This window comes from Panicum virgatum, chromosome 6K (assembly GCF_016808335.1).
Source record: "Panicum virgatum strain AP13 chromosome 6K, P.virgatum_v5, whole genome shotgun sequence".
In the NCBI taxonomy this organism is placed as follows: Eukaryota; Viridiplantae; Streptophyta; class Magnoliopsida; order Poales; family Poaceae; genus Panicum; species Panicum virgatum.
Genome location: NC_053141.1, coordinates 12,978,191 through 13,049,690, shown reverse-complemented (window position 1 = coordinate 13,049,690; position 71,500 = coordinate 12,978,191). Strand labels below are relative to the sequence as shown.

Below are 71,500 nucleotides of genomic sequence, written 5' to 3'. Positions count from 1 at the left end.
GTTCCGGGCACCTCAGCCGGAGGATTTGCCTGTTGCACAGTTGGATCTTGGCCCCCAGCCGATCATCTTTGAGAAGCCAAAGGAAAAAAGCTACAAACATTTGAAGGGACTGTATCTCAAGGGCTTCATCAACGGTAAACCCGTCAACAGGATGTTGGTTGACACCGGTGCTGCAGTCAACCTGATGCCATATTCTGTGCTGCGCCGGTTGGGGCGTTCTTCTGCCGACCTAATCAAGACCAATGTGATGCTCAATGACTTCAACGGACAACCATCAGAGGCAATGGGGGTTCTTAATGTGGAGCTGACAATGGGTCGCAAGACGATCCCGAATTCGTTCTTCATCGTCAACAGCAAGAGTACATACACGGTACTGCTTGGGAGGGATTGGATTCACGCCAACTGTTGTATCCCTTCCACAATGCATCAGTATCTTGTCCAATGGGATGGCGATGAAGTGGAAGTGGTCCCTGCGGATGATTCCAGCGAAGTCTCGCTTGCAGATATGAATGCCTGGGACGCAGAAGGACAAGAGCCGATCTCAGGGATCGCCCTGGAAGATTGTGATCGGATCGAAGCGACAAAAAACGGACTGAGGCTGGTTTTATCCACTGGCCTCACAGAGTAAACGCATCCTGGAGGCTACGGGGTGTAATAGAGATAGGGAGGCCGGTCCCAGCGACTGGCCCCAAAAAATAGAAAAAATCCTATTTGGGGTCGGAATTGTTACATCATGTACATATGATGGCCCGCTCCAGCAGTTGGCCACTCATTGGCTATTTGATTTTGAATGATAATGGAAGAATAGAAACGGCCAGCCCATGCGGTTGGCCAAATAATTTTTCTTGTCATCTCCCTGTGTTTGCCACTGATCTTGAGGATAACGAGGACTCGCCTGCGTTCGCAGCTGGTTTTTCAGACGATGGCAAGCTAGGATACGGGTTCACGTCAGCTGATGATTTGGAAGAGGTTGACATCGGTCCTGGGGATAAGCCACGGCCGACATTTATCAGCAAGAAGTTGGATCCGGTCTTGCGTAAGGAGATGATTGCACTGCTGAAAGAGTACCAGGATTGTTTTGCATGGGACTACACTGAGATGCCCGATCTGGATAGAAGCATCATCGAGCATCGGCTCCCGCTCAAGAAAGGGTTTCGGCCGTTTTAGCAACGAGCACGTCAGATGAAGGCCGAAGTCCTAGAAGAAGTCAAGAAAGAGGTGGAGAAGATGTTGGATGCTGGGTTCATCAGGCCGTGCCGGTATGCAGAATGGATCTCTAGCATGGTACCGGTACAAAAGAAGGATGGCCGATGGCGTGTCTGCGTTGATTTTAGAGATCTCAACAGAGCAACGCCAAAAGATGATTATCCGATGCCTGTTGCAGAGACATTGATCAACGCAGCTGTCGGCCACAAAATGATGAGTTTTATGGACGGTAATGCCGGCTACAACCAAATCTTCATGGCCCCAGAAGACATGAATAAGACCGCGTTCAGAGTTCCAGGCGCGGTCGGCTTGTTCGAGTACTTGGTTATGACTTTTGGATTGAAAAATGCCGGTGCAACGTACCAGCGTGCCATGAATTACATTTTCATGATCTCATCGGTAAACTGGTAGAAATTTATATTGATGATATTGTGGTCAAGTCCAAATCAGCTAGGGGGCACCTAGAAGATCTGCGTCAAGTTTTGGAGCGGACTCGAAGGCTTGGGCTCAAAATGAACCCAAAGAAGTGTGTTTTCGGCGTATCGGCTGGTCAATTTTTGGTATTCCTGGTGCATGAACGGGGAATCAAGATCGGCCTGAAGAGTAAAGAAGCTGTGAAGACGATGAAGCCACCTACCACAGAGAAAGAGTTGCAGAAGCTCATCGATAAAATTAACTTTGTCAGACGATTTATTTCTAATCTGTCTGGGCGCATCGAACCGTTCATGGGTTTAGTGAAGATCAAATCCGATGATGAGTTTTGCTGGCGGATAGAACAGCAGCAAGCTTTCGATGAAATTAAAGAATATTTATCAAAGCCTCCAGTGTTGGTTCCTCCTCAGCAAGATAGATCGTTCTATGTGTACCTATCCGTGGGTGACACTTCCATTGCTTCGGTGTTAATCCAGAAGCACGACGGCCAAGAGAGGGTGGTTTTCTACCTCAGTAGGCGCATGTTAGACACCGAGACCAGGTACCCTGAAATCGAGAAGCTTTGCCTTTGCTTATTCTTTACGTGTACAAAACTTTGTCATATTTTGCTCTCGGCGGAAACAATTGTCATATGCAAATCAGATGTCATAAAGCATATGCTGTCGGCTCCTGTCCTGAAAGGCCGGCTTGGAAAATGGATGTTTGCATTGTCGGAGTTCGATATTCGATACCAGCCTGCGAAAGCAATCAAAGGATAGGCACTAGCGGATCTTGTTGCAGATAGGATCAGCACTGATATTACTGCACTATTTATCCGTGCTTGGGCTATGTTTTTTGACGGATCGGCTTGTGATGATGGATGTGGTGTGGGAATTCTGTTGGTCTCACCTCGAGGGGTGACTTACTCTTTTTCCATCAGGATGACTACCCCATGCACTAATAATTTGGTGGAATATGAAGCCGTTCGCAAAGGGATGGAACTACTTCTCGAAGCTGGTGCAGAAGCGGTGGAAATATTTGGAGATTCGAAGCTGGTGATTTCTCAGCTCACGGAAGAATAAAGATGCGAGAGCGAGGCTCTTTTTCCGGTATGGATGCAGTGCCGTGAGTTGATGTCACGATTCAAGTACATCAATTTGCACTGGATACGAAGAACTCTGAACAATGAAGCTAATGATTTAGCACAGATGGCTTCTGGGTACAAGGAAACAGCCGATGGAGTCGATGTAGAGGTTCAGTTTCTAGAACCCGGAGACTGGAGAGCCGATATCTTCAATTACTTGAAGGATTCGGCTCGGGGGGCACCCAGAAGGATAAGACTTAAAGCCATGAAGTATGTTCTGATTGGGGACGACATGTTCTACAGGACCTTGGAAGGACTACTGCTTAAATGTCTGGGACCTTCAGAGTCAAATCGGCTCTTGCATGAGGTTCACGAGGGAACCTGCGGTACCCATCTATCGGCTCATAAGATGAAGTGGCTGATTAGGCGATCGGGTTATTACTGGCCCACTATGCTTGAAGATTGCTTCAAATTTTACAAAGGGTGTCAGGCATGTCAGAGGTTTGGCAAAATTCAGATAGTGCCAGCATCAGTAATGAATCCTATCGTCAAACCGTGGCCATTTAGAGGATGGGCCATGGACATGATAGGTCAGATCAACCCGTCATCTAGCAAGGGTCATCAGTGGGTTTTAGCTGCTACAGATTATTTCACAAAGTGGTAGAAGCAGTGCCCATGAGATCAGTAGCATCAAGAGATGTGATCAGCTTTGTCAAAGAGCACATCATTCACAGATTTGGGATCCCTCAGACCATTACGACCGATGGAGGATCGGTCTTTATATCAGAGGAATTCAGGAAGTTTGCCAATGACATGGGGATTAAGCTGATCAGATCATCTCCATATTATGCCCAAGCTAATGGACAAGCTGAAGCATCCAACCAGAGCCTCATCAAGCTCATAAAGAGAAAGATCGATGAATATCCTAGGCGCTGGCATGAGGTGTTGTCAGAAGCTTTGTGGGCGTATCGTATTTCATGTCACGGGTCCACCAAGACATCGCCGTACCATTTAGTCTACGGCCAAGACGCTGTGTTACCATGGGAAATCATGGCCGGATCAAGGCGTGTTGAGTTTTAGAATGATCTATCTGCTGAACAGTATGCAGCCTTGATGAACGATAATGTGGAGGATCTGACAGAGCTAAGGCTTTGGTCGCTGGAGAAGATCAAGGAAAATAAGGCTAAAGTTGCTCGTGCGTACAACAAGAAGGTCAAGCCAAAGAATTTTCAGGTTGGAGACTTGGTTTGGGAGGCAGTATTGCCATTGGGAACCAAAGATAAAAAGTATGGCAAGTGGTCTCCAACTTGGCACGGGCCGTACAAAGTTGATCAGGTTTTGCCTGGGAATGCATACATGCTTGAGGAGCTGGATGGTGTCAAGTCTCCTGTTGCTGTCAATGGTCAACACCTCAAGAAGTATTTCCCGAGCATGTGGGAAAGCGAGTAGCAAGAGCCGATGAGACCCATCTGGCTGCAGTGTAATAGGCCAACACCTCAAGAAGTATTTCCCATGCATGTGGGAAAGCGAGTAGCAAGAGCCGATGAGACCCATCTGGCTGCAGTGTAATAGGCCAACATGTTGAGTTGGCCAGTAAGAAAAAAAGGAGAAAGGCCAACACGTTGAGTTGGCCGGTAAAAAAAAAAGAAAGAGAGAAAGGCCAACACGTTGAGTTGGCCGGTAAATAAAAAGAGAGAGAGAAAGGCCAACACGTTGAGTTGGCTGGTAAAAAAAAGGAGAAAGGCCAACACGTTGAGTTGGCTAGTAAAAATACATATGAGAAACAAGATAGCCGATGTGCGACCATCGACTTAAGATGTTTTAAACATTTACGAGTTTCAGGTTAACGGGCAACACTAATTGTTTCTTGAGCCTATCTATTGGTTCAGGAATTCTTCTATGGCATGGATGGATTCTGTGCGGACGGCGTCTACTCGTGCTATGATTGCTTCGTCATCCTTGTCATCGCCTGTTACTATCTGCCGACTCAAGGTGCTTATCTCTGCAAACTCCGCTTGTATCTGCTCGGCCATTTCCTGGGTTTCTTGTTTGGAGTTTGCGATGGAAGTTTCCTCGGCCTGGATGAGTTTCTTGGTGGTACGAACCTTTTCTTCGAGTTCTGCCAGTTCTTTCTTCAGGAGGTCGAGTCGGTTCATGTTGGCAGACACGTCAGCTTTGATATCTAGAGTTGCCTTCTTCTGGTTGAGGGCCTTGACTTTTGAGTAATGTTAGCTTTCAGAGAAGCTTGAGAGCGACATGCTTCTATTCTTTGTTGTGCTTTATTCACTTCTACCCGGAAGAATGGGAGATTGCTGGCTGGCCAAAGCTTGATTTGCAATGGCTCCGGGAGTTGGGATTCTATTTGCTCGAAGATGTTCTTTATCTCGCTGGAATCACCAACTAGAGCAGTAATTGGAGCAGATAGTAGATCTTTGATGAGATGAAGCTGATGTGCCAAATTAGCCGATTGCTGCAAAGATGGTGTTTTTGCTCCAGGGGTAGTCAGACCCATTGATGCCGGGTCAAAGGAAAGCAAACCTGAAATGTCAAAGCCCTATGGACATATCTCGAGTTAGAGCAAGATGCATTTATGAAGCTATCGGCTGGTTCAGAATTGGTTCTTGTAATGTTACCTGTTCTGAACAGGAAGTGATGATCGGCTCTGATGTGGCTGATCCGGTTGGATTGGAGGTGACAACTGGGGCTTCAACTGTGTTAGCCTGTTCGTCATGTACATCCGTCAGAGCATTTGAAGTGTCGGTTTCAAGGATGCCTTTAGTTGCGTCCTAAAAATAGAATTACAGTCAACCAGAGTATGTGCGTATGCAATAAAGAAGAAGTTTTAGAAAGATGAATTACCTAGTTGGTGTTGGACTCTGATGGACTCGGGGAAGCTGGTGCTGGTTTCTTGATAACGCGCCTTGTGATCATCTTCCTTTTCTTGGTTAAGACTCGGGGGGCAACAATTGCAGAAGCTTGTCTTCGTTTGGAAGCCGACTGAAGTAAGTCTAGCTGAGTGGTCATTATCACTTTCTTCATTGATGGCAATCCTTTGCAGAAGAGTACATTAGGGGCAGTTGGAAGAAAGTGGAATGGCTCCCCGTTGCTGGTCATAGGTTCTGGACCATCTTGTTGCTGCAAACAGGGTGAGCAAGAATTAGACGAGTGGAAGGATAGAGTACTCAGAAGGGATAAAGTGCATAGAATCGGTACCTCTTCCTCGAGGATTACATATTCAGGATCAATTTGCTGCAGTCGAGGACCTAGAGCTTTCCTGAATACATGTGTTTTCCACATTCCCCACCAAGTGCTAAAATCGATCGATGAAGGATCAATGGATAGATCGGCTGGTATTGGAATGTGGAGGTCATCGAACATGATGTAGCATCTTGAGCTGGTGAGACCATCAGCCAGATCGGCTCTACTCTCCACCAAGTGGTGAATATGGAAGTGGGGAGGGACCTGTCCTAGGCCAAATTGCCGAGCTGCTATGCCTGGTTGGTAAGATTCATAACCTGGCTTAATAGTTCTATTAGAGGTGCTAATGCCAACAGGAAGGAAACCAGGTTGGATCACTAAAGAGTATAGATGCCGAGTGCTGTCGTCATCGGCAAAATTATCTAGTCTAAAGGCAGTTGGGTTCTCAAAGGACTCAGATTCGGTGAATGGGAAGTGAAGGGAATTCTCTAAGCCTTTATAGAAGACTCTGAACCAGTTTGCTGCATCTGCTGAATTCAGTTTACTGCCAGGTAGACTAAATAAAGCTTGGTCGTAGCTAGTACATCTAATTGGTTTGCCACTCTCATCAGGAAAAGAGTTCTTGGTTAGACCTTGGAAGTTCAGAATCTGGTGCTAAAAGTACAGTTGTGCCCACAACTGAATAAACCACCAAGGGCCTCCGGTTCTTAGTTTCTTTTGGTTAAGCAAGTTAGATGTCATCAAGTGGAGATATCTGTAGGTTTCTCCAAGAAAAAGTTTGCCTAGGCCGATGTGATTGTCATGGGCCAGGTGATAGGCCAAGGGAAGATAGTTTTTAGTTGGAGCTAAAGAAGGGCCACAGAAGATGAAGTGCTCTAGCCAAAGATTTAAGAAGGCTGTGTGTTCATTCTCAGTCACTGGACCTTTTGTTTTCATGTGCTGATTCATGTAAGTGCCCCAGTTTGTGCAGTTCGCCTTGGAAGAAAGTTTGAAGGGGACTTCTGCCATTTTGTGGGCAGCTGGATTATGAGATCCAAGGTCTAGGCCAGTGATCATGGTGACATCTAGCAGAGTGGGAGTCATGGGTCCATGACCAAAGAAGAAATAGTTCAGAGCATCGGATCAGAAATAGCCGATGGTTTTTAGAAGATTTTCATCTTTGTCAAGGGGTGATAATGATAAGCTAAGTGCATCGGCTATGTTCAAATCCTGCCACAAGGTCATATAAGTTTTTGCTACTCTGCTGTACCATGTAATCCAGCTCTCAGGAGGGTTGGGCCAGGCTATTAAGCAGTCGGCCCAGAGGTTCAAATCGATGTTTTGACTCACGAAAGGGATCCTATTTGCTTCACAAGAGATCAAATCTATGGGATTTTCATAGGTTCGTGGGCCAAGACATAAAGATTTTGGATTGGAGCGATGCGGCAGAAGGATGTCTGACACCTAAAGTTTAGAAATTCAGAAGTTCATATATGGTGTCGTGTTTTAGAGTTTAGTGTTTCAGAGGCTTAATAAGCTGAGGGAAACTAAAAGATTAGGCCGAATATTACCTTCAGGCCGCAGATTGCCGCATCACCGGTTGCATCATCAACAGTAGGATTTGTTGTCTGAGCTGCAGAGTCTGCCATGGCTCAGATCCGTTTACTTGGGGTTTGGTTGCTGTGGGCTCTGATTCGAATTCCGGATGCTTGGAGAGTTCTTGCTCGAATTTGTAGAGTTCAGTTTTCGAATTACGCTCGGATTTGAGAGCTTGTTTCGAGTTCGGTTCAAGGTGGAAGTGATACTCTACTCTTATGCGGGTTGCTTCTAGTTTGAATTTCGTCGGCTTTTGGATATTTATAGAAGCCTGATGCGTTGCCATCGGCTTTTTGGAGAGTAAACGAGCACACAGTAATTAAAGGAAGTCGATTTCATTAAAAAGGAAAGGTTTCTTACAAAGAAAAGCCGATTGTTACAAAGGAGTTAATCCTTCGGCTTTACGATCCTACCCCTACGATGCTACCTACATCTACCAATCGTAGGTATCTGAGTGCCTACGGCGCTTGGGGCTACGCGCCGATGCGTTTCCGCCGTCGTCATCGTTGTCGTCGCTGCCACTGTTGTCGTCGGCGGCGGCACTGCTGCTGCTTCGTCCGCCGCTGCTGCTTCCTTCTTCGCTTCCCTCCGTGGGGGCTTTGAGGAATTGGTGGGGGTTTCCTCCTGCCGCCGTGTCGTCGCTGGAGGAGGAGTCGATCTCTTCGGAGGGGTCGGCTCCATCTCAAGAGAAGTCGTCGTCTTCGCTATTCTCTAGTTCCTCTTGGAACAGGAACTGGAGATCTTCTTCTCCTTCAGTTTCGGGCTCGTCCTCCTCAGAGATAGTCCCGAAGTCAAACTCCTCTGCATCCCAGTGCAGAGGAGCCAACGCTTCATACGCCGCAGTTGGGTCCCACTCCGGCGTCGGCTCCCGACTCTCCGGGATGGAGTCGATGGAGGAGGCGGAAAGGGAAGAAGAAGGGGGAGAAGAGGAAGAAGAGGAATCTCCGAAGGAGTTGGAGCCAGAGGAAGAAGAGATCGACATGGCTGGCAGAGGAGTGGGGTTTTCTGCGCTACTTGGCTTTGGGAGGAAGAAGGAGTTTGCTGTGAAGAAGAGCCGATTCGGGGTGAGGTTAAATAGTAAAAAGATGGAAGACGAATCGGCAGTTTCGCGTCCTACGAGGAGCCAGTTGCAGAGACGTTGCGTCTTCCTTGATGGTTGCAGAGTGTTTAATGAGCATCAACAGGAAGATGAAGCGACGGAGTGGTTTTGGAATTATCATTGCCAAAACCAGGGGGCATATGTTATTCATGAAAAAAGAACGTCATCACGTCTCGCAAACAACAATTCTTGGCGCATCGCCACCCCTAATTCTAGGGTTTCATCCAAATAAGCGTCATGCTGCCCTAATCGCTTCTTGCGATCAGGGCAGCGTTGTTCTTGCTTTTACCTTGGCGAGTAATGCTAGTTATCCTGGTGTTCGTAGCATGGCTTTTAGTAGATCTATTGTGCTTTGTTACTTTTCATCTATGAATATCATGTTATTTTCGTGCAGTCATGTTTCAATCTTATGCTAGTTCTTGTTGTGTAGAATTAGTTGCACGGAGACAACACCCTGCTTCTTTTCTGTCTAATAGATTCAATCTGTTACGGTTTGCTCTTGTACATAAGAGTTGGCGTGATATCTGCTAGGTTAGGCCTTGCAAACGGATTGGATGATCTGGTGATTTATTAGATGCTTTACCTTAGTCTTAACAGGGAATTGATCCAGGAATTGGCTCTTGCTAGTTCTTAGGCCTCTGTTTTTTGTTACGGTTTAGTTATTTATTACGTTTATTAGGCCCAATCACGTGTAGGATGTTCCGATCTAGCAGTGAAGCTTCGACCATCGTGGATTAGATTCCTTAGATTTAATTGAAGCAGCTTTACACTTATTTGCTTTATTTATTGATATCCGGATAGATGCAGATCCAATCTGACATCGGGACTCGATCGGCTCTTTAAAGCCGATGCAAGAGTCGTCCCGGGGAGCCGACCACGGCTTGGACTTATGTTTCCACGTGTTTGTGTATGCAGGCAGATCATTGCAAGCACGTCCGCACCTTCCTGATCGGGTATAGGTCAGGTGGCACGCCCTGCGTCTTCACAAGCCGCGGCGTGTGCTGGAATTGCGGGCCGTCGACGAGGGAGCAGTGCCTGCCAGCGCCCCGGCGACCTCCCGGCTCTTCGTGTTGCCTGTCGCTGCTCGCCGGTGGGTTTCGACCGACAACACATATATATACAAGTTCAAGCAAGGCTCTCTTCCACACACTAAGGACATTTCTGTTCTTCCATGTCACAGACACGAGTTGTTACATGCCTTTCATATTTAGGACCGAGAGGCATTGGGAATCTCGGTACCACACCTTCAATCAGTCCTACTGAAACATAGGGAGAAAAGACTGACGAATGGTGGTTGGAGCTGTTCCTACTCTAGGACCGAGAGGCATGTAGGGGCTGGGGCGAAGCTAGAGAGCTGAATCGAGGGGGTGTCTTGTCCATGGTTCTACTACTAGCTCTCTAATTTATGAAGTGAAAATTTGATGATTAGCACTGAGTTTTCGTTTCGGCGTGGGTGCCCGGGCACCCCCGGAGACAACGTAGCTCCGCCCCTGTGTAGGGGTTGTCATTCGTTGTCCGTACGAGTCCTCCGACCTGTTGTGGATGATTGAATGGCTATGGCTGGGTGTTTTAAGTTGACCCGTGGTGGAAGTATAAGGAAGAAAAAGCTCACGAAATAGAGCTTAAGCATTGATCACTGCAAAGAGCAAAAATCCTCTTTGTCCTAGTCACCTAGTGTTGGTTGTTCTTGATGATGTCCAGATCACCTATTGTGGAAGCTCGTCAACGATCCATCAAAAGTTCCTAGGGGAACAGACGAGAGGTCATACATGGCAGTACTTGTGCTCGTGTAACCCGATGCTGCCCGCGGGGCCGATGTAGGAGAAGGACTGGAACGGTCGCGACGAGACGAGCAGCAGTGTTAGACGACCAAAATTGACATGACTGGGGAACTGGTCAAACCTCTTCCCTAAACCGGTCAGACCGGTCTGGTCAAATTGCTCAAAATGCAAAATATACTTCACCATTGTATAGCTCGTATCTAGTAGATCAAGATTCGTGTGTAGAATGTCCTATTTGAAGTCTGGACGAGAGAGATATGGCTCTGGGAAGTTTTGCACCCTGAGCGGACCGATTCCATGGAGTGGTCAGACTGGTTTTGGGCAGTTTAATCCGAGTTGGAGTTGTATATTAGCACGAGATTTGTTAAATGGTTGGGTTACCAAAGGACTCCAAATTACAGATCTAACTCGACTCGGAATAAATAGGGTCGGCCCGACTGGTCAGACCGGTCGGCCTTGTCAAAGCCTACACTTGGAGTATCGGAACATATATCCTGACATTCTGGACCAAAGTTCGGACATCCGAACTTCCTCCGAGTTTTCTACACGCAGAGTCTCCGGGCGTCTTTAGCCAATGTCAAATTCGGCTGTGAACACAAGTGTCATAAATAATATTTCTTTATTAAATTCTGCAATAATTATGTACTCATTTTTGTCAAAATTCCTTCAACTTAAGCCTTATTGGTAGGTAGTAATTGAGGCCTGCTTGTTTGTTATAGTTTCACTTCTGCAGAATCGCAGCTTGGAGGTAGAATTTTGTGCAAGCTAGTTTTTTTTCTGTTCTTATTGTTTGACCTTGGTTTTCTTATCACTCAACCTGTCTAGTTCGCAGAGGGGATTGCAAAAAAGATTAAGTTCCCGGCCGGCTAGATTAATTACCTGATGATACGATAGCATGGCACATGGAGAGAACGGGAATATTTTCAGTTCGCAGTGCCTATGATTTGGCTCTCATAACCAAACTTGCTGAGAGGACACAGGCTACAAGCTCTGCCCCAAACAGTGAGAGGAAAATATGGACACGAGTCTGGACATGTTCCACCTAATAAAGTCAACGTGTTCATATGGGAGCTGGCCAAAAACATTCTGCCGACGTGACGGGCAAAGTTCATCTGAAACCTGGAGCCAAGTGATATCTGCAGCCGTGAACCGGAGACGAGTTTCGATCCATGCCGTAGTATGTATCTTGCCCATTGGCCAAAGGCATCCGCATGGCCATGCGTGACCACTCGAATTTGCCGGACGAAACACAGTTCACCTTTACAGGGCCTGATTGGCTGTTGCTGCTCCTGGGCTAGTAATGCTCTGAATCACAGCGAGACCTCACAAAGCTGTGGCTATGGAAAGCCTGGGCAGTTCATAAACATCACACATTATTCTCACGGCCAATATTATTCTCGGTTGGAGTCGTCCCCCGGGACCGGGATAGCAAATTCTCATGGTGTGGCGCGTCTTATACATTCTGGTACCTGTGGATGCGACTGAAGCAGAAGCTCAAGCATGACTGGAAGGGTTTCGGCTTACGGCCCAATGTCCCAGAGGCCGGTAATATCATTGAATCCGATTGCGCACGTGCATTGTCAGTGCCATGAAAGAGGAGGATCGCTCTGCACTCGGTTTCATCGATCATTGCAGAGGCGAAGGAATAGGCGCAGCTGCTGGTAGACTGGCAAGTTGCCAAGGTAACTAGGAGAGTCTAACTTAGTCGCTCATGAGTTTTTTTTTTTTTTTTTTTTTTTTTGCGAGATAGTCGCTCATGAGTTAGCTCAGCTAGGCAGAAGGAATATCCATACGGCAGTTTGGCTAGGTCGACAGCCTGCGTGCGTTGAGGACCTCATCTTGAATGATTGTAAACCTTCTCCCTAGTAATAAATAAAGCTCTCAGTTACCCTAAAAAAAATGGCACGTTAACGTCAGTTGGTTGCAGTTACTAGTACATGCATATATATTCAACAAGAGGTTAGTACTCAGATATGGACTAAGCATTAAATTCCCACGTGAACAAAGTATTGAAGAAGCTTGATAAAATTGTCCTATATCATGCAGTAACTCATTGTGTGCACAGTAGTGAGACTTATTCATATATATATATGCCAAGTGCTGCTTGCAATCACAATAAAGCAGCAACCTGGCATCCCATGTCCAAAATGCCTGCCAAATAGCCGATGCTCCATTGAGTATAAGTTCTGATTCTCCATTCGTAGGATTGGAAGGTCTCGGAAATGAACATGTGTCATATGTTTTCCTTCGAACTATTGTCTTCTGCGATTAGGTTCGCCATACATGAAGACATTGAAAACTGATTCACCCGTTTAGGAAAAGGACCTATAAAAGCTCCACATTGTAGCATGGCGTGCTTAAGTGAGAAATTGTATCTGCTGTCTGTAATACAATGGTTGCCCATTATAATTTTTTTTGCACCCCTCACTCTCCCTCTCCCCTAGGAGATTAACTAATAAGATGTACATCAACTTCCATAACCGCTAGGTGAGGCATGCAAGGTCCATGAGCATATTCCGTAAGTTATCAGGATAAGGTCATGTTTGTTTGTGCTTTAGTGCATTTTTGTACCATTGGCTATCGGGATCTCCAAAAGTTAAATGCCTTTAAAGTTAGAAAACCAAAAGCACCTTGCCATGAGCCATCTTCTGCTTTTTCCAAGTATTTGATTTAGGACATTCCAAAAACTAGTAGTCTAAAATAATTGATATTGATTGTGCAGCCTATACAATAATTGATATTTGACATTCCAAAAACTAGTAGCCGTTCTTAAGTTATTACCTTATTCATTTAGGATAGTAGCCATACAATAATTGATATTGATTGTGCAGCCTATACGATCACATCAAATAAGGGCATGCAAAATAAGATCAAGTTAATGGAGGCATAATATATAGTTTCCTGAGCTCTTGCATTCCGTTAACATCATAACCTCCAACATAGGGGATAATAGTGCATTTGGTTCGCTTACACGGCAACTAAATAATGTTATTTAAATTTTTTCTTTATACCAATCTGAACCGTACATCCTTTTCCAGGATTGAGGTTAGTTTCATTCTTTCAGTGCTTATTTTTATTAAAAAAACGTCTCCACGCAATATAAATGGTACGTGATGGCAGCTAACGACTACCTGCAAAACAAATTTGATCTGTCCTTTATTTGTGCAAATATTTGTTATAACAAACCAATTAGTGAAACTATTAGTATGCCTGTTTGGAGGACAATAGGGCAATAGGCCACAGTTGAAATGCATGTCTCCATTTGGAATCACAAAGCACAATTACAAGCATATATTTCAATCATTATATTCTTGAAAATTAAGAGAAAAACAGGAAAGCATGTTGTTCTTATACTTTTCTAAATACAAACTAAGTTATCTATATAGGGTGAGCTTGAAGGAATATGTTATCTTTGATCCAAACAGATGACTTAATGAAATACGGAAAATGTCCTTGCAAGCCTACGGCTATATTAACCAGGGTTTCAGAAGGTGATTGAAAGCTCTTACAGACAAATACACACTGATGACCATTAATTGCCATGCGGTCCTCTTGTCCGCCACTATGAAATTGTTCAGGCCTCCACATTCATGATTGTGTAAACATATATATACAAGTTCAAGCAAGGCTCTCTTCCACACACTAGGACATTTCTGTTCTTCCATGTCACAGACACGAGTTGTTACATGCCTCTCATATTTAGGACCGAGAGGCATTGGGAATCTCGGTACCACACCTGCAATCAGTCCTGCTGAAACATAGGGAGAAAAGACTGACGAATGGTGGTTGGAGCTGTTCCTACTCTAGGACCGAGAGGCATGTAGGGGTTGTCGTTCGTTGTCCGTACGAGTCCTCCGACCTGTTGTGGATGATTGATCGGCTATGGCTGGGTGCTTTAAGGAAGAAAAAGCTCACGAAATAAAGCTTCAGCATTGATCACTGCAAAGAGCAAGAATCCTCTTTGTCCTAGTCACCTAGTGTTTGGTTGTTCTTGATGCTGTCCAGATCGATCACCTATATATTCAGGAAGCTCGTCACCTGCAGGAACAGACGAGAGGTCATACATGGCACTACTTGAGCTCGTGTAACCCGATGCTGCCTGTGGGACCGGTGTAGGAGAAGGGCTGGAACGGCAGCGGCGAGAGGAGCAGCAGCTCATCCCTCCAGAGTCAAGAGCACTAGGCCTTTGTTTTTGCTTTCCCACACAGCTGCTCCATCAGCTCGTCCCCCAGCAATCCGGCCGGACAAAGCCCCCGCGTGAGGGAGGGGAATGACTCCAAAAGCAGCACCAGCACGTCCAGTCCCAAGGATCACCCTGCTAATGGTTTGAAAACCAAGCCAAAACCACACCAACAAATTTCATTATTAATATATTTAAGAAACCAAACCAACTCCATCCACTTGCTATTCCACTCAAACCAACCCAAACTACTTGCTCTCTTCTTTCAAAGCAAACCAAACCAATAGTTTCAACCCAAAACAAACCGATTTCGAACAGCTACGTCAAATTCTATCCAACTAGTTTAGTGGCACCGCTCTTGATGTGGGGTCCACATGTAATTCAAGCTATATACACTGCGCTCTTGATGACCCATGTCGCCTATTGTTCGTGACTATTTTAGACGCTGATAAATCAGTTCAGCACAACAATTTTAAAAGGTAGTATTATCCATGGTCCTGCGCTATCTTGCTTATCAGTCTAGCCACGCCTTAATTATGGAAACCAGCAAAAGGCATTGTTGGTGTAATCCGCCGATCTCTATATATAGTTTTTGGGGTATATGAGTTGGAGCAAAGGCTTTACAATAATGCACTTCTTTTCCTTTATATCATATACGCATGATGTGTCACTTGTCTGTTCATTTTAATACTTGCATAGTTAGGCTGGGAGGCATGGGGAATTTAGGTGCTACAGAAAGAAATTCCATGCATTTTTTTTGATAGGGAAATTCCCTGCATTGTTAGCTGCATCAGCTGGTCACCCAGCCATCTGGTCAGCCTCGCACGATGGAGAAGAGTGACACCAGCAGCAGCAGTGACTGGATGGTAAATATCATCCTCGTTAGACCTAGAGAGGTGTATTTTATGATACACAATACTGGTCTATAGTAGTGTTTGAATAGGATTAGTATCGAAACATCCGATGGTTCAGATTAATCATCATGTACTGCGGAAAAGTTCATTGGTAGTATATGTGAATATATATTAGTCCCTCCGTCCATAAATCACCACATCTACGGGCCTCGCTTTAGTATGTGTGAGCCTCGCTTTGTTTCCCTGAGTAAATCACCGCTTAACGCCGCTAGAATATCTGTTTCCCTCTGCGGGATCACGGAGGCGTGCGCAACTGACTGGTGGAGGGCGTAGGATGGAGTCCTCACGGAGGGAGCGACGGGAGAACGGGCGCTGTGGTGAATGCGCAGCGCATACGAGGAGTCGCTGGTGCTTGGGGACAAGGCGAGCCCGTGGTTCCGAGTAATACGATGGAGACGTTTGGAAAAAAAATTTGCTAAGACGACAGAGACTTATGGATGGAGGGAGTACTATAAAACTCCATATTCCAAACGCCTCATCACCGCCGGTTCGATTTTAAACCGGCAGTGATAGCCATCATCACCATCGGGTCACAATACGATCCAGCAATAGAAACTATTGGTCATGTTACGAACCGGTGACGATGATGCGAGCCCCGCCATAATATTTTTTTTCTCCCCCACTCACCTCCCCTCCCCTCCCCTCCCACACCACCACCTAGCACTCGTCCCCTCCCACGTTGCCATTTTCCCCTGGCCACCCCTTCCTGCCTCCCCTCCACTCTTCCTCTCCCTGCTGCCCGTAAGCAAGTCCTCCCAGATCCCGCCGCCCTTGTGCTCTTCCCCTCCCCTCCCCACCACCCATCTGATCCTCACAAATCTCACCACCTTTTCGCTCCTTCCTGTTCCGCCACCCCTCCACTTCTCCACTGCGGGATCTAGGTCCAAGCTACTACCCTGTAGTAGTGATAGTATCGGTAATATAAGGGTGCTATTGAAAAAAATACTAATTAATAGCATCAGAATTCATTTTAATTAGACTACCATACCTTTCTAATTTCATACCTTCATTTTCATTTATAACTAGAAAATTATTATAAAATTACCCTTACTAATGATGGGTTAGATCTCCACTAACTATATACCACTAGGTAATGGTATTATTTGCCATGTAGATCTAGGTTGTTATCCTGAAATCACAAATTTCCAATACTCATCACCGCCGGTTCGATTTTAAACCGACAGTGATAGCCATCATCACCATCGGGTCACAATAAGATCCAGCGATAGAAACTATTGGTCATGTTACGAACTGGTGACGATGATGCGAGCCCCGCCATAATTTTTTTTTCTCCCCCACTCACCTCCCCTCCCCTCCCACACCACCACCTAGCACTCGTCCCCTCCCACGTTGCCATTTTCCCCTGGCCACCCCTTCCTGCCTCCCCTCCACTCTTCCTCTCCCTGCCGCCCGTCAGCAAGTCCTCCCAGATCCCGCCGCCCCCGTGCTCTTCCCCTCCCCTCCCCACCACCCATCTGATCCTCACAAATCTCACCGCCTTTTCGCTCCTTCCTGTTCCACCACCCCTCCACTTCTCCACTGCGGGATCTAGGACCCCATGCTGCGACGACTGTGGCTGGGGAGCAGCAGGAGGGCCTCCACCTCCTCTCTGTGGCAGCACACAGGTCCAAGCTCGGCGCAGTTCGTCGGCGAGCGCGGTGCGACGTACAAGCGAGCGCGCTGGCGGGCGCAGGTGAGTGCGCTAGCTGATGCGTGGTGCACCATGCGAGCGGGTGCGCGGCCACGGTGAGTTAGGCTACGGTCCAGCATTTTTTGTTTTTTTCTAGAAAGGGCATCACCACCAATGGCTAAACCCGGCGATGATAGGCCCTCCTAGTCAGCGGTGATGCCATTGTCTGTAGTAGTGATAGTATCGGTAATATAAGGGTGCTATCGGAAAAAAATACTAATTAATAGCCTCAGAATTCATTTTAATTAGACTACCATACCTTTCTTAATTCATACCTTCATTTTCATTTATAACTGGAAAATTATTATAAAATTACCCTTACTAATGATGGGTTAGATCTCCACTAACTATATACCACTAGTCGTAGTGGTATTATGCACCATAAAAGACCTCGAGCTAGATGGCTCAATCCGGCCTCCAGTTGTTGCTCACTATTTTACTCCGGCAGAACAGCATTCTAAAGTTTTAGGGCCGAGAGGCATTAGGAATCTAGGTGCTACTGCGAGACTTTGCCATTCAGAAATGTATAGGAAAAGAACAAGGCAGAGCATGAACCAACAAATCTAGTCAAGGAGTTGCGGCCCCTGTTGAAGAAGTAACACGGCATGATTCCAAGCACTTGGACAATGGTCTAGATTATTCTAGAATAGAAAACTAACAACCACGCGTCTTATTATACTAGAAGCTGAAGATGGCAGCACTATTGTGTAGACCCAACTTGCATTCCTGGCAAATTGGTGCCCCAAGATCATCAAAGGGGAGATCCAACGGCCATAACGCATACGTCTTGAGCGAAAGGTTGTCTTTGACCGAAGTAGCAAGTTAGATCTTAGAACCAAAGTGGCTTTTAAGTTTAGTATGTTAGACAAAAACCACCTTTTCTCGTTTGACTATGGGAGACCACACCGTCGTATCTCACAAGAAGGGAAACATTATTCCAGGTTATCAGTAACATAAATGATTTCAAAGATTTAGACTCAACAGGCTAAGACCAATGCAAAGCATTCATGCAATTCTTAATATACTTTGCAGTTGCACAATTTGCACTCAGTCAACAACTTGGTCGAACGGAGCATATACCTTATCTGCTCATCAGGATGGCTAAGTTGACTCTATTGATCTGAAAGTACAAGAATAATCATATTGATACTTATAAGTTTCCAGCAGTTATAGTTCGAGCAGGCGAAACTTCGATATTGATACTTATACTCTGTGTCCATGTCCAGCGGTGAAACTTCGATCGTCACCACTGGTTCGTGTCACAGTCACCGCCAGTTCAGATAACAGATGCAATAATCACCAATCTTGATCCAAATTAAAGCCCTCCAAACTGGCTGTAAATGGGGTTTTAGGACCAGCGGTCATTGGGTCTGTGCAGTAGTGTAAATCAGTTGAGGACAACCTTTCATGGCTATGGATTAATTACATCGATTGTGGTTGCGCCATTTAAATAAACAGTATTTTCATGTTGCCTGGATTTCCTGTGGAAATGTGGCAAATGGCCGAATGGGTATGCTAGCCCTCTACGTATGTGATAATAAAAGGGCTCATCAGCGAAGCTAAGACATGCTGAGTTACTGACACTGCAAAGTAAATGTGCACATGACCACGGCTATATATATGGACCTTGTTGTCCATCTCTCTATATTGATTAGATTTCCACGATTATCGCGCGCAGTAATAACAAGCACCCAACCAACTCTTGATTTGGTGTATCTGACGTGCAAGTTCAAAAGCACGTTTTTCTTCGGCCTTCCACTTCTTTTCTTCCATATCATAGAAGCACTGATCAGTCACTCGCCTTTTCATTTTAGTACTTAGTTATTCACAGATTTGTATTAGGCCTGAGAGGCATGGGGAATCTCAGTGGTACGATGTAACTCTCTTGGGGGAACATAGAGAAATAAGAAGACGAGTGATGATCTTGAGCCGACAAATCTTGTCATGGACCGGCCACTGTTGGAGGCCATCACCAGTTCACCACGGCTGTGTGTTATCAGCACTTGGACAGCAGTCTAGAACAGCAAAGCCACTAACACCTGATATTCTTAAGAGGAAGGTACAATGGCAACGGTGCATGCGTGGCAATGCAAGAAGAAGGTTATGTCCCTGTGAAGTTGCAACCTGAATCAGGGAACCAAAGTGATTTTCTAGTTTGAGTTTATTTGACATGTCCCTGTTTTTCCTGTTTGACTATGGGAGAGCACAAAAGGGAGAAATGTAATATTGAAGGAGGTCAAAGTATCTTTATTTCAATGGGCTGAGACCAGAGTCAAGACAATTTCAAATGTACTTCTTCCCATGCATTATATGAACTCAGTCTCTAAGTTTTTCTTGCATGCTGCATTGCTGCCTAATTTTTTTTGTCATCACGATGGCTAAACTCACTTTATTCGATCTTGAAGTAGAAGTATAACCATGGATACTTATAAGGTTCCAGCAACAAGTTCGAGCAGGCACTTTCAAAGCTTGCAGACTTATTTGTGGAGATAGATCTGATGTACTGACAAAAAATCAGCTAGCGACAGCCTCAGCTCTTATGTTTGATTACATTGAAACCTGCTGGCGCCCAAAGGAGACCAGGATACGTTTCCATTGTTACAAGCTACCTACCATGCAGTTCGACTTGCAGGCTTATTATTGCCAAGCCAGACTTTTTCCTGTGTCACAATTAAAATATGTGAATTAATTTTCGACCAAACAAATATATGAGCCCAACCCTTGTCATTCAGATCATTACATTGTGTTATATATTACCATGGCCACGATGCTAAGTTTTTTCATAATTTATTAGGACTGAGAAGCATGGGGAATCTGTGTGGAGTTTGGGGATTCTGAACCATTTTTTAGAATTGGGAATATATATTAAACATATTCCAGCTTCTGTATCGATTGATACATATAGCTGTTCAAAACCACAAACCACACAGCAACAAGCGTCCGAGCGAGATAAAACAGAGTAGCAGAAAAAAGAGACTAAAAAAACTTAGACATAGACAATCCGATTAATGAAAGGCCATCCATTCGAAGCGAAGATTTCCATGGCAGAACACTCAAGTGTGCGACACCCCTCTAACACCAGCGGCCTTTCCTCTTCTTTTTGCAGCAGCGCCCAAAACCAGATCCAATAAGTTCCTCTGAACAACACCTGCAGAGAAGAAGAAACTCGCGCACAGTTAAAAATAATGTCATTTCGTGTTAGCCAGATCGCCCATAAGATTGCACATGCTCCCACTAAAGCCTGATATTTATGTTGTTTTCTCAGTCCATCTAACCAGTAAGTGTACATATGATTCACATTTAATGGCATTGGTAAATTAAAAACAACACTTATCAGTCTCCATAAGAATTTAGCGTTGTGGCAATCGAAAAAAAGGTGTTGTATTGTTTCATTAAGATTACAGTAACAACATTTTAAACTCCCTTTCCATCGCCGTCTAGCTAAATTATCCTTAGTGAGAGTAACCCCTTTAATCAAGTACCACATAAAAATCTTAATCTTAAGAGGCAATTTAAGTTTCCAGATAATATGATTATGAGGTATTATATTAGTGGTTGTTATTGCCCTATACATAGATCGCACTGAAAAAAACCCATTCTGATGCAGAGACCACACAAAAATGTCACTTTGATCTTCTAGCTGAATATTCATTACTCTAGCCACCAGTTGGTGCCACAAGAGCAAGTTGTTAGCCACTAGATATCTACAAAAAGAGATATTTAGTGGAGTCGAGCTTAGAACATGGCTGACTAACGCAGATTTTTTTCTGGCAATGTTATACAGGGTCGGGTATTGATTTTTAAGAGGTTCATTATCAAGCCAGGAATCTTCCCAGAATCTGATCTGAGACCCATTACCCAGCTTAAATTTGCCCCATCTCAGGAACTCAGATTTGACACTCATGAGACTCGACCAAAAGTGTGAATCTCCAGGCAAGTTTTCAACCTGAGTAAGAGATCTGAACCGAAGGTATTTCCTCCAAAGCAGAGTTTGCCACACTCCTTGTTCATTTATTAGCTTAAAAAGCCATTTGCTTAGCAAACATTTATTTTGTGCATCTAGATTTAAGATTCTCAAACCCCCTTGGTCTTTTGAGCAGCAAAGGACACTCCATCTTGTCAGCCTATACTTTTTTATGTTCGTTACTTTGCCAAAAAAACCTAGATCTATAGAAATCTAGGTTTTCTAGAACCTCACGAGGAGCTTCAAAGAACGAAAACATAAACAATGGTAAGCTGCTAAGCACAGAGTTAATAAGGACTAGCTTTTCACCAGCAGAAAGCAACTTCCCTTTCCATCCGCAGAATAATTTGTTCATATTCCATTTGGACAGCCTGGGCCTCCCCAAAGCAGAATAATTCGCTTTTATGAAAATTAATCTTGAGGCCAGACAGTTGTTCAAAAGCACATAGTAAAAGTTTGAGATTTTTTGCCTGTTCAAGATTATGTTCCATAAAGAGAATTGTGTCATCTGCAATTGCAAAATAGAAAGACCATCATCAATTAAATGCGGAACTACTCCCTTGAACTGCTGGCTTTCTTTGGTTCTCTCAATTAATATTGCCAGCATGTCAACAATAATATTAAAGAGTATGGGAGAAAGAGGATCTCCTTGCCTAACTCCTTTTCTCGTTTGGAAGTAGTGCCCTACATCATCATTTACTTTTATGGCTACCAAACCTTTGGTTATCACTTGATTAATCCAAGCACACCAAGTTGTTGAAAAGCCTTTCATTCGCAACACTTGTTGAAGAAACGGCCATTTCACCTTATCATATGCTTTTTCAAAATCAAGTTTCAAGATAACCCCATTTTTCTTTTTCTTATGCATTTCATGAATTGTTTCATGTAGAATGATCACTCCCTCTAGGATGTGCCGTCCTGGAATGAAAGCTGTTTGAGATGGTCTGATTATTTTTTGAGCTACAACGGATAATCTATTCGTGAGTACTTTTATGAAAATCTTGAAGCTAACATTTAAAAGACATATCGGCCTGTATTGTTGCACTTTGGTGGCATCCTCCTTTTTGGGTAGTAGGGTAATCACACCAAAGTTCAAACTGTGTAAAGGCAACTCGCCCCTGTGGAATTCAACAAACAACTGAATCAGATCAGCCTTAATAGTTTCCCAAAAAAATTGGTAGAACTCTGCTGGGAATCCATCCGGACCAGGTGCCTTATTGTGTTCCATTTGGAACACCGCATCTCTAATTTCCTTTTCAGAGAACTCATCACAGAGAAATTCATTTTCTATTTGAGACACCTGAGGAATGTCCTCCGTAGTGTCCTCATTTAGAGAAAAATCATTGCTCTCCAAAAAGGTTTTTGTAGTATTCTGTGATATAAGTTTTAAGATTATCATGACCTACAATAGTCCCCTCATCTTGTTCTAGCTGAAAGATCCTAGTTTTACGATGTCTACCATTAGCTACAAGTTGAAAAAATCTCGTGTTTGCATCCCCTTGCAAAAGTCTGGTAGCTTTAGATCTCTGGAACCAATAAAGTTCCTCTTCTCTAAGCAACCCAGAAAGCTCCGCAGACAAAACATGTTTGTGTTCCAACTCTTGTGGTGATAACAGAGTGGATTCAGCTTTTCTATCTAAGATATCCAGCTGTTGGAGGAGGAAACTTTTCTTTTTTTTGTTTTGTCCTACTTGGTTTTTTGCCCATCCACGCAGATATCTGCGGACCGTTCTGATCTTGTTTTGCCATCTCTGTAATGGTGATGTGCCTGTGTTTTCAGCTTTCCACACATTTGTTATCAAATAAAAAAACCGTCTTTAGCGAGCCACCCTAATTCAAATTTGAAAAGAGGTGTGTTACCTCTGTGAGACGCTTGATTTGTATCCAACAAAAGTGGAGTATGATCTGAAATTTCTCTAGTTAAGGCCTCGACCGTTGACAAAGGAAATTTCTGTTCCCAATCAGTGCTAACCAGGATCCTATCAAGTCTTTCGAAAGTTGGGTGTTCCGCTGAGTTTGCCCAAGTAAACTTCCGACCTGATAGTTCTAGTTCTCTTAAATTCAAAGTCTCTATACAGGCATTGAAAAGCAATGGCCACCTACTATTATAACGATCATTATTTTTCTCTGAAGGATTTCTGATAATATTGAAATCACCCCCAACCATCAGTGGTAGAGATTCAGTCGAACATGTATTGACAAATTCAGCGAGAAAGCGATCTTTGTGCTCATGTTGTGCAGCTCCGTATACTGCCACAAGAGCCCATCAATAGCCATCACATTTGTTCTTTAAATGCAGTTTGACAAAAAAACTCACCGTGGAACTGATTTTGAAGAATAAAATTTTGAGAGTTGAAACCTACGAGAATTCCCCCAGAGCGCCCATTTGGCGGGTTCCATTGCCATGTAAACTCTCTATTTGCACAGAAAGAATTCAGAAGTTCATCTGAAAATCCCTTCTATAAGTTTCAAGTAAGGCAATGAAATCGAGGTTCTTCTCGAGAGATAAGTCATGTAAAAAGTTTCGTTTGGCTAAATCCCTTAAACCTCTACTGTTCCAAAAAATTCCTCTCATTGGGAAATAAATTCTTTTGAGATGTACAGCCCTTTTTTTCTTTTTTGGGCATGCTTGCATTTTTTTGATGTTCAGTAGTGTGATGGGGTGCAGCTTGACTGTGAACACTCACGTCATCACTGTAATCGCCAACAACATCTACTCCCTCGACTCCACAAAAACATTTAAATCACTTATGTCTACATCAGATTCAATTTCATTGCCTTCATTATCCAAACTATGATCCTTTTGATGAGATATTAAAAGAGAACCATTAACTTTAGATGTTTTAACTAAGTTAATGGATCTAACACGAGCTTCATCAGTCTTTCCTAGGTTTATTCCTAGACATCTCAGATTATTATTTATCATAGAGTCAGAAAACATCAAAACAGAGTTTTGAGAGAGTGTACCACTTGTTTGCTCTAGGTTCCTTTTGGCCGCCAATTTCACGGCCTTCTCCACCGAATCCTCGTCCGCTGTTGCTGCTGCCCTGCTGTTCCTTCGCTGCGGTGTAGATGTGCCTGCAGCGCCCTGTGAAGCCTTCTCCAATGCCTTGTCCAGCAGCGGACCAAGCGGTGGCGTGCGTAGCTGGTCCAGAACAGTTGCCGTTGCCGTTTCCCTTTGTGACTCCTCAATCTGAACTTCTTTAGATACCTCCAGTGCTTCGCTTGCAATACACAGTGGAGTGCCCATTGGAGATGACAGAGCCTCACCGCTATTATCAAGCAAAGGTGTTTTTGCACCTGTTTCCGTCTCCTCAAGCAGATCATCTTCCTCCATATCGAACATGTGTCCATCTTCAACTAAAGGTTCAGATGTCCCTCCTGAGACCACCTCTTTAATGGAGCCCTCCCTGCTGTCATTAGCCTGTAAAAAAGGAGCCTTGTCTGCTCCATTATTCTGTCCATCTATGGGTTGACCATCCAGCTCCACATCTACCTCAGTCTGCACTGCGTTGGAGCATGATTACCCGCAGGTTCCTTCTCAATAACAAACTCGAGTTCCAAATACCTGTCCCCAATGACCACATCCATTTGAGTTGGCACCAAATCCACATTGAACACACCCACCTGGAAGCGACCTACTCTATGCTTCCTTGATGTTATCATATCCACTTTTTGTGTTGCGCCAAAGAGCGATCCAATGGCCCACAGTATATTATATTTTCTAAACACTCTGGGTAGGTTAGTGACTCGCATCCAGATAGATGGAAGCTCATGCCCAAAGTTCTCGTCCTCATTGAATTCTTCAAATTTGAGGAACAAATTATTTTTCAAGTCTGTTGTCCCAAAATTAATAGATCTGTGTAGCTCTGCTTTTGATTGGAAAGACACAACCCATTCATTTAGATCATAGACTTCAACATCCCAGTTCCATGAGCCTGGTACTAACCTTTGCAAGTGCCCCACCAACTCCTCCTCCGATAACTATCCACCAATTACTTTGACCAAGGCAGTGCTCGGTGACTTCTTTGGTGTTTTTACTGGACCATGAGGAATATGGAAAAAACCCAACTCATCTCTGGCATAACCCACCATATGAGCAACTGGTCTGGGATTTTTCTTATGCGGACACTTGACAGCCACATGATCATTAGCTTCACAAATTTGACAGAAAAGTGGAGCTACACATCCTGCCATCACATGTCCTTTTGAGCAGCACCAATGACAGTATAACTTGATTTTGCTTTCTTTGGTACCCTCTGTTTCCTTGAGAAGAGATTTATCTTTCATCTTTTCTACTGCGTGCACTCTTTCATCAGCTTGGAGGTTAATTGCAGCTTGCTGAATTGCATTTGTTAGTGGCGAGAAAGCTGCAGGAGATGTCCCTTGGGCCAACACACCTTCAGAATTTAAGTCATGCTGAAAACCCTTGGTAGCAGCTGCCATTGGCCTTGATATTTCAGGTACAGAAGGTCCAGCTGATTCTGAACCATATGTGTATGAACTGCAATCGGAGCTTGGCTGCAAGTTTATCCAATAGGAGCTGGGATGGGTGATTCCTCGAGCTGGGATTCAATCAGGGTCAGGTCAGTTACATCTACGGTAGCAAGAACAGAGTTTGGCTCCTCTGTGTATTCCAGCTCATCTCTCGAACAGAAGAACAGAGTTTGGCTCCCGTGGCAAGAACAGAAGCCGCAGGGGGTACTGACAAGCCTCCAAATGCCCAACGGCCAGGAGTGGTACTTTGCAGTATAATCATACACACATGTTCACAGGTTTCGTAATGTTAAAATAGAAAGAAAAGAATCCGGTCGTGGTTTTGGAAACTTTTATGTTCTTGTGCCTGTCATGTTAGGTTCTGGTGATTCTGAACCATATGTGTATGAACCGCAATCGGAGCTTGGCGAGTTTATCTAATATGATCTGGGATTCAATCAGATGTCAGGTCAGTTACATCTACGGTAGCAAGACGCATCTACTGCCACACACTTGGTATCCCCCACTACTACCTCTGGCAGTGCCGGGCATCCTGCCATGGTAATCAGCCGTGCCTCAAGTGATGATTCCAGCTCATCTCTCTAACAGAAGAACAGAGATTGGCTCTCATGGCAAGAACAGAAGCCGTAGGGGATACTGAGAAGCCTCCAACAGCCAAACGGCCAGGAGTGGTACTTCGCAGTATAATGATACACACATCTTCACAGGTTTTGTAACGTTAAAATAGAAAGAAAAGAATCCGCTAAGCTGCCGTGGCTTTGAAAACTTTTATGTTCTTGTGTCGTCTGTCATGTTAGGTTCTGGTGAAAATCACCGATACTGCCCGTCTTTGTCCACCTTGTCACCAACAACTACCTTGCCGGCCCTCATCTCTCCGTGTCAAAAATGAATCTTAAAGTCTCTAAATCCGAACCGGACATCCTCTATCCGATCCATTTATTAATAACAAAGCAGGTAGACACAATCAATGTATAATTTATGACCTTCAGTTTAATGAAAATGTCATCTAAAAATGAACGATACTAAGTTTAATACAAAAATATCCTGTACAAAATGTATAGCATTCAATATAATGAAAATAGTCCCGTGAAAATCCATGACATTTATTTAATTGAAAATTTCCTCCAAAAATGTATGACAATAAATTTGATGAAAACTGTCCTCTAAAATTCTAGGACATTCTAGTTGGTAACAAGAAAAAATTGAATGGGCAGGCTTCTATTTCACTTCAGAGTGCTAGGCCTTTCTTGTTCACAGCCGCTCCATCAGTATCAGCTGGTCTCCGGCAATCCGGACAGACTCGCACGAGGGAGGGGAGTGAATGCCAGCTATGGCATGTCACTATTTTACTTAATTCCTGATAAATCAATTCAGGATATATAGCATGCATTTTAAAAGATGTACCCCTCCGTTCCAAAATATAGGTCGTTTTGGCTTTTCTAGATTCAATTGTTTGCTAAGTATCTAGATATAACATATGTCTAGATACATAGTAAAATATATGAATCTAGAAAAATCAAAACGACCTATATTCTAGAACAGAGGGAGTAGTATTTTAGCATTGATTGCAGTAACAACCACTCACCCAACCAGCCACATGTGCATATATTGTTCGGGATATATGAGTTGGATCAATGCCTGACCTCCTTTTCAGTGCACTTCTTTTCTTGTATATACTCACCCGTTCATTCTAGCATTCACAGTTTTAGGGCCGAGAGGCATGGGGAATCCAAGTGCCACAAGCACCTAAGGAAGCGTATCGGAAAAGAACAAGGAAGAGCATCAACCTACCACCAAATATAGTCAAGGAGTGCCCCCTTTTGAACCTGAACACACCACGGCATGATTCCAAGTACTTGACGACAATACTCTACAACTGAACCCGATCCAAGAACTAAAGTTATTTTTTGAGTTTATTAAGCACAACCTTTTTTTCTCGGTTGACTATAGGAGAGAGCACATTGTGTCTCACAAGAAGAGAAACATTGAAGGTTATTGGTAATGGTAATTCATTTCAAAGATTCAGTCTCAACAGGGGTTGAGACCAAAGCATTCATATATGCAATTCTCAATATACTTTGCGGTTGCACAATTTGTACACTCGGTCAACAACTTGACCGTACACGTGGCATACCTTATCTGATCATCAGGATGGCTAAGTTGACTTTATTGATCTAAAAGTATAAGGATAATCATACTGATACTCATTAAGTTTCCAACAGTTATAGTTCGAGTAGGCACTTTCAAAGTTAGCAAATTCGTTGGTGACAGATCTTGGGTACCAATAAATCAGCTTGAGACAACCTCCTATGGCTGGTTACTTTTGAAGCTGGCACCCAGCACATGATATTTCCACTATTACAAACTATTGCCAGGAAGTTTGACATGCAGGCTTATTATTGCCAAACCAAACATGGACTCTGTCAATATGCATGGTACTTTTTGCTAAAGCTGACAACACAATAAATACCACTTGATGAAGCGAGCCCTCCTGTCTGGTCAATCCTTATATTATTGTCATGCCCTCAACCTTGTCTTTCAACAAGCACCCACACTCAGCCAGATTTCACATCTGATAATATGTATCCAAGCGAGGCTCTTGAAATCCACACTGATTCTCACATAGCATGAACCCATGACTGTTGTTTCCTTACCATCTATTGTAGCACTCGTTTCCTAATTTATGATTGAGAGGCATGGGAAAACCCTACATGACCTATATATGCTTGAGAAGATAGCGTATGTTGTGGTTATATCCTTCAGAAAGCTTCATCACTACTTCAAAGCCCACAAGGTACTTGTTACAAACCAACCCCTACATGATCTATTTCACAACAGAGAAGCTTCCGGTAGAATAAGCAAATGGGCTTGAAAGTTGTAGGAATTGTTTGTGGACTTTGAGAGAAGAAGGTGCTATCAATTCTCAGGTCCTCGCAGATTTCATTGCAAACTAGACCTCACTAGGCCTGTAGCAGGTAACAGAGATCCAAACTTGGGGCATATACTGCAATGGCGCTTGGTGCAATGAGGGTGTCAGGATCTCAATATTTCAAGGATAGAGTATCATCTAGAAGCAGTCAGGACAATGGAGAAACATTTCAAGGGGTTCTTGATCACATACAGAGAGCACAGAATGACAAAGCAGATAAGCTTGCAAGGCACCTTTGGAACTGGATCTAAGAACTAAAGTTATTTTTTGAGTTTAGTAAGAACAACCTTTTCTCTCTGTTGACTATAGGAGAGAGCATAGTGTGTCTCACAAGAAGAAAAATATTGAAGGTTATAAGTTATGATAATTCATTCGAAGATTCAATCTCAACAAGGTTGAGACCAAAGCATTCATATATGCAATTCGCAATATACTTTGCAGTTGCACAATTTGCACACTCGGTCAACAACTTGGTCGTACACGGGGCATACCTTATCTGATCGTCAGGGCGGCTAAGTTGACTCTATTGATCTAAAAGTATAAGGATAATCATATTGATACTCATTAAGTTTCCAAGAGTTATACTTCGAGCAGGCAGTTTCAAAGTTTGCGAATTTGTTGGTGACAGAACTTAAGTACTGATAAATCAGCTTGAACCGGTTCGTATTACGACCCAGGAAACGACGGTGATGGGATGTTTGCAGTGTCAGGTTCTGCAGTAGTGATCTCTTTCCCTTCAAACTACTTTTGTAATTGGGTTTGATTTACTGACAGTTCTCTAAATTAAATTATATTGTTTTATTCACAACACAGAATCAGAAAAATTATGTCTTTGCACCAAACTTGTAGCTTGTCAGCTAGAGACAAGTAATGAGATTCACCACTCATGAGGACATTGGAAACTGATTCACCCCTTTATGAAAAGGACCTAATAAAAGTTCCACATTCTAGCATGGCGTGCTTAAGAGATAGAAATTGTATGTGCTCCCTCCCTCCCTCCCTCTCTCCCTCCCTCTCTCTCTCTCTCTCTCTCTCTCTCTCTCTCTCTCTCTCTCTCTCTCTCTCTCTCTCTCTCTCTCTCTTCTAATATAGATTCGGCAATATAATTTCAAAATCTATATTTAAGTTCCATAAGCATATTTATTTTTTAATTATTTGAACCCTGAGCAAAAAGAGCAAAAAGCCAAAAACACACATGGGCCCTGTATGCAGGCCCAACATGCAGGGAAATTTCGATTAATGAATGTGGGCATCTTTTTAAAAATACTGACTCTTTTTAAAAATGAAATACACACAGTATCTTTTACTGATCTCACAAAGGGTATATGTCAATTCTTTTTACCAAAATTTTGATAATTTTAAAATTAAACATGATTATTGGGCTATCTTTTTTGGATTCCAGCCAATCGGTCTCAGAATACTCCATTTAAGTTTTTTTTACCACAAGTTTGATCACTTATCTATTCCAAAATTTGTACAAAATATCGTTTATTTTGTTGTGGATTGCTTTATTAATAAATACAGTCGAATAACTTCAATTCAACTATATTTGCATATATTTTCTAAATAAGATGAGTAATCAAACTTGAGGTTGATAAAGTCAAACGAATCATAATTTAGATGGAAGAGGCCTCAATCAATGAACTATCTATTTCTATACTACCTAACGTTTCCACTTAAATTTATTGTTTGGCCTGCCTTATGGTATTGACATGTAGGCCTTAGTCCAATGCAAGGACAACTATACTGATCCGATACTTATATACAAAAAGAATGGCAACCAAGGCAAGGAAATTTTGAAATAGTAGCAATCATGATGGGGTGATGAGAATTCCGACAGCACTGAGGGGATGTTTAAAAATTCTAATGGCATTGTTGGAATTCAGTCTATTATCTATGTACTATTGAAGTACACACATGGCTATTTGTTGGATTACTTTGCAATAGCGTGTTCGAATTTGGAGCAAATACAACAGAATTCAATGTATCATGCGGTTCTTGAGAGCTAACAGGGTCAATCTCAACACCTCTGTTTACTGAACGATTGAGAGCCAACCGACTCAGTACACAACAGCTATTGTTGAGAACAGAAATTCTGTAGAAATCCAGAGCAAGAGCTAGAGATAAAGAATATCAGACATCAGTAACCAGCCAACCACAAAATAAATTAAAGATAGCACACAAATATTTGATGATGGACAGTAAAATTATAGAGAAGAAGTCAGTATTGATCACCTTCATAAATAAAAGCAACAAATAAAGGAAAATCCGTTTACAGCATCTCACCATGAAAGGTGCATGGCCTCCTCACCCTTGAAAATAGTAGTTGCCATGCCACCTCAAGGTCTGAACCAGAGATGTCAACTTTGTTTGATCAAGTTACCTGTTCATATGTTCGAGAACTATTAGCAGCTAGAATAATTCAAAAACAAGTAGACGTAGATTCTGCTTGAGACAAGATCCTCACTTTTTCCGCAACCTGCTCGTCTTGAACTCAAATGCTTCTGCCAAGATATCAGGCCACTTCCTCTTGAGATCCTTGTAAGCACGCGTTTCCTTCACCGCCTTCGCCGCATCGGATCTATTCACAACTTCGAAGCAACAGTTCTTAAGCCTAGGGCAATTGTCCACGTTCCACACATCAAGGCCGTCGCAGAGCACGCTCTCGCACACCGTCTTCAACCTGTCCACACCATACCTATCTGCAGCAACAAGCAGATGCTGGATCAGTTCGCTGTCAGCGTCAGCTCGAACATCATCAGTGTAGATGAAATGCAGGAGGGCCCTGAATGTGTCGGATCGCATGTCCTCGATGGCGACGCGCGCCGCCGTCGCCTCCTCCATCGGCCCGAAGAACTCCGCCATGAACACCGGCGACCGCGCCGCGAGCATGAGCTTGTGCGCGGCGACCGTCTCCCCGTCGTCCACGGCGAAGGTGACGTCGGCGCCCACCCCCGTCTCCAGCAGCCGGCCGAGGTGCTCGCCGATGTTGGGCGGCGGCGCGGGGATCTCGTTCGCGAACATGTTCGTGAGCACCAGGGGTCGCTTGATCACGGTGACGTCGCAGTGGATGGTGAGGCGGTCGTCGCGGAGGAACGGGGAGTCCTCGAGCTCGGCGCGGGGCATGAAGCCGGTGTGCGGCAAGTACATGCTGGGGCCGCCGTAGCTGAACTCCAGCGGCTCCGGCGTCCGGCGCGCCGCCGTCGGCGACGGCAGCCCGGTGGTGTGGTCGACCAGGCTCAGGGCGCAGGACGCCCGGACCTTGCCCCCCTTGCTGAGGAGCAAGAGGAAGATGGAGATGAAGGGTGGCCGGGTCGGCCCGCCGCCGTCGCCGGGGTCGGGGCAGCCGCCGTTGGGGATGAACCGGATGGCCCAGTCGTGGCCGCCGACGGAGAAGACGCCGGACGAGATGTGGTCGCGCTTGGCCATGCCCTTGTGCAGGCTGTACCCGGAGATTTCGAACGAGTGCGAGCCCTGCTCCGTCACCGGCGTGCAGATGGACCGCCTCCTCGTCCTCATCGGCGTCGACATGTGGTCCCAGGCGTCAGCGACGACGAGGACGCGTCGCCGGTCGGAACGGGAAGAACTGACACGTTCGGCGGCGGCAACGAACCTATTATCGTGTCGTCTCGATCGTATGTTGTGATGAACTTGGGTTCTGACGGAGAGGAGGCGTTCGCTGCCTTTATTGAGATGATCAAGTCGAATCGAACGAGAGTGCGAATTGCAGTTGGACTTGGACTGGACATCGTCACCGGCTCGGACTAAGATAGACGATGGTAGCCGAATTGCTGGAGAGGCGCCAAGGACCGTGTGGTGTGGTTCATCAATAGAGTGACTAGTTTCATTTACTGAGGATATGATTCCAACAATACCTCCTTGTCTTTTCTCCAATTTGAGCAGAGCAAGTCAGATAGATGTGATGATGTCGAATGTAAATAAATTTTTGAAAAGAATGGAATTTATAGATGCGAAGAAGAAATCCACAACACTATGACACATAACTATGTTTAAACTTTAAAGCTATTTATCTTGCGAGCGATAAGGTCATCGTTGAGCACTACATGCAACTATCAGCACATCAAACAGGGTGCACACAAAAAGGGAAATTAGAAGGACAATTCACAGATTTCACCCTTCTATAAAATATAAATTAGAAAAGTATGATCTGCACATATACGTATCAGACAGATAGCTCTGAGATTGTCATCTAACACTGAGCTACTCGCTCTAGCAAACTCTAGAAAATTAAGCTAGTAGTAGCCCAATTTAAAAGCTAACACTGGCCAGTAGAACCGCTTGAGATGAGCTGCTATTTTTTTTTTCCTCCACAGATCCTACTTTGTCTTTTGACCAATGCACCTGCGCTGCTAGCTAGGATATTGGTTGTTTGGTACAAGTTCCTCTAAGATTCTCCATTGTCTCTAATTCCTCATTGCTTCCATCCATCACATTTGAACGGATGATAAGCTAGTTCGCAAAGTTTGCCAATTCCACCCAACCAAGATTGCCCCCCAAAAAACCTATCTATGCAGCATATCACCGTCATGTCAATGTTCCATCATTTTCTTGCCCCTGAAATCCTGAATCTCACCCGTGCCGTGACAAACAAAACCATCAGGGAATACATATCGATCTTGGACGGTAGCACGCTGCGGCAGCCTCACCTCCGACCCGCAGCTCCGCTACCTCCTTGTCGCCGGTTTGCAAAGACGGCGAGCCAGCGGCTACCTCATCGTCGTCGTCGGCCAGCACCTGCACCTGCACCTGCACCCTTGACGTGCGCCGCCCTGGAAACCTCCCCTCCGCGAACGAGAGCGACATCGTCCGCATCCTGCTCAGCTGCGGCCAGCAGCAGCTCGCCATGGCGCCCAGCGACGTCAAGCGGCCGACGAAGCCGAGCCCGCCGGCGCCGGCGCCGGCAGAGGCCGACACCCACGGCTCCTTGACGACGGTGACGGCGCACCGGATGGTGAGGCGGTCGTCGGCGAGGTACGGCGACGCCTCGAGCTCGGCGCGGCCCATGAAGGCCGTGTCCGGGAAGAACATGCTCTGCTCGCCGTACTTGAACACGCGGGGCCCTGCCGTCGCGTGCACCGTCGCCGGCAGCCCCGTGGTGCGGTCCACCAGGCCGAGGTCGCACGACGCCCGCGCCGTGGCGCCCGCGCTCATCAGCACGAGGTACACGAAGACGTACTCCCGGGCGCCGCGGCCCGGGACGCGGGGGGTGTCGGGGTAGAAGCGGATGGCCCAGTCGTGGCCGCCGACGGAGAAGGTGGCGGAGCGGAGGAACTTGTCGGCGCCCATGCCCTTGTGCAGGCTGTACCCGAAGATGTCGAACACGTGCGCGCCCCGCACCGTCTCGACGGTGCACGTGGACCGCGTCGTCGCCGCCTCCGCCGGCGGTGCCGGCATGTCACCGGCCAGGAGCGCGAGCGTTCGTGCGATTTTGTGGTGAGGGATGGAGTCATGGAGTGGAGATTGAAGGTGCTGGTTCTCCTTTTGTTTGACGACGATGAGGCCGGTAGATAGGTGTGTTCGTTCTCGATTCGGTTACCATGTACTCTCCGTGTCCGAAACGGGAAACAGCATCCAGTATACTCCATCGATCACCGACTCGAACTCGGGGTCTCGTCTCGATGTCTGCATTGCCACTGGGATATAGAACGATCGAAGCTGGAGTTGTTTACAATGCCCATGGGATGCCTCCTGTGACAGACCCGCCGAGTTAAAACGCTTAATTAAGCGTAACCGCCATCATCTGGCGCATTAGCTTAATTAAATGTAACTTGACAGGCTGTTTCCAACCCACAGGCCGACCGAAACACAGCAGAAGTCTCGCGCGAAGGCGAGCGCAGAAGGTACCAGCATAAAATATTCTTAAAAAATAGTAATTAATTTTAAATTGCTTACAAAACAACCTCTAATTTAGAATTAACATAAGAAAAGATAGCAGCGGAATAGAGAGTCTAACCTGCGGAAAATTTTCAATGGAAAAATCAAATGAAAACAAGTAAAGAAAAACTACGACGGCACGAGGACGTCACATTGAGCCCACCGATGAGAATCCGGGTTAGCTTCTACACCCGAAAACAATTTAACAACAAATCCTGGGTATACTAATATAAAGCAAGGCTTACCCGACCAGTAGGTATAATTTAGCCCACGTACCTAGACATGCACGGCATTTGGCTGGTGGTTTGTTTTGCAGAAATAGCAACTAGAGGTGTATCCTTACTTTCAATGTTTTAGCCGCATATTTTATATAGATAGACTCTCACTAAGGTTTGCCTATCTACACACGCATGTTGGAGCATCCAAATAAGATTCAGAATAGTATCCATTCTTTTTATATCTCTAATATCCTAACTCATTCGCTACGAGGTGACAAAAAGATCAATGCCCTCATATCCGCGAGACACGGCGAATCGATCCGATTTAACCTTGCAAGGTGGACTTAACCAATACGGCACGTATAGGCCCCGTCGGACCCCACGCACTAACCACTCCCCTCCCCACCTCGAACTACAGGACCGCCCTACCATCATATGGTCAGCCGAGCTCAACGTGAGACCACCAAAAGTAAACATGCATCCTTATTTCTCCGCGACTACTCGACTACCCCAGGAGGTGAGTTGAAGTCCTGTACTTTCGAAGCAAGGCAGTACTAGGCTTACCGGTTTCGACTACCTCCTACTCCCAGCATGCGGTTAGTACAATTCAATCCCCGATTAGCACTGCCACAACGACCGGTCCTTAATCGACACGGGCAGGGCTAAGACACCTAGGAACCCTGTCCTGCTGTCAAACCTAATATCATCATCCCCGCCCGGTCTCACATCTCCATATCCGTATCAATCCATTTCTCAAGTACAGAAGTATAAAGACAATAATGTATCTCGCGAGTAACCGGCAATTACTCGGCTTCTAAAGTTTCCTGTGTCTCGCGAGTGACACGGAGTCACCCGACTTCTACCGGACTTATTTAGCCTGGCACCGCTATCGACCTATACATACTAGTAAAAACTCAAGGAAACCTAGAGATCATGCAGCTAGGGTTCCAATCAATTCCTAATACGTAATGCACAAGTAATAGATAAAACATATACATAGTGAATCATAATTTAAAATAATAGGACATGCACCGGGGCTTGCCTTGCGTATGCTGCTCAACACTGGGGTGGGTTGGCCTTGGGCCAACTCCCCGCGAACCTCCTACTGCGGGGCTTGCCCCTAGGGCTCATGTGGCTCCGCAACCACCTCGTATACGACCTCCTCCGCTGCGGCTGCTACACGTATGCATATGCACATGACATGAGAAATGCATGCATGATTTATAAAAATTACAATCAATCTTTGCAATGCCCAAGTAGAAACACTACAAATTTACCCTAATTTACCCAATTCTACACCCAACTGTTCTAATAAAACCCGGAATATCTGGATTCATATCCGGAGTATCTGGACTCCGAAGTCCGGAGTTTCCGGTCCTATACCCGGAGTTTCCCCCGGAGGGTCCCAAACCCGGAGTATCTGGGCTTATACCCGGAGTTTCACCCGGAGTGTTCAAAACCCAGAGTATCCGGGCTTATACCCGGAGTCTCCGGGCTTGACAGCATTTTTGCCCCAAAAACTGAAATCTTGATTTTGGCAAAACCAACCCACCAAAATCAAAACCCTTTTAGATCCTAGTTGAGGGATGCATATAGAGTTGATTGACCAAAAGAAATAACTTAGAACCTCCTAGAAACATAGATCGGGACGTCACAAGTTGAATACCTAGGATGAGCTTTTCTTGAATGAAGAACTTGAGATCCAAAGCCACCCCGAGGAGGAGCACATGGGGGAAAGGGTTCTCCACGCCGATTGAAGCTTCCTTAGCCTTGGAATTAAGTTGAGAGGGAGGATTTGCACTCTAGGGCACTAGAGAGAGAGAGGGAGCTCATGAGGGAGAGGGAGAGGGAGAGAGTGCACGTGAGGGGGAGAGGGAGAGTGAGCTGTGAGGGAGAGAGAGGGTGAGATCCCTGTTTTAATCATTGTGGGGCATAGAGGACAAAAATTACAAAAACTAGGAACTCCATGTCCGGAGTATCCGGGCAAATTCCCGGAGTATCCGGGGTGTTACACCTCCACGGACATGTGATCGAGCGTCACGGATCGAGTTCAACGCCGACGGCTCCATTGCACTACGAGAAACCGACTGTTTGCCGAGTGACTGGTGGTGGTTTGGTGAGTGTATTGCTACACAAAAAACACTTGGCAAACAAAATGCACAAGGCAAAGGCAAAACACTCGGCAAACTTGCTTGTTTTCTGAGTATTTTTTTTGCTCTCGGCAAATAAGGTCTTTGCCGAGTGCTAGAGAAAAAACACTTAGCAAAGACCTTGTTTGCCGAGCAAAGAACTTGTTTGCCGAGTGCAGGAGAAGAAACACTTGGCAAAGACTTTGTTTGCCGAGTGCAGGAGAAAAAACACTCGGCAAAGAGAAATTCAAAGCACATTGACGTAGTAAATTAATTCAAATTAAAAAGTTTTTTAACTACAAAGTTGTTTGTAGAACTTTAGAAATTATACAACTTTCTAGTTGAACACTTTTTAATTTAAATTAATTTTGGCCAATGAAAAGTACGTTTGAGTATTTCAAATTTCAAATTTGAATTTTTCAAACGGCCTCAGATGGAGAAACTACCAAAGTTAAAGTTGTAGATCTCAAAAAGTTCTGAAACTTTGTAGTTGACAATTTATTTGAAATCATCTTGTCAACAAAAAACTATGATTGAATTTCTCAAATTTGAAATTCAGATTTTGTAAACGACCTCAGATGAAGAAACTACCAAAATGAAAGTTGTAGATCTCGAAAAGTTATGAAACTTTGTAGTTAACACATTTTTAATTTGAATTTATTTAGGACCTCAGACAAGCAGTTTACACTCGGTTTAGTATAATACGTGGAGAAAGAAAATAGAGTATAGACACAAGTGGGAGTGTGGTGCAGTTTTACGGGAGATTCCTTGATGATGTTGTGGATTGCAGGATAATGAAAAGAAGTGCACAGGTGTAACACCCTAAAATTTACATTAGAGGAGGCTAGCTTAGTTCCACAATTTTCTAGCTTCAAAAAGAACTATTTTTGCACTTTGGAAAACTCACCATAGGCTTAAATTTGATTTGTTGCATTCATTCTGATGCACATTTTATTTTAATATGTTTGTGCTCGAGCTTCTAAAGCTTTCAGATTTTTTTTGGAATTTTCTGAGCTTTTCCTCTATTTTCTACGCTTTTATCTAATTTCTGTGCAAATGAAATATCTCTTTTCTTTTTCTTTTCCTATTTCCTATTCCTTCGAGGGCCAACGGCCCGTTCCTTCCTTCTGCCGACTCGTTTTCCCCTTTCTTTTCGTCTCCTCCTTTGCTTTCAGCCCACTCCGGCCCGGTCACCATCTCCTTTTCCCTTTTTCTTTTCCCACCCCTCTCTCTCACCAACAAGGGGGACCCACCAGTCATCCCCTTTTCCAGCTTCTCCCTGAGCTCGGCTCGGACTCACCCCGCGTAGGCCCATAGGGCGTGCACGCCGAGACCGACTGCCCCCCTCCTTCCCGTGGCGGTCCTTTTTACCCCGCACGAATCGGTCCCTCTCCCCTCGCACCCTCACGCCACCCTTCTAGCCCTAGATTCGCACTGCCCCCTCACGTGCGCCACTGTCGCCGCTCGAGCCTCGCTTGCCACCATCAATCCCCTTCCTCGCTGTCGTTCGACTCGACCTGGTAAGCCATGAATACTCCCTGTGCCGTCACCGTTCGTTTTCTCCTCCAGCTCGCTCTGTTTTGGCCCCCGGACGAGCCTCCCATTGCTCGTTGGAGCGTAGCCGTCGTGAGCTCTCGTCGCTGGCCACCGCCGAAGCCGGTCCCCCATCTCCGAACCCCGCCGTAGATTCCCCTCGCCGCACTCGTGCTTCCAGAGCAAGTGGCACAATTTTTCGTGCCTCGTAGCGCTGGTTGGCGCTACGCCGGCGATGCTCCGAGCCGCCCAGACGCGATTCCGGCGGATCCGACGGTCCAGATCAGACCCAACCTGAGTCAAACCCTCCACTCGCCGGTCAATGGTGGCAATTTTGCACCTTAGCCCTCCAGTTTCCGCAAAATCAACTCGTGGTCTGCACCAGTTCAAACTATTTATGTTTTAGCCCAGAATCTTTCAGAAAATCCCCTGTCCTTTTGCAAAATGGAACCCGCCATCCAGGGATGATTCTTTTGCATGTTAGCACCTATGTTTTTATACAAAATTATGTTTTCAGTCCTAATTTCTTTCTGTTTAACCCATTTTTAATATTTTTTCTCGCATTTAAACCCCGCAGCACTGTTTTTAGCATATTTTCAATGTTTTAACTCCGTTTTAAGCGTTCTTATTACCGTTGCAATTGTTGTTATGTGTAGTGTCTTTAAGCATTTTATCTCTATTTTTCAATGATTGTTGTACTGTTTTAATTTGTTTCTATTTGTTTGCTTGTATGTACTTGTGTTGCTTGGCTTGTACGTGACGAGTAGACGAGGAACCGTTCGAGAACTTCCATGAGAAAGACTTTGAAGACTTCGAGCAGCAGCAAGTGACTAAGGAAGGCAAGTATATTCCTTGATCATTTTTTGTCCCAACAACATTTATTTAAGTTTGCATGCATTAATATTGATGGGGATTACCTATTTATTCTATTTGATTATCCTTGTCCTTGATTAGCCGGGTTTTGTTATAAAAGTCTTTTGGGTAGTATGCTTAGCCGCCGAACAATGGTTACGGGTGGGTTTACTACTTTACTTTTGAGATATTAGACTTTAATATATTCTTTGGAACAATATTATCTTTTGGTAACTTAATTAAAATCAACCATGGAGAACCACCCGGGAAAACAGCGCAACCACAAGGACTACATAGCTCTGGTCTTGGCTGATTAATTAGATGTCTCTAGCTTGTTAGTAGCTTACCGAAAGGCGCATGGGGGAGGGGGGGCTGCGATGGGGTGATCACTGCTTGCCAAGGGTGCGTTCAATGTTTTGGGAATTGATCATGCCTTGAGGGAGGTTCATCCACGCAGCTGCTGAAAATTTAGCGGGCTACTACTGGTTAGGGAGTCTTTGTAAAGGCCTCGTAGTGAATCCCTGCCACTCACCTAAGGAAGTGTTTAAGAGGCTAGCTACCTCGTGCACAAAGAAAGACACGACATGTGATGAAAGTGTGCAACTTCTGCAGAGCGAAAACTGATATATTAGTTGTGCTCACGGTCAAGAGTGGTTCGGACCCTCACATCTCAACTTAATGGAAATCATTGATTAATTCAGTTATATAATTGTTCCAAGCTACTTGTTTACTCAATTTTACACTTCTTTTCATAAATGTGGGATGGTTCATACATGCTTAGTAATTAGCTGCTAATGTTTTAATTAAAATGCTTACCGCTTTGTTTAGCCAGCCTTTATTTCTTAATATAAGTCTTGCATGTCATTTATTTTTTCAATATACTTAGTACGACATGTGCTCACCCTTACTATTACCACACTATTCAGAGCAAGATCAATTTGAGGAGTACCCAGAGGATATTCAGGACTTCTAAGCGTACGTTTTTCCAAGTCAGCTACCTGTGGAGTTTGGAGTGTCCGCTGCTAGAATAAATGCGAATTGAAATGCTTGTTTTTTTATATTAATGACTTTCTGCTTGGTTTGTAATAAATTTAACTTCGGTACTTTACGGCATTGCTACTGTTTAAGTTTAGAGGTGCAGACAATTTAAGTATCCAGCACGTGGACCAATTAATTAAATCCAGCAAGCTGGTCATAATAATATGAGTTAAAAGGCGAAAGGGATTATCAATACCTATAATTCATCTAAGAGCATCTCCCAAGAGACCCTCTATATGTTTCTTCATTGTTATAAATAGAGATTTGGATAAAAAAAAATACCCTCCAACAGCTTCTCTAAGTGGCTATCCAAATGTAGACATCCTCCATTCCACATTTCTTGCTAGCCAAAGATAGATAATAAAAATAACTTTCTAGAGTGCATACAAGATATAGAAAAGCTGTTGGAGAGTGCAAGCATATAGAAAACGAATTTTATGCATAAAGCTCTTCAAATGATAATTTAGAGGATGAAATTTAGAAAGACTCTTGTAGATGTTCTTATACCACTGTCAATATATAGAATTGGGCAGCTTTCTATATAATTTATTATTATCTACTCAGAAACAAGCGACTATAGGTTTACTTGCGGATAATCCTCTTGTTTTGATTCCTGGACATACTCTTCTTCCTTCTTTTTTCACTAGAAATATTTGATGCTGCCAGTGCGTCCCCGGTGACACAAGAATGCTTGCTTTCGAGATCCAGAATGACTTTTGAAGATGATGAGTTAAACTCAATACAGGCTTCCTTAAGCAAATCGCAATGATACTGCTCAGCTAAAGCCAGCGTTTTTTTTTCATATTTCTGACATGAAGTTCTTCACAGAGTATGCTTTGGCATATCAGTTTCAACCTATCCATGGCATATCTATCTGCAGCCACAAGCAAGTGCCGAATCATTTCACTGGCAAGGAGTCGGTGTAGATGAAGTGCTTGCACTCTCCAACATGCTAAGCTCGCCGGAGCTGAACATCCCTTTGATGGTCAGGAGCTGCGCCGTCGCCTCCTTCATCGGCCCGAAGAACTCTGCCCCGAACACCGGCGATCGCACGGCGAGCACGGACTTGTGAACTCTGAACGTCTGCCCTCTAACCCTGAACGTCGTCTGCCCCATGGCCTGCCTCCAGCAGCTTGCCGAGATGCTCCCCGATCTCTGACGCTGCAGGCACCTGAATCCAAGGGCGTGATTTGGTGTCAGACACCTGTGGATCTTTGAACACGGTGACGATGCACTCGATGGTGAGGTGATCGTCCTTGAGGTAGACGGAAGACTCCAAGCTGCTCCGATCCTTGAACAGGCTTGTCTGCGGAGCATACATGCTAAGCTCGCCGGAGCTGAACATCCTCGGCTCCGTCTTGTGCTCCGACGCCGACATCCCGGTGTGCTGGTCGACCAGCCTCAGGTCGCAGGACGCCCGCACATGGGCGCCTTTGCTGCAGAGCGGAAGATAAACTGAGATGCAATCTGGGTTGTCGTAGCTCACTTCGCTGTACCCGTCAGGGTAGAATCGGATGAACCAGTCATGGCCGCCGACGGAGAACTGAGACGCAATCTATATATTTGTTGCTGACTGTCATGTCACATAGTTTAATTTTTCTCCCTTTTGGATATGTATCGGGCAAATACAATCTATCCCTACCAAAAAATAATCAAGTCATTTTTACATTATTATTCTATAATAGGAAATGGTCTAGTGTGCCCGCCGATTTGCAATTTCAATCTGGATATATATAGATTCTACCAATATGGAGAGAAAACGAGCTAGTGGAATTTTTTTTCATCAATACATATTGGCAGATTTCTGCTTGCCATTATAGCATAATCCATCCGTCCTGAGATATAAGGTGTTATGGTTTGTTGTAAGTCAAACTATTTTAAGTTTAATCAAGTTTGTAGAAAAGAGTAACAATATTTTGAATGTCAAATGAGAATAATTAGATCCATTATGAAATATATTGCCTTTTAGCAATAATTTCATATGTAAATCTGGAATTCAGATTCTGAAAAGCTCATTTCCTACTACTATCTCAAAAAAATTATATGATGTCCCACAAATAACTCCAGGGATCTATAACTGCCTTGCTTCTTTACAAATATCTATTTTTCAGAAATTATTTGAGGCCGCGGCCGCAGGTCCAGCGGCGATCATGGCTTAGCAGATAAAATATGGTTATTTTTCAAGGGAAGAGCAGGTACGATAATTTGATCAAATAGCTACAAGATTGATCCCTAGTTCTGTTCCTAAAATTCTGGAACATATTACCCTTGACTTTGGTACTTTTTGCATGACTTTGTCCAAATTATGTTTGTATAATTCTATCAAAACTTGTTTTCTTGATAACGTTGCAAGTATCATAACATCTAAAGTTTTCAAACGAGCAGATACATTAGGAGTGTTGTACCCATGCTTATTATATAGTATATCCATTTGCTTTATTTTTCTTCTTTCCACCATACAGGATCATCTGCTATGAATGCCGTGGTTTATTTTGGATCAAGGTTCACCAGAAGTTTTGAAAGAGCTGGAACACAGGGGAATTAAGTCCTGCTTCACAAATGGACATCATAAGGTATTTGATATAACAATTGTTGTAGAACAAGCCCAAATGCAAGACATACCATCCATATATGTTTGTTGTGCTATAAGAGCTGGAACACATGGAAATTCAGTCCTTCTTCACAGATGGACATCATATTGTACTCGATACAACAATTGTTGTAGAACAAGCTCAAATGCAAGACATATCATGCAAATATGTTTGTTGTACTATTGAGAATGTGGAATGTTTTATGCGTATGATGATCACAGTTAACATATTCCATGATAAACAAGTCGTATGCTCAGTTTCAGTTTTTATGTCTGTATGCTATCAAACCATGTCCATCGATGATCCTCTGTAACTGAAATTATCTGTCTAATAAGATTATTTCATTTTGGAAGAACATTTTCAACTTCGTATCCGTAATCCGAATTGGCAATAGTAGATTGATTGATGAATGTAGAGCACATGTACATATACTCTAACTTCTATTCACCCTGGAGAGAAAGGCCTCTCGGCGCTCCTTTCACCCGGTGTCGACGCGTGCCGCCACTGGAGTGGAAGCCCGACGCGGGGCGTCCTTTTCATGTCACAGCGTGCCAGGCCTGCGGTGGCACGCCCCCACCCTCTCCACCGCTTCTCGCTGCGCCTCGGGCCCGCCGTGGTACACCGCCACCCCTAACCCCTCCTTCGCCCCCGCCGCCCATCCCCCGTGCTTCGCAGCGCCGCCGCCGCATCCCTGACCCTTGCCCCTCTCGCTCGCCAACGCCGCCACTCCGACATCCCCCTCGCGCCGCTCTCGCCTCACTCTAGCGCTCGCCGTCGCCACCGCTCCGTTGTCCCCCTCGTGCAGCCCTCGCTACACCACACACGCCGCAGGCCCGTAGCTCCCAGCCTGCAGCCGCCCCTGACCTGTGTCTCGGACCTCGGTCGACCGCTGGCCCCTCCGCCGCTGTGCCCGCCATCTGCGCCCCCGGACCCGCGCTCCCGGCCCACGCCCAGCGCCCGCCGCCGCCCAGCGCCATCCGCGCCCCGGGGCCTCGGACCCGCGCCACCGGCCGGCGGCGGTCACCGGACGCTACGCCGAGGAAGCAAGGCTGTAGGCAGGCACGGAGCTGCGGGGGGCCGAGCAGGTGAGGACGCCGCGAGCCGCAGCTGGAGGCGAGAAGAGGTGAAGTCGGCGCGGACCCGCGAGCTACGGGTGCCCACCGGCGGTCTGGCACTCGTCGCGCAGGAGCGTAGAGGATGAACTCGCCGTGGCCACCGGACGTCGGGCACGGAGGAGCGAGGAGCGCAGCGTAGCGGCCTGCGGAGCTTGCCACTGCCTGTGGGCACTAGCCCTCGTGGCCCGCAAGGCGCGTGGGGGATGGGAGCAGCAGGGCCGACCAGCACGCCCCCAACCAGCATCATCAGCGCCCCAGCCCCCCGCCCTCGCGCTTGCCGACCCCGGCCGCCCAACGCCACCGCCGAGGCGGGTCGGCTGCACGCATCTGCCAGTGACGCATTCCTCCCCGCCGAGCATGCCAGTGACGCCATCCTGCCCCTCCCCGCCCGCAACGCCGACCCCAGCGCTGCCTGGTGGAGGGAATTCTTCAACACCTCGCCCAACAGGTGCTCGACTGATTGCCTCATCTAGATTTTGTCTCTGCCAGATTGGGCCGCGAGGTGCTTGTGGATTAGCATGTTTTGTTGCTGTTTTGCACTTGCTTCCGTAAGGGCGAATGTGAAGGGATGCTTCACAGGGTCGTAGTGCCAACGCAGGGTCGGCTTCGGCTTGTTCTTGGAACCGGCGGTCCCTCCGCTTCTCGGTGCGTCGATGCCAGCGGACACCACCAGTACTACCCCACCACTTGCAGGCTCCATCAGCTTGGCACTCCTGCACCTTTCCACCTCATCTGAGAAGCAGTCCAGGTGGTGCTGCTCACCACGGCCAATGCAATGATACAACCCAAACGAAGCAAGCTAGCGGCCCATATATTCCACAGTTCAAAATAAATGGGCGTAGCGAAGCGCGCAATTTACCTAGTTACATATATAGGCTGGGAGACCTAAGGTCGGTTTATGGAAGTATGACCACAGTAGGAATCCATGCCCCAATCCATCTACAGGTGTGTACGCCCATATAGGCCGAGGGTAGCACCGGGCCTGAAGGCCCAAACTGGCTAAGCTACATATCTGTCTAACAGTATCGCATCAGAGTGGAATATGCAAGAGTTTTGGTTTTTATGTACAAAATCAGTGTCAAGCTCAGAACAAAGTCCTTGTTTTCAGTTTTAGAATACCAGTAATTTATTATAAACCTGCAGCTCTCCGATTGAATGGAAGTCAAGCTAGAGGCAAAACAAGACATTGTTCTAAGATCTTTTGAGACTAATTTATATATGCGCAGATTCTTTCAGATTGGTCGGGTCATTTGGCCTGATTAAATTCTCATACTGTAAAAGAGAATATTCTATATACCTCTAGAGCGCACAATTCATTTCGAAAATTGATCAAGTTTTCCCTTTGGATTCTTGACACTAGACCCACCCACAGAAAACCCCCTATCTTTTCAAAAAAGAAAAATACTTGCTCCTATGAAAAATTATGTTTGTGTCAGTTTGCACAATAAACTCCATGTGCTTATAAATACTCTAGAACACAATTAATATATATCATTCAGAGGTTGTACATGGTAGCACAAACTTTAGAGAACATGAAAATCAAATATACATGAAATTAAATTGGGTTTGTGTCGACCATGCCACCCAATCACCTTCAGAAATAAATCAACAATTGATGAGCCTGTTTGATAGCAATTACTAAATGCATGTTACTGAAATTCAGTGGCACTGCAAAAGTTTGCACTTATACAGTGTAACAATTATCAGTATGAAATTATAGATCACATCCCTCATTAAAAACAAAAGTCTACGTAACCCCTCAATTATTGCAGTCGGACCACATCACCCCAAACTAAAAAACCAGACATTTCACACCTCCAACTTAAAAAAAAATTCACTTAACCCCTCAGGGGGCTTTGCATAGTGGTTTTAGCCACCGTCGCATGCTCAGCTGGACAACAATGCTAATATGGACCCGCTGACATGTGGGGGCCGCTTGTAAGCGAGATACCCTTCTCTTCTTTCTTCTTCTCTTGCCCTCCCCGCCAGTTCTCTTCCACCACCATTAAAGCACTCCTTCACCGGCTCGTTGTCACAAATAGGGCTGGAAAAAAAAGCTCGTTAAGCTGGCTCGGTGGCTCGTTTCAAAATTGCTCCGATTACGTTTGTTCTTTTTTTAAAATAAAGATTAGTTGATTTGGAACAAAAGTCAATTTTGGCAGGCTCGGCTCGGCTCGGCTCGTTATGCTCGATTTGAAGTTGCATATCAAACAACGCGGGAGACTATAATAAATACGAATATATTGATTTCGAAGAAAGCTCGAAAAAACACTACAACGAATCACAGCAACCCCAATAGCCGAGCACTGTCGGAAAATATAGGGAAACTGTCGGGACTATTATTTCTTGACAGCTAGCTGTCGGAGATTACCTGTCAGGGTTGCTCTGTCGGGAATAGAAATTAAACTCTAACAGCCTTGTCGGTGCTGAGTTTTTCCAACAGTGAGGACTGTCGGAGAAGCAGTTTGTCAGATTGACCAGGATGGGTGTCGGCAGAGACTGTTCCATGACTGCACTGTCGGATAATAATGCCCTCTTTCCCGATAGCCATCACACCATTTTGGTTGAAACAAACAACGAGAGCAATGTTGGATATCTATTCCCTGACAGGGCCCCTGTCATGGAATTGTTTATTGTCCTCTTGACAGCATTGTTGCCCATACAATTATCGCAAGGCCCCCGTATCAAAAAAACTATGACAGCACTGCCATAAAATGGTTTTGTATCATTGAACTTTTTATATTTCCAAAATATCCAGATATTTGTATCAAATTGAACTATCAGCTAATGGACACCTAACACAGAACATATCATAATAATCATACATGTTCATGTAACATTGCAGATATAAAGCAGTATAGAGATATCATGTCCTTGCATCATTAGAGAATAAAAGCAAAGTTATGTTTGTAGTCTTTCACAAGTAAATAAAGAATTGGAAATCTAACATTTAAAACAAGTGATAGATAAACGACTAATATTATCTACGGATAAGTTCCAATATGACTAAAATGTTACTGCATCCTATTAGAAAAAATCGTCTCCTCCATTGTCAGTGGTATCCCTGTCCCTCATGTGGCTGCTGTGATAGTTTGTTGTAGGAGTCCCTTGGTCTCTGATGGAAGGTCCCCACATTCTCTCCAGTACGTTTGTAGAACTTCGTTGCATTGATTCCTGCAAAAAGAAAAGCCAAGAGCTGTGAAATCATTCAATCTTGTGCACTGATGAATGAATAAATTCAAATGACTTGACAAAGATTTGTTATTATTACCGGCTTAAAAGTGTTCTGCCGTGCTGAATATCGGAAGGTACTTCCATCCATTCTCTGTAAATCTACACTAGCAGAATTGTTTCCACTACCATCCTTCACCAAAAAGAAAATGCATTGGTGCAATTTCTTACCAGTACATATGTGGGACGATAACGAAGTGTAGTAAAAACATAACAATAGCACATTGTAACCTGTTGATAAGGCATTGGAAAAGCTTGTCCAGTAACATGTCCATATGAATTTCCATTCATTTGATGTGGCACAACATTTACAGAGTTGATATCCATGCCGCCCTTCAGACAATATTTAGATAGTGGTGCAAGATCTTTCAGATTTATGATAGGTGACACTCAAGATATTTTAGGGTCAGTAAAAGATAGTATCGAATATTACTACCTGCCGTCTATAGATGTTAGGAGGAGATTGTTGGCCAACATGTCCAGATGGAGTTCCACTCATGTGTCGTATCGTTGCATTTACAGAATTGTTGTCCATGATGCCCTTAAAATATATAAGACAAGGGTGTGAGTTGTGAGATACATATACATACAACCGTACAAAGTACTATTGAATTCATATATAGTATTTGTTTTAAGAATTTTACTGGTGGAGGCCGTGCTGGTACAGAGCTAGGAGAAAACGAGGCCAAATTGATCGGAGGCATAGAAGCACTTTCACAGCCTGGTCTTGTATGCTAATGAACAATGTAAAAATTAGTAACTACACCAAGACATGAAAAGTTAGGAGATACTTAGACAGACATGTAAGTTGTAAGATGCTAATTGTCATATACCATGTAACAGTTCAAAGTAGTAACATATTCAACTAAATAAATTGATTATTACCGGCTCAGAAGTTGGAGGTACAGGGTTTTGGAACAATGAGGCCAGATCGATCTGAGGTGGAGGAGCATCTCGGCAACCTTGCCTCATATACTAATAAATATTGTAATAATTAGTTATTATACATGCACATAATAAGTAGTTCATACAATCTATACAGCCATGTATTAGTGATATGGAAGGAACAATAACCTGGGTCAAATCTTCATTGAACTTGGTAAATGCATTGCAAAAAGATCTTTTGAGATCTCGAACCTCCTGCTCCAGCTCCCTTTCTCTTTGACTACTGGAACTGTAGCATGTAGAAGGACGTACATCAGGGGAGAATTGCACTTGTGAGCTATCAATGGCACCATCTGCTATTGCAAACTTCCCATGTGGCTTCCGTCCAGTGCACTTATACATAACTTGTGGGTCCAGAGGAACCTTCACCCATGGAATATTTTCACCGTGAGCCTCCTTCATTCCATTGCGATATTTATCCTAACACATGGGAAATATTCAATTTTTATAAAAGAAGATAAGGTCTAAACACAATGAAAATTGCTAGATATGGTAGTGACAAATGCTATATTTATATATATAAAGTGGAAAACAGTTTGAACAGTAAAATTTTTCAATACCAAATGTTCTTGGGCACGATCATTTGCAAGTGGAGGAAGTTCATTGCCTTCGCCTTGTGCCACTGCTTGTTTAGATGCTCCCATGTGGACAGCAAAACCCTCAATTAAGCTAAAAGGCCTTCCATATGTCTTCTCCTGTAAAATACATGGATATTATATTACAAAAAGATTGACATATGTTTAAATAAAATCTGCACTACAACTAAAGTTGAAGGGTACCAAGCATTGTTGTGTGTGTGTGACAGAGCTTGATCCTCCACAGTTAACACTTTCAGGTCTAGATAGGCGTGCAGCCCTCTTCAAAGCACTCATTGCTTTGAACTCCTCTGATCCCCACCAAATACTCAGTTCATTCCAAGCATCAATGTTAATCCAACTAAAAGGTACTTCACGGTACTCATGTGCATCCAAATGGATCAATTTTGCATCTTCAAATTCTGTGATTTCTTTCATGATCTCTGTTTTGTACGCCGCAACTGCATAAATCCTCAAATCATATATTTCTTGGGTAGTCAACTTTGCACAACAAGCATCGAGGGTCTTCATGAATTTTTCCTTCTGTTCAGGACTAGCGTCATCCGGCCATCTGTATCGTGCCTAATATTAAAGTAAAACTTGACATTTGTTAAATCTGATGGTTAATATGGTACACACTTAACAAAAACACAAGTTCAGAGCTCATGAAAGATTACCAGGAAATCAGACCTAACCCTATCAGCACAGGTGTTATCTTGTGGTCCTTTCATACACCAGTGCCGCCATTTTGTGGCAGCAACATACTTAGGTGGTCTTTCAGTGGTGTCATACACAATCTGTGGGTAGTGATGCTTCAGCAAGGCACCTATTATAGTGTTTGGAACACGATCTTTCTTGTTGAAATTTTGCATACGCCAATTTCTACATTATGGGAAAATGTCATATTATTTCAACTTATGGAAAGCTTAAAACATCAACAGCTTCATCCCAAATAATTTAAATGACAAAAAAATGAGTTCGTCTGCTCTACATGATTACCTATCACCAGAAGGTATGAGAACAATCTTGGCAGCATGTGTCGTTGGTGCTGGCGGGATCGTGTTTGAACCACGGGGTGTCCTATTGTGTCCAGCAGTGTTCTGGGCATTGGAGCCTATCTGCGTGGAGTCATTTCCATCTTCATCACTAGGTACCTGCTCTGCAACACCTCGCCTCTTGTGAGAAGCTCGGATTGCCTCCCTGATATCTCTGTCACGTGCCCTGCATATAAAGAATTAGAAATGGCACATGGCAAATGTCAGTTATTATGAGAAACATGAAGCCATACAAATTTCATTATTGCTGTACAAGGACGGTAACCATGGAAAAGGTCATTCATTGTCAAAAATAAATATTTCTATCACAGTACAGTAAATCAGAAATCATCAGGATCATCATATAAATCCTCTTGATCAGAATCATCTGGTACGCGGTCCATCTCATAATACATATCATTTGGAGGAGGCTCATTTGACTCAATTGCATCAGTGGTGTGCTGTTTGTTCAGAAGGTCAATATCAGATTTATCTTGCACTAAATCAGCATCTGTAACTGCAGCATTTAAATCAAAATCAGTGGCAAGATCTATGACAAGATTCCCATTGCTAATATCCTCTTGATAAAATATAGAACTAGGTGCTTCATGATCATCATCACTAATCTGACCAACTATGGGTGCTTCCAGATCACCACGCTTTAGAACATGGTGTACAACCCACCAATTTCTCAAATCACCAGTTTGACATGGATATGGAGTGTAGTATACTTGTTTGCATTGGTGAGGAAGAACAAAAGGCTCATAGCCAGGGAGCTTTGTGTTTGGGTTCACCTCAATTAATCCAATATTAGGAGATTTCCGAATCCCATTTATTGGATGAAACCATCGGCACTCGAATAAAACTAGTTTAAAGTGCTCAGAACCCTCAAAAGTAATCTCGATAATATCTTCAATAACCCCATAATAGTCTGTAGTGCTATTATCTTCAGTGCAAGAGAGGAATATACCACTATTTATTGTTGATAGATTGGGGCGTGATTTTTCATACTTCTCGGAACGAAACCTAAAGTTATTAACATCATATCCAGTTAAACAAGACACACGAGTACGGCAACCATGAGATATTTGAACCAAATCCTTGTGGATACCTCCTTCCTTTAAGCACTACATACATCAAATGTATAACTAATTAGATTACCATGAAAATAAATATTATTTTTTTCCTCAATTCCATCAGAACTTACCAAATCTCTAAACCATTCAAATAAGTTTAGACGGCCTCTACCAGCACCAGACTTTCGAGTTTTATCAATTTGTTGCTGAGTTGCTCGATGGAAATTCCTACATTCTGCTTTGTCAAATCTCCTAAGCAGTATACAATTTATTTCAGAGTTTGAAAAGGTGTAGAGCATTCTAAATTGTGCAAGAAAGGCTACTCACATCACAAAATCATCCATCTCCAGAGTGTTGGTGTAAATGTAAATCAGAATTGCATGATACTCATCTCTTGCAAGCACTTTTGTCCCACGCTTACCATGAACACGACCTGGTACTTGAAATGTGCTGAGACTACAATTACTGTTATGATTCTCATACCCATCATCATACCTAGACCTTTTACTTCGACTCGATGGTGCGTCACGTTTGAAATATAAGCTAACGATATTTGAAATTTCCTCCACTATATAAGCCTCGACAATGCACCCTTCAACTCGTGCTTTATTTTTAACCATCTTCTTAAGATATTTCATTAGCCTGTGAGATCAGTCCAAATAATGTTCAAATATAATTTATGATTGATATAAATACTTTCTAAGCTGTTGTTAATGTACCTTTCAAATGGATACATCCATCTATACTGTACAGGCCCGCCAAGTCTTGCCTCATATGGTAAATGTATCATGAGATGTTGCATTGAATTAAAAAAACCTGGTGGGAAGATCTTCTCCAGTTTGCATATAAGGATAGCAATATTCTCTTCCAACTTTTTTACTTTCTCTATTTCTAACTCCTTGGAGCAAAGTTGTCTATAAAAGAAACTGAGTTCTGCTAGTGCAAGCCACACATTGTTATCAAGAAAGCCACGGAAAGCTACAGGTAGCAGGCGTTCCATGAAAATATGGTAGTCATGACTTTTCAATCCTGTGATCTTTAAATCAGACAAATTTACACCCCTCCTAATGTTTGCAGCATACATGTCTGGAAATTTCAAACCCTTTAGCCACTCTAAAACTAGAACTTTCTACAATGCCCTTGGTCTTTCCCAACCACCATTTGACTTCTCACGCATGTGATACAGTGGTCTGTCACAAATCGAAGCTAGATCTAACCTTGCCTTGACATTATCCTTTGTTCTATCAGACATGTCCATGCATGTGACCATTACTGCTTCACCCATGTTTTTCTCATTATGCATAACATCAATGTTATGGCGAATGAGAAGTTTCTCATAATATGGTAATTGCCACAATCCCGAGATGTGTGTCCAATTGTGTGTCTTCCCAAATCCTTCAAATGCATTACTCCCTTTACCTTTATTAGGAACCAGAGCCTTCACCTGCTGGTGGATCTGTTCCCCAGACAAGCGATTTGGTGCAGGAGAGCGCACTTGAGTTCGCTTGCGAAAAGCTTTCAAACTTTTTCTAAAAGAATGGTCCATAGGAAGAAACTGCCTATGGCAATCAAACCAGCAATATTTGTTGCCATTAACTAGCCAAAAAGCACTGACTGTGCCTAAGCACACAGGACATGCAAACTTTCCATGAGTACTATGTCCAGAGATCATACCTAGTGCAGGCAAATCATTTATAGAGTAAAAGTAGCATGCTCTAAGATTAAAAGTAGTCCGAACAGATCTATCGTAAACTTGCACACCAGCATCCCATAGTAATTTCAAATCATCATACAAGGGTTCCATGTAGACGTCCCAGTTTTTTCCTGGATGTTGTGGACCAGGTATGACAAGTGTCAAAAATATGTTCTCTTTTTTCATGCACATTGATGGAGGAAGGTTGTAGGGTACAAGAAACACTGGCCAGCACGAGTAAGGTGCAGCACTAAAGCTAAAAGGAGTAAAACCATCTGTACAAAGACCCAACCGAACATTTCTAGGCTCTTTTGCAAATTCAGGAAACTCCTTATCAAAGTGTTTCCAGGCCTCGCCATCTGATGGATGCATCATAACTCCTGGTTTATCGCTATGAGCTTCCTTGTGTGATCCCATGTACTTTGCAATCTCCTCTGACATGAATAATCTTTTCAACCTTGGAATAATTGACAAGTATCTTAATACCTTGCGTGCAACTGGCTTCAAATGTTTGTTTAAACCACTAGAATCTCTCTGATGGTATCTAGGTTCTTTGCATTTGTCACATATTGTTTTATCCTTGTGTTCCTTACGAAACAACATACATCCATTGTAGCATGCATCTATCTTTTCATACGGCATGCCCAAACTACTTAGCATTTTCTTTGATTCATTAAAGTTTTTTGGAATCACTGAATTTTCTGGAAGGAGATCACATATCAACTTCATCAGTGTATTGTAACCAGCTGCAGAAACATTAAATTGAGACTTGAAATTTATCAAACGGGTTACTGCAGAGAGGGTTGTTTCTTTAGTGTGATCATGGACTGGTTTTTCAGAGGCTTCCAACAAGTTGTAAAATTCTTCAGCTTCATCCATAGCTTCTTGAGCATGGTTAGCATCAGCAAAATCATGTAGCATATCATTTAGGTGGTCCCTATCATCAAACTCTTCATCTGCTGGGGCAGTCTCCCCATGATATGTCCAGACAAAATAATTTTGCACAAAACCATTCTTTACTAAGTGATGTGAAAGGTTGTATTCATTCTGCTTCTTAAAGTTACCACACTTGCTGCATGGACAATGCACTCCTTCACTATTAGCACTTGGACGAGAAAATGCTAGATTGACAAATTCTTGTGCTTTTTTGCACCAATTTGAATTAGGACCACTAACACTCCAATCATCATACATCCACCTACGATCCCTGCTCATAGGTGCTTCTGTTATTTGCAAATCTAACATTTGGATGAAATTAATAATAACAAATGTCCAATGTTGCTCTATGTGCATAAATTGTAAAATTTCCAAAATCTAATACGCAACTAATTAATCACAGCATTGGAATATCTTAATTAATAAAAATAATTCAAAGGTAGCAGTAAGCTTAAGTCCAATACAACTGCATTATGGTGGGGAAGAAAACCCAAACTCTATCCCAGCTAGTCAAAATGCCACTAGAATCTGAAGGCATATGCCAAATTTGTACTAGTAAAAAAACACAATTGTGTGGCAGATTTACTCACATGATGCCCAGCGACCTTTGAGTGATCAAATTCAGAGATGGGGTCAACAAGTATGTGCAGTTGATATCTGCATGTATTTAAGAGTAAAAGTTACACACAAACAAACTATCAAAACTTAGATATGTTGATGCACAGATTTAATTCATCACTGTCAAGAAAAAGAAATCTAATTAATGGAGATTTTGTATATTCACAAGGATCTAATAATACCTCGCTACAAGAATTCACCAAATGCCCAAGAAGAAATGGATTCGATCAAACAATTACTTCAGGAACACACCTAAACTCCAATCTGTATGTGGCTGTGACGGACAATGGAAGGAAAGTGCCTCCTTGCAATCAACCCAAGCGAGGGAAAAAAGCAGCGCCTCCCTGCAATCAACCCAATCGGGACAAAAAAACTGAAGATGATCTCCTCGCAGGCGCCACCAATGCGAGTCAGGGCAGAATCAAAGGGTGCGATGGTGGGAGTTGCGATTCTAAGAAACCCTTATGTCCCTTACCTCGAGGACTTCTGGGGGGCGGCTCAGGGAGGGAAACGAAAATTTCCTTCACATATACGGGGAACAGCGGTTAGTATCCCTAAACCCTCGGAGCACAACTCTTAGGGATGGAAACGAGATTTATTTTGGCGGGGAATAGAGGAAATTGGTGCTCCATTGCCCTGTATCGCTAGCAATTGGCGCCATCCACAAGGATATGGGTGTGGTTTCTCCCGTGTCTCTGCTTTTGCTAAAGTTTTTTCACCCTGAATCTGTGAGTTGGAGTCCAAGTTTAATAATATGTTGCCAGGGACATTGGAGTCGGATCTATCTTTCCTGTCTATACAGCTATTAATAATTTTCTAGAAGGATACATGGTTGCATAAACATATAGGTGAAACAGTTTAATGCAAAAGAAATATTATATTGTCTAGTGCGATAGGATTTGTATCGCTCAAGTAAATTTAACCAAAAATTCGTGTTAAATTCATGCGTTACAAATAGTTTGTGAATCTTGCAATGATAATTTCAATTCAATAATTCAATCATTTTTCAAACATACTAAACCTTCACACACGCGCACGCATCTCACACACGCACTCACTCACACATAGAGTTATTTTTCATGCTGGACCACCTGTTAGAGATAGATCTCCGAGTATCACAATGAAACTATCTACAAGGAAGATAGAAAGTCAGACTCCAATTAGGATTCATATATAATCCTACAAAAACTCTACCCTAACTACTAGCATGTAATCGACTAGTATCCCACCCTTAGAGTATATAAAGGATGGCAGGGGTATTTAAATCGGCAGAATCAGCTCAAGCCTAAAGTAGGGCAACTCAACACCCAAGCGTAGAGTGCAATATACAACATTGCAAATATAACGTAGGATATTACGTTTTACGTTCAATTTCCAGATACGGCAATTCCTCACCAAACAATCTCCTACTTTGAAGTATCCCTAGGTAAGCTGGCGGTAAAAATAACGACACCACACCCTAGAGGTTTCACTCTATTTTAGTTGAAAAAAATTCAAATAATAAATAGTCGGATCGGGCTGGGGCTGGCCTGAAATTATTTCGAATCTAGTTTCCTCTTACTAGGCTCGGCCCTATAGCAGGTGTGGACAGGCTAACATCGAGCAGTTTCAGATTGGGTCCATAGACCGCCAAACCAAATTCTAAAATGTTCAAAATTAAGAAAAAAAATGAAAGTTAAGAGTTCTTCATCACATGAGAATTTTAAAAGATTTAAAAAATATATAAATATCATGGTTCAACTTTTCACTTAAAACATCTAAATATACAAAGTAGATTTATAAAAGCAACATTAAATTCACAAAAATATTCTAATAGGTTCAAATTAGGTCTAATATAGCATATTTAGAATTTCAGCTTTACTAATTAAGACACAGATGTAAATAAATAATAAAAAGTTTAAGCTTAGATAATCTAAGAGTAAATCATCTTTGCTTTGGCCTGACTAATTGGAATGCCTGTTCAGCTTGTTAAAATAAAATAATTTCTATGTCGAGGTCACCGACATTATGATAGCGTCGTGGTGAGGGTATCGGGCTCCAGCGATAGGTTGCTTGTTCATCCCCTCCGGAAGCACATGCAGCCGATTTTTATTTTGTAAGATTGAATCAAAGGTTTCTGTAGCTTCCGTAACTCAATTGCAATTCCAGACAATGTGGCCATATATAATCTTTATCCACAAAAGGGTGTCGAGGCCATAGATAATATGAAATTAATTAACCTTGAAGAAGGGTGTCGAGGGCAACTACAACAGGCCTGTCAATTGTAAGAACAGAATACGCAACAGCATTGTCACAGCATGATTCATGGGGGGAGGTGTGCGGTCAAGGAAAACAAACCCGACAGGACAGTCACACGTGTTAACATCAACTACAACAGTACTGTCGATGGTATTATAAGTGAGAGGCCTGTTGCCTACTATTTTTTTTGTACGTGATAGCACTCTTGCATATTACTTTGGCTCTCGTAGAAAATTGCAGCTGGTGTAGTGAAAGTCAAGGCTCGGCTCGATTCCACCCCTCACAAACACCAGCAAGGACTAGGTCCTTGCTGCCCTCTCCCCTCTCGCCAATCCTCTTCCTCCACTAGCTTGCTGCCACCATCTGTTGGTGATGCCCGTCCGGTGCCAGCCGCCCGATGCGGTCCTATCTCTCGGTGGCGATGACCGCAACCCCGGGCCGCCATTGGACCTGGAGCATGGGCCAACGCCTGAGCACGAACGAGGCAGCAGGCATGGGGGCGCCCACGCCGCCACATCGACCTTCGCGGCGTGCTCCAGATCCCACAGAGCTTCAGCAACGAGGAGGCGGTGTCGGATACTAAGAGGGGAGCCGGTGTCGGATACTAAGAGGGGAGCCGGACGCCGTGAGGAGGCGGAGCCGGACACTGGCACCGACCCCCCAGCACAGGCCCGGACCCTCCCCTCGCAGAACGCCTTCACGGCCTACCTCGGGCAGGCACTCTCCGCTGGACCCACCGCCGCCCCGCACCTCCTCGCGGGCGTCACCTCCTTCGCGGCCGCCTCCCCCGCGCGGCTTTGCCAGTTGCTCCTACCAGCGGCCCTACACTAACTCCATTCTGTCAGGGAAATCCAGCCGGGACTCCTCGCGCTGCTCCTTGAGAAGAAGCCCAAGCGCTTCAACGACGACAGCGGGACACTTGGCTCGACGGATTGCCACTGGAGGATGACGTGGGAGTGGGAGAAGAAGAGAGAAGGGCATCTCACTTACAAGCAGGCCCCACATGTTAGCAGGTCCATGTCAGCATTTTTGTCCAGCTCAGAATGCCGCGTGGCTAAAACTGCTATGCAAAACTACCTGAGGGGCTTAAGTAAACGGTTTTGAAGTTGGAGGGGTTAAATTTGGGGGTGATGTAGTCCGACCCCAATAGTTGGGGGTTGTAAAGAAAAAAAACTAGAACCAACGAACAGCTGAATATACCTTGATCAGATTATCTTTAATCCGGTTGAGTTGAGGCAACATGACATCATCCCTGTTCTGCTCTGCCACACTCATAACCTCGTAAACTATATCGTGCGAAGACTACAGAGTGGCAAATTATTTGTGCTGGCCAATGTAGAATAATTATGCCTATGGCTGACTTAATTAATTGCCTGTTAGATTGACTGATTCTTTATAACTAATGATATATCAACACTTGTCCCATACTCGTAAGAGTGCCAGATACAACAATTCAGAAGCAATCTGCCAGGGTGATATTATCCAAACCTGAGTCAATTCTAGAGTAGTTTTAATTGAAATATAAGATCTAAAGTAAAATATATTCAAAAACACCAACATTATCCACCAGGAAGGATTCATGAAAAAATCATGAACAGGACCATCCCACAGACATGCGCTTAACAATAAGAGCTTAGGGTGGTTGTTCTTGATCAACTACAAGTCCCATTCCTCAAAATTTCCTCCATTCCAACTATAAACTTGTTTCAAACTTCCATTTACCCAAAACATCAATCCAGCTACAACAATATGCTTCATACCTGTTCTATTAAGATTATTGGGGTCATTGCACCAGTACATGTTGAGGTCTTAACTTACATGGATGTTCAATATTTGACAAATGGTGCACATGACAAGAAAAAAATTGTAGAAGACAAGTAAATGTTATATGTAGGGAACATCATTTCTTATGAGAAGCACACAATTCATGCATTCAGTCATCAAGAGATACAATCTGCATCTTGATTACAAAACTCAGACTGTACTACAGTAGTAACCTTTAGTAGCTTAGACTGCGAGCATATAAATAACTAGCATGCTATTCCAATAACTTAAAAACTAAACTAAACACACTTAGACCCATCTAACATTGAGTTGCTCATCCACATGTTCAAGTTAAGTAGGAAGAGCCGCTCCAGCAAAACATGGCAAACAAAAACTCATTCTACTGACAAATTCAGCTCCAGATCGAGGAGCTGCTCATGCTTCACGAAACCTACTTGCCTGCTCAAGTATATAAAATACAACAGATGGGCAAGGTTTTTTTTTAAAAAAAAGTTTGATGTAACCTGGGGTTGCCACCAGAGCATCCATCACACTTGGACAGCTCATAATTTCAAGGTAACCATGATTAAGCATGTCATGTCAGCGTCGTTGCCATGCCATGGACTGCACATGAAGATTTTGCACAAAGGGATACATTATCATGTCACTTTAGCCTCTCCGCAGCATGTTTGTGAATGTAGTAATAATGCTTGCACCATGCTCCCTAAATACCCACAAATTCATAATTCATCCGAATAGATAAGCGACCAAATTATCATTGTCTATATTTCTCAAAATTTCACTTGTCTAATTGGATCTGTTCAGTTTTCTCAAATGTAAATGCAAGGCATTCTAAGTTCTTGCTTGAGGATATTTTCAGTTTTTTCATAGCACATAAGCCTCCCAGGAATCATGTGTATATGTTTTCATAGCACATATAGATGGCATGCTTCTATAGTCAAAGATGATCATATATATGTTTTCAAGAAAATACTGCTATTGTTATACCTAATGTTGTTATATCGGCGATGGAATATGCTTATATAGCTTTTGCTGTCATGACAATGTGTACCACAGGGGGGGGGGGACTTTACAAATGAGCATTCTATGAAATTCAGTCAGAACATTAACCTTTAAGATAAGGAGACAGACAATAGATAAAATGAGCCCATGAATAGATAATTAAGCAAGATGTTCACAAATATAAAGATATATCACGAGCCAGCCATAGGGAACTAGAATGCAACTGATATAAATTATCATCCAGAGTAGGCAACATTAGATATTTAGATTTACCTAACAGCTAACAGTGAGCTCCTCATCTATGATTTGTGGATGATACTCATCTTGATGAATGCATCCACTAAGACAGCAGGGCAGTCTCTCTTGAGATCCATGAACCCTTGAGTTGCCACTATACCATCCATTGTTGCAGAGGATATAAACTCAATGCAGGCATCCTTGAGCAAGTCACAATGATGCTGGTCAGCTAAAGCCAGTGTGGTTGCCACATTCTGCACATTAAGACCTTCGCAAAGTATACTCTGGCATATCAGCTTTAGCCTATCCATGGCATACCTATCCGAAGCGACAAGCAAGTGCCGGATCATTTCACCGTGTTCATTTCCCTCAAGATCACTCATGGAAGGCAGTGCGTCTGTGTAGATGAAATGCAAAAGTGCTTTGAAGACAGCAGGCTGCATGTCCTTGATGCAAATAAGCTGCATCCCTGTCTCACTCATCGGCCCATAGATCTCCGCCTTGAATACTGGTGACCGGATCGCGAGGATGGCCTTGTGTGCTGCGAAGGTCTCTCCTCCCACGCTCAGTGTCACGTCCGCTCCCTTCTCTGCCTCCAGTAACTTTCCAAGGTGCGCTGTGATGTCTGATGGAGGCACCTCAATCCTTGGAGCTGATTTGGTTTGAGACAGCAGTGGTTCTTTCAGGACAGTGATGACGCATTCAATCCTGAGGTGATCGTCCCGGAGGTACCCAGATGCCTCCAGCTCGCTCCTCCTCTTGAAATTGCCCTCCTGTGGAGCCATCCTGCTGCTGTCGTTTGGGTTGAACACCCTGGGCTCTGTCTTGTGCACCGACGACGACACCCCGGTAGTCAGGTCCACCAGCCGCAGGTCGCAGGACGCCCTTACCGCGCCCTTGCTCAGGAGAAAAAGATGAACAGAGATGCAATCTTTGCATCTCTCGCTGTACCCATCCGGGTAGAAGTGGATGGTCCAGTCGTGGCCGCCGACGGAGAACACGCCGGAGCTGACGCGACGGCCGACGCCCATGCCCCTGTGCAGGCTGTAGCCGAAGACGTCGAACGTGTGGATGCCCTGCGCCTTCTCCGGGGCGCACATCGACGCCGTCCTTGAGGCCGCCATGTCCGGTACGCGTCGACGGCGAGCACGTCCGCTGCTTTACTCAACTTGATTCTCTGATGCGGAAGCTCAGGGTTCAGAAGGTGCCCGGGCAAAGCGCATTTTGCAAGCGGGGCAAAGAGAAGTAGAAGCGGGAACCTTGAGAAGACGGAGGCCGCCTCGGCGGCGGCGGCGGCGGCGGAGACGGAGAAGACGACGAGGAGACCTAGGCTAGAAGGCGTTGTTTCTCACCAGGAATGAAGTGGCGGCCAAAATGGGTTGGGCTGCACATTGGCAGGTTTTAAGGCCCAAACCGGCAAACCGCCACCAAATATTTTTATTAATTTAATTTATCCATTTTATGTTTTGGAGAGGACTAGATCTGCAATCGGCTGTTTCACTTTATGTTTGACAATTAGGGATTTTTGTAGGAATATTTGCATAAAAATTATTTGGATTCGTTTCAAATTTTAACCAAGTCTTCACTTAAGTATTAAAAAGGGGGAAATTAGGATTAAGCATATGGGCTCTATATATAGGCCAGTTGGTCTGGATGAATACAGCTATACAAGAAGCTGATAACCGGCAGTAAATGCCTTATGAGAAGTTGAGAACACCAAACACATCTAAAAGAGTCTTATTACTTTAACTTTTTTTTAGGACAGTGCCAAATATAGCTGGCAAATTTTCTTAAAGAAAGTTTCTCAGTCCGATGGCCTTGTTTGGTTCACACTTGAATTCCTAGTGCACACAAGTCGAAAAAAGAATCTCGCATGCATGAAGTGCTAAATGAAGTCTATTTGCAAAATCTTTTTAGGGATGGGTATAATTTTTCGCGACGAATCTAATGACAGTAATTAATTAATAATTGGCTGCATTGATGCTACAGTAACTATTCTCTGAGCACGCGGTCAAAAGCCTCATTAGATTCTTCAGGGTTTCTAGCGCAGAATTCTTGAGTTGGTTTTGTAAAATAACTTTGTTTAACACCGTAATTAGCGGTCAAAGTTTACTAGTACTCCCTAGCGCAGGTAACCAAACAGGGCCGATATTGGAAGAACAAGGTGGCAACCATTTATCTCCATTGTAACCAGAATTGCCACAATAAACAAAGTTCATGTCAAAGTTTTTGCAGACAAATTAGAGAAGGACGCGACTGCATCTAGAGATCAAACAAAATGCGGAGAAGTTACATTGTCCCTCTCCCTCATGAGTTGATAGGATCACCTTTAGCATGTTATGACACAATTATGCATATGCTTAAAATTAATTCAGACTCCAAACTTACTAACAGAACCTAGAGCCATTCATCACTCATATTAGAGGGCAATGCTAGTACTCGAACATCAAGATTTCACTCTTACCAATACAAGAAAATATAAACATTTGAGAAAAAATATTGGTGATCAATAAGGTTAAAGATGATATTAGTTGACAATGTTGGATGGGAGGATGGTAGAAATAGTGCCACTGAAAAGGTTGAGCTAGAACAACTTATATACTAACATCATAAGCTCTATGAAACAGAGTGGGCATTTTGTGGTGTCCTATGAAGAATTATTTGACTGTACTACTTGACTTACTTTGAGTGTTTCTTATCATGATGAGTAAACTGGTATCCCATTAGCACAACTTTGAGCAACTAGATTCACTCACATACAACAGTAGAACAGGTGCAAGCAAACATTATGGATCTGGACTAGAGGCAATTAAAACCATCAGTGTAATTTCCAAATGAAATCTACAGCTATTAAAGCAAACGAATTCCCACACTCCAATACTTGTTTTTCCAGACTCAAATTTGAGTTTAATATTAAAAAAGGCCACCAAAAAATGCTACTGCAAGGGTATAGGGTTATAGTTGTTGATCAACTACACGTACACATTCCTTCAAATTTCATTCAGTTCATTTTGAAGTCAGATTCATAATTCCACTTACCAAAGCATGAATTAGATATGATGAATATTCATTAGAGGATACACTCCCAGCATACTATATTGTATATGGTGTACAGCTATTGTCAAATGAGAATGGTGAAATTTTATTTCCACAGAAGCTCACTGTGACAGTGTCGAAGACTCGAAGTCATACATATTTTCAATGCTATGATCCCTTGAAACATGAAATTAATATTTCTCTATAAACCATTGTGATAGTTGATGCCATATTGCCATCCTTACAGAAATGTTAATATGCAATACTTAAAAGCAATTCTCAACAGAAGGGTAATGATAAATACTCTATGGAAACATCAAGGGATACAATCAGCATGTTGCTTACGGTACCCTATATTAACCATTAGTGACTTATAGTGAAAAGATATAGCAAAACCAAAACTAGCATTTATCATTTAGCTGCTAATCTAGATATGTTCAAGTTCTGATGAGCTGCTTTAGCAGAAGCTAGCAGGCTTCATATTTAACGCTGCTACACATACCGTTATTCCTATTTATGATAATACCAGAATTAATATTTTTATGTATTTTAATTAGGATGGTTCAGGTCATCATAGCAGTATGTGTAAACTTACATGGACATTCAATAATCAGCAAATGGTGCCCACTAGAAAGAAAATATTGTAGAATGCTAATGGTAAATTTTAGGGATATGATGGGAGCATCAAGCTGGGTGAGGAGTGTGCAATGCATACGTTTAGACATCAAAAGACACAGTTAGCATAATTGTCGGGAACCACGATTAGGGACCCCCTAATCGGTGGACTAAGATCACTCTAAAAAACGCAAACACATGTTAAGGCAACCGGCCCCACGAAGGCCCACGACCTCCTTCCAATCTGGAAGAAAGGAAAGGACTCAAAGAAGCCCAGCATGTGGCCCATTCGCACCCTCTCGGGGCCGCGGGATAATCTCCGCCTCGCTCGAGGGCTCCCATCGGGACCCTCAACCGCGTCACGCATCTACGCCTCGCTCGAGGGTAGCGAATCTACCCTCGAGCGGGCAAATCATCTCCGCCTCGCTCGAGGGCAGCGAACCTCCCTCGAGCAGGTAACTCATCTCCGCCTCGCTCGAGGCCACCCCTCGGCGTAAGGGACAAACGGCCCCGCCACTCAACCGCTCGCCGTACAAAGGCATTGAATGCCAATCACTCCTCCATAGTGCTCAGGACAGACGGCGTCAGGACGCCATTCCCCACAGCGGATGTGACCGGAGTCCCATCCGCCAACTCCGGTCACTGCTCCGCCATCCCGGACGCTGTGGCAGCACTATGAGACCTGCGACGCGGGACGCAGCGTGCCCGGTGCTGTTCCTCGCACTATTCTACCAACTCCAGCCGTCCAGACTCCACCTCATCACACGTATGGCCCCGGACCCGTCTCCTGCTTAGGAAGGGGTCCGGCGACGCCACGTGCCCCTCCAAGAGGGACGCACAGCACACGCAGCCGAGGTCCCGGACCTGCCCCCTCAAGGGGTCCGGGACCTCCACGTGTCTCCCGGTCCTCCTAGTGTGCGTGCCAGCACTCCGCCCAGGGGGGTTCGGGACCGCCGTGTGCCCCGCCACCGCCGGAGCACGCAGGACCCTAGTCTGCAGGGCCCACGGAGCGCCACGCCTGGAGGACTGAACATCCTACAGCGACGACCACGCCGCCTGCTTGGGTTGGCAGGAAGCCGACGCGATCCCCGCGAAGTCAAGGACGATGCCCAGGACGACCACCATGCCCGACGCCATGCCCACAGTGTACTTCCTACAGTGTTCGGCCACTGCACCCCCGCGATTCGAGGGACGACGATGACTTTCACGTTCCCCTACTCATGTACACCGCCCCCCCCCTTGTGATTATAAAAGGAGGAGGTGGGCTTCCTTTAAAGGGGGACGTTTTGGACATCAGCGACCACGATCACCCACACTCGCGATCATCGTTACACTCTCAGCACCACTGAGCACTCACGATCTTCTAGCAGAGACTTGGGAGCTTCCCTCTCTCTCTCTCGCCTCGCTTGTACCCTCTACTACAAGCACTCTGGGTGCAAGATAATACAGTGCCCTCGCACACCCCTTTGCTGGACGTACGGCCCCGTGGCCGGAAGCAGGATAAACCCTTGCGTTACTATGTTACTTCTTGCATCAACACTTGGGACGAGGAAACACGCAGTATTTACTAGTTGGGATCCGGACCCCCGGGTCAGGACACCGACAGTTGGCGCGCCAGGTAGGGGCTCGCTGCGTGACATTTTCTCTTTTGTTCCCATTTGATCTCTAGGAATGGCGGGCAGATCCAACCCATACCCCATGGGCATCTTGGATCCGCTCCCAGCAGGATTCGTGATCTAGTTCGGGAGTCTCGAGTTCAGAGCAACCGGCAACGGTTACCTCATGCAGCTCCTCTCGCCCAGACACAACCCCATCACTCCGACTTCACCGGCCCAGCGCAACAGGCGCTCGGGCCAGCGTTCGAGACAAGCATGCGCGGAGCGGCGTCGTGCGGCACGCCACAGCTCCCCCGCGTGGGTTGAGGCTGGCATGCCGCAACTCAGCATCGCGGCCAACGGGGCCATCGCTTCGTCATCACGTGCTTCGGCGTTATCTGCGCCGGCACCGTCATTTGCAACAGCACCAGTGCCTCCCAGGGGGGGCTCGACCTCGCCGTCGCCCTTCCCTTTCGAGATGCGCAATGCTGCGACCTACGCTTCTTCGATCAGTTCTAACTTCACCGAGTATGAGGATCTGCCGGGTCATCACCTTCTGTCGATCCGCAACCTCATCGCATCATCTCCTGACGAATCCTACCTTGAGACGGCGAGCTCAGTCGCCGACGACGTCCACTTCTTCATGAACAACTTCACGGGCGAGGAGGCCGAGGACTACTCCGGGGTCCGCGACCCCGACGCTTTCCGCTCGTTCCAGCTCGCGACGGCCTATTGCCTCACCTGCTCTGAGGACTCCAGCGAGGGGGATTATGATCCCGCCCGGGAGTGTTTCATGGCCGACCTTGCGGACGAGCAAAACGACAACGCCCCGGGCGATGACGGGGACGGCAGGGCGGACGGACAGGCGAACCAACCAGTGGTGCCGCCTGCGGCCCCTTCTTCTTCGTCAAGCTCAGCGGCACGACAAGCACAGCTGGCACAGCTCAAAGAGCTTCAAGCTAAGCTCGACGAGCAGCGTCGGCAGACTTAGGAGTTGCGCACCGCACTCAAGCAGCAGCGTACCGCGTGTGGTGCACATGCCCAGGCGGCAGCGCGCGTTGCCCGAGAGCGCATCCTGGCCGATGACAACGTCGACAAATCTCCAGAACTAAAGACGGCTGGCGAAAAACTCGTCGCTGCGGCCTATCTGCTCCAAGCCATGCCCGAGCCATCGACACCTTCGGGCTGCAACCTGCGCCACGAGGCACAGGCGCTCATCGAGGAAGCTGCCGTGCAGCAAGCCGAGAGCTCTGTGTCTCGAATGCTCTCGAAAGCTCCAGAGCAGCCCGGTGGGACTGCACGCCAGGACCACGAGGCTTCTGTGCACACTCCACCGGCAGGAAAGGGCAAGTCAGCCGTAGCACCCGGTGCAAAGGCACCCTCGGTGCGCGACCGCATCGGAAGGCCTCCCGCGAGGGAACGCCTCCACGACACACGTGGGCACGCCGAAGACGGCGACGCCCGCTACATTGTCGGTGGCAGGAAGTACACCCCTCGACGGGGTGGACGCTTCGACCCCGAGCACAATAGGGGTGAGTCACCGGAGCCTCCGGGCACCCGGGTGTTCAGCCGGGAGATTCGAACTGCTTCTTTTCCCCCGCGCTTTCGACAACCCACCACCCTCGTCAAGTACTCGGGCGAGACCGATCCTGCAGTCTGGCTCAACGATTACCGCCTAGCGTGCCAGCTAGGCGGTGCGACAGAAGACACGGTCATCATCCGCAACCTTTGTGGCAGAACCGCCTAAATTATTCCGGCTCAAGTGCGTAAACCATCACCATAAAGGCAACATTAGCTTAAACACACTTCAAACGGAATAATTTTTGGTCTGTCGGGTAACGTCCCGATACAACCACCGATTCTCGGATCGAACAAGCATACCTCGCACGAAGGCGAGTCCAGAGATATTACAACCACAAATTTTACAACACATGCAAGTTCAGTAGTGATTACAAAATAGTTCAAGCCCTTATTACAAAACCAACTTAAGTAATACAGTTATACAAAACATAAGAGTAAGTTCAGAGTTTAAACAGCGGAAGATAAAACACGACGGCTACAACACGTCGCAAAAAGGATACCAGACTAGCCCAAGCATGGTATCACTCGTCATAGTCATTGCCGGCCGAAGACGTATCCCACTCTACGGACCAGCCAGGAGGCAACGAGCAAGGATAGGTTAAGCTAGCGATCTGATCCTCAAAACTCATACCTGAAAAAGGGTTTCAACAGCAAGGCTGAGTATTCTAATACTCAGCAAGACTTAACCGACAACGGGTATAAATAGCCCACCTTAGCTAGACTATGCAAGGCTTTGTAAGGCTCTGGTTTTCCTTTGCTGAAAAGCAATAAAGAGTAGGTCCTTACTTTCCAGTTTTAGCTTCAAGATTCTAGTTGATTAACCATTCTATGTAAGCATCTACTAACCAAACATGGTGGAACTTCTAAGCAAACATCAAGATTAATAAGAATATTGTTGCTCTTATTACTCTGTGTGGCAAAGAGATCAAGCAGTCTCATTTCATCGTGAGAGGCGGACGATTCTGAATCGAAATTCAACCTTGCAAGGGTAACCTAGCACACACGTCTGAAATACCGTCGGGTCATTCCCAAACAACCGTTGACCTTTCTTTCCGGCTTGTGGATAGGAACACTCTCCCCGACTACAGGGCTCCAAGGTCCACCCGTGCCCGGTCCACCCTTGTCCCTAGAAGTCGTGGTGTTGCGCAACATAAAATAAAACCTATCTCTAAGAGAGAGTGTCAGGTATATCCACTCCCCGGTCCAATCGGCTACTAGGCTTGCCGCGTACCATATTTACGGCATGTGACTAGTACTTTCAAAAACTTAACCAGCACTACCACACACCGCGATCTTAGCAAGTTCATCAACACAGACGGGGTATCACATAAGGTCATGATATCGAACACAACCCCGTCCGTAGTCCTTATATTGATAACAGAAAGTAAACAGGAAATTCCTATAAAGCTCGCGAGTGACAGGTAATCACTCGACTTTTACTGGTCCTATAAGCTTAGCAATTATTCGAACTCAAGTCTAGTGTTCAGTACATAGGTTCCTAGGATCATGCATCTAGAGTTTCAATTCAACTCCTATGAACTGTAAATGCACAAGTAAAATAATACAGTAAATGAAATTAATTTGAAGTATAGGTTATGTCCGGGGCTTGCCTTCTCGGTAGTTGCTAACTATTTCAGCGCTAGGCTCTTCCGAACTTTGGTTCGGGGCTTCAGTTAGTTCCGCAGTGTTCACTTGAGCTTCGAGATCACCTCCGTCAGACTCCGGAATCAACTCGTACGTCCCGTCTGACAAAGTAGTCGTATCTATATGTAATGCAAGAACAACATTATAAACAAACATGGGCAATCGTTTATAGAGTAGTTAAATAACAAATTTAACTACACAAGGCATCATGATCAACAGCACAAATGAAGTTGACTAACTTCATAAACAAGTGGGGGTGATTTCCTATACAATTAAGTCACGGTTTACAAATAAATCAACAACTCAGAGTACAAATAGAAATAAATTATACCAAAATTACACTAAACAGAACATGAACATACTAAGCTACCCTGCAAAAATCATATGAAGACATGTAACCATTTAATCACAATAAATCATTTATGCAGGCAACACCTAGCACAAGCTTGAATTATACAGATCAAAATAGATCAAAATAGAAGCTCAAAATTTAACAGGAGATCTACACAGGTATGATCTATCTACTGTGAATTTTTCATGATTTTATCTACACCGAAATAATTCTGAGAAAATAAATAAAACAGACAACAGATTAGCAAGATTTATATTTTAGCCCCTGATCTAGCCATGAACTAAGGCTCAAACTTCCTGGACAAGCTAATATACTCCAGAAGAACACTCAGGAATATTTTCAGGATTTAACAAGAACAGAAACTATTTAACATAAATAAAGTATACTAAACAAGGATTAAATCAAATAAAAAGCTACAACAAAGAACTGATCATGAAATTTTTATAGCAAAGCTAGTGTAACAAGAGTAAACTACCACCAAAATTTCAGAGCAATATCAGTTTTCAAGTATCACACAAGAAAAAGATTAAAGAACTAGTATTTATACACCTAGTAACACAAAACAACACCTACAGCAAAAACTTGCAACTAAAGCCTAACATATTATGGTTCTACTGCATAGAGCTCTTCAAGAGGATTCCAAAACATCAAGATTTGCTATTTTACGAATTTTCTACAAATTGATATTGAATTTCAAAGATCACAGCAAACTATTTCAAACAAGTCCTTAGAGCACTATTCCTCTGAGTCACTGACATCGCAGACAACCCCCTGAGCTTTCTCAAATTCAAAACCGAGGTCCTCGGGTCGGGTCAGAGGGGGAGGCGAGGTTTGACCGGCGGTTTCCCGGCGAGGGGCTCACCGGCGGCGAGGGTGGAGGGGTGCGTGAGCCTCACGGGTTCAAGGCGCACCTCTGGGTGCTTGGAATCGAGGCTAGGGCGGTCGGAGAGGGGGGTGTCGATGGCGAGCGGCGGCTTGCGGGCTCGGAGCACGGCGGCAGGGTGGCTCCGGTGGTGTTCGGGTGAGGGGAAATGGCCTAGGAGCTGCGCGAGGTCGAGGCGGTGCTAATGGTGGGGAATGTAGGGGTGGAGCGGGTCTGGGTTGGCGGCTCCGCGGTGGGGTGGAGCTCGCCGGGGTTCAAGCGGGGCGGCGGTGGTGTTCTGCAGCGTGGGAGCGAGGAGAGAGCAAAGGAGCGAGTGAAATCGAATCCTGGGGTTCTTGTAGTGCTCAGGCGCGCGAAAGATCGAGAGTTGGGCCTCTGGTTTGGGCTCTCCACGGCGGCGTCGCGGTGGCGGCCGCCGGGGAGGTTCTGGGCGCGGCGGGGGTGCGTGGCGAGGGGTGGGGGCTCCAGCGCGAGGCAACAGGAGGGGGAGGAGCTCGCCGGCGACGCGTGGGAGCCAGCGCACGGCGAAGTAATGGCCGGGAAAGCCGGGAAGGCGCTCCACGGCGGCGCTGTCGGTGGCCGGCGGCGAGAAGCAGAGCAGGGGGTTGAGGTGGAAGAAAAGGGTCGTTTTGCAATTACCAAAAGTTCCAGGGACCCCACTGTAAAACAGCGATAACTTTTAAACCAAAGCTCAAATGAAAAAGTGCCCAACATGAAAGTTGTTCAACTTTTCAAGATCTACAACTTTGATGTTGTGCAAAAATTTATTTGACCAAAGACTCAAGAGCTAAAATTAAAATCATTGAAGGGATTTTGAATTCTAGGAAATTTGTCTTTTTCAAAGCAAAATCACTTCAAATGTAGACTTACAAGCAAAATGACTACCATGCATTAAATGCACTGAAATTTTGCACAAACACCCTCCACTAAAACTATAATTACACAACCCATTCAACACAACTGCAAAAAGGACCTTGCATAGAATCATAATTACACATATAACCATTCATAATTACAAAAAGATCCTTTTTACGCATTTCAAGCACAAGATGCATAGCAACAAACATAATTACTGTGCAGACACCTATTTAATTACTGTGTAAACACCCGGGGTGTTACAACCTTCCTCTTCACCTCGCTGATGCCACACGAACGTGGCTCGAGCACTTGCCCGCGGACTAGATCCACAACTGGGTTGACTTAATCAAGATCTTCGTGGGCAACTTCTAGGGCACATACGTGCGCCCTGGGAACTCCTGGGACCTCAAAGGGTGTGGTCAGAAGCCCCCAACGAGTCCCTGCGTGACTACATGCGGCGCTTCTCCAAGCAATGCACCGAGCTCCCCAGCGTCACCCACATCGAGGTCATCAACGCCTTCCTCGAGGGTACGACATGCAGGAACCTGGTGCACGAGCTTGCGAGAAGCCGACCCGCCAACACCAATGAGTTGTTCGACGCCGCCACCAACTACGCTTCCGGCGAGGAGGCTGTTGGTGCCATCTTCGACGACAAGCCGAGCAAGCGCAAGGACGATGCGCCCGCGGAGGGCAGCAACGTCAAGCCCAACGCCCCCGCCAAGAAGCAGAAGTGGGGGAGGAAGGGAAAGAAGCCGGTACCACCGAACCAGCGCGGATCGGGGCAGGCAAAGGACTCCGAGGAAGCCTTCGCTGCCGCCCCGGACCGCAAAGGACCTCGAGGCCCCCTCGAGGCGGTGGTGTCCTATTCGACGACATGTTTAAGAAGCCGTGTCCTTACCACAAGGGCTCGGTCAACCACACCCTCGAGCAGTGCGAGATGCTCAAGAAATATTACAACCGCGTCGCGCATCGTGACGAAGACAAGAAGAAGGATGCTGGCGACAAAGGTGAAGATGACGAGTTCCCCCAGTGGAGAACACCTTCTTCATCTTTGGAGGGCCAACGACGAATATGACCTCTCGGCAGCGCAAGCGTGAGCGCCGGGAAGTCTTCTCTGTCACCAAGGCCACGCCATCCTACCTCGATTTGTCAAAGGATACCATTTCCTTTGGCCGTGAGGACCACCCCGACTACGTCCCGCACCCGGGACAGTATCCGCTCGTTGTCGACCCCATCATCGGCAACACCCGCTTCTCCAAGGTGCTCATGGACGGAGGCAGCAGCCTAAACATCATGTACGCCCACACCTTGGAGCTCATGGGGATCGGATTGGACAAGCTTCGCCCCAGCAAGTCGCCATTTCATGGCGTTGCGCCGGGGAAGCGCGTCCAATCCCTCGGCCAGATCGATCTACCTGTCTGCTTTGGCACGGCAGCCAACTTCCGCAAGGAAGTGCTCACCTTTGAGGTGGTGGGGTTTCGGGGATCCTATCATGCCATCCTTGGCCGTCCCTGCTACGCCAAGTTCATGGCCATCCCCAACTACACCTACCTCAAGCTGAAGATGTCGGGTCCGAAGGGCGTCATCACCGTCGGCTCTTCGTTCGAGCATGCCTACGAGTGCGATGTCGAGTGCGTTGAGCACGCGGAGGCTCAGGCGGAGGACGA

The 71,500-nt window shown here is 45.0% G+C and overlaps 4 protein-coding genes and 2 long non-coding RNA genes across 7 annotated transcripts; all 6 read right to left on the bottom strand.

Moving 5' to 3' along the window:
- Positions 1-20,027: 20,027 nt before the first annotated feature.
- Positions 20,028-24,623, bottom strand: LOC120711814. Its single transcript, XM_039997463.1, has 2 exons — positions 24,070-24,623; positions 20,028-20,286 (listed from the first exon to the last, which is right to left on the bottom strand). Exons 1-2 carry the CDS (start codon positions 24,446-24,448, stop codon positions 20,192-20,194), a joined length of 474 nt encoding a protein of 157 aa, XP_039853397.1. The 5' UTR covers positions 24,449-24,623; the 3' UTR covers positions 20,028-20,191.
- A 6,368-nt stretch (positions 24,624-30,991) lies between these two features.
- Positions 30,992-32,059, bottom strand: LOC120713250 (BTB/POZ and MATH domain-containing protein 2-like). Its single transcript, XM_039999243.1, has one exon. It carries the CDS (start codon positions 32,057-32,059, stop codon positions 30,992-30,994), a length of 1,068 nt encoding a protein of 355 aa, XP_039855177.1.
- A 9,037-nt stretch (positions 32,060-41,096) lies between these two features.
- Positions 41,097-43,761, bottom strand: LOC120713249 (BTB/POZ and MATH domain-containing protein 1-like). Its single transcript, XM_039999241.1, has 3 exons — positions 43,672-43,761; positions 41,398-41,748; positions 41,097-41,354 (listed from the first exon to the last, which is right to left on the bottom strand). Exons 1-3 carry the CDS (start codon positions 43,759-43,761, stop codon positions 41,097-41,099), a joined length of 699 nt encoding a protein of 232 aa, XP_039855175.1.
- A 5,351-nt stretch (positions 43,762-49,112) lies between these two features.
- Positions 49,113-50,198, bottom strand: LOC120713933. The gene is made up of 3 exons (XR_005691325.1): positions 49,650-50,198; positions 49,328-49,532; positions 49,113-49,232 (listed from the first exon to the last, which is right to left on the bottom strand). It is a non-coding gene; the product is annotated as an uncharacterized LOC120713933 (long non-coding RNA).
- A 507-nt stretch (positions 50,199-50,705) lies between these two features.
- Positions 50,706-51,222, bottom strand: LOC120713932. The gene is made up of 3 exons (XR_005691324.1): positions 51,088-51,222; positions 50,892-51,012; positions 50,706-50,811 (listed from the first exon to the last, which is right to left on the bottom strand). It is a non-coding gene; the product is annotated as an uncharacterized LOC120713932 (long non-coding RNA).
- Positions 51,223-58,109: 6,887 nt separating this feature from the next.
- Positions 58,110-60,667, bottom strand: LOC120711813 (BTB/POZ and MATH domain-containing protein 1-like). Of its 2 annotated transcripts, XM_039997462.1 has the most exons (3): positions 60,529-60,667; positions 59,306-60,446; positions 58,110-58,633 (listed from the first exon to the last, which is right to left on the bottom strand). In XM_039997462.1, the coding sequence occupies exon 2, from the start codon at positions 60,391-60,393 to the stop codon at positions 59,332-59,334; it is 1,062 nt and encodes a 353-aa protein (XP_039853396.1). In that variant the 5' UTR covers positions 60,394-60,446; positions 60,529-60,667; the 3' UTR covers positions 58,110-58,633; positions 59,306-59,331. The 2 variants fall into 2 exon arrangements, with proteins under 2 accessions (XP_039853396.1, XP_039853395.1); XM_039997461.1 differs by lacking the exon at positions 58,110-58,633 and having other exon boundaries at positions 59,164-60,446.
- Between the last annotated feature and the right edge of the window lie 10,833 nt (positions 60,668-71,500).

Coding starts and splice junctions, on each gene's coding strand:
- LOC120713249 (XM_039999241.1), bottom strand. CDS start 43,761: ATGGCGCTGGGCGGCGGCGGGCGCTGGGCGTGGGCCGGGAGCGCGGGT. Junction 41,749..43,671: donor CAGCGGCGGAGGGGCCAGCG/GTCGACCGAGGT, acceptor ACAAATATATAG/ATTGCGTCTCAGTTCTCCGT. Junction 41,355..41,397: donor CCGTGTTCAAAGATCCACAG/GTGTCTGACACC, acceptor AGGTGCCTGCAG/CGTCAGAGATCGGGGAGCAT.
- LOC120711813 (XM_039997462.1), bottom strand. CDS start 60,393: ATGGCGGCCTCAAGGACGGCGTCGATGTGCGCCCCGGAGAAGGCGCAG.
- LOC120713250 (XM_039999243.1), bottom strand. CDS start 32,059: ATGTCGACGCCGATGAGGACGAGGAGGCGGTCCATCTGCACGCCGGTG.
- LOC120711814 (XM_039997463.1), bottom strand. CDS start 24,448: ATGTTCGATATGGAGGAAGATGATCTGCTTGAGGAGACGGAAACAGGT. Junction 20,287..24,069: donor GAACCTAGAGCAAACAAGTG/GTACACTCTCTC, acceptor TCTTCTCTGCAG/GTGTTGTTCAGAGGAACTTA.